The sequence below is a fragment of the Furipterus horrens genome, unplaced genomic scaffold (genome assembly GCF_987537825.1).
Source record: "Furipterus horrens unplaced genomic scaffold, mFurHor1.1.pri manual_scaffold_17, whole genome shotgun sequence".
Taxonomy (NCBI): domain Eukaryota; kingdom Metazoa; phylum Chordata; class Mammalia; order Chiroptera; family Furipteridae; genus Furipterus; species Furipterus horrens.
In genome coordinates, this window is record NW_028327187.1 from 13,419,080 (window position 1) to 13,491,168 (window position 72,089).

The following is a 72,089-nucleotide window of genomic DNA, read 5'->3' on the forward strand; positions in this document are numbered from 1 at the left end:
CACGCCAATACTAATGTGAACTTTCCTCTATCCCCACTTCCATTAACTGACTGAGGTATAACTAATGTGTTCTTTTTAGAGCAAATATTCCAAATTAACACGGCTCATCTAGCCTTGCTACAAAGTCTGAAAACTTTATACCCAACTTGTTAAATTTTGATTTAGCACTAATAAATCACAACCTTGACAGCTGCTTGCAGTTAAAACACTTCAAACCTTTCAGACTAGTAGAAATTCAGTTTTTAGTAATTTTCCCTATGCTTTGAACAATGTAAACTCCCAACATTGCTTTTTCTTGTTCCAATTACTGCATGAAGTTCCAGGAAATAACCTTTCTTTAATAAAGAAAAAGTGCAAAGATATAAAATGAAATATAAAGTCTTTTGCAAGAAAATGCTCCCTCAGGGGAATAGGTGTTTGGATGCTGGTGGGAAAAGATCTTTTTTCTTCATTGTTCATCTGACCTACAAATGACCTTGTCTTCAATGTCCACTAGTGAGTATATATTAGTCATGGATCTTGCAAAAAAAAAAAAATAAGTAGCAAATTCTACTAAAATATTTGTATTCATTCTACACAATCCAATGGAAATTAATGAGTGCTATTGAAAAAGGTGTCCACATGCACATGCCCAATATGTGCATTCTACTGAGGGCTAAAAACTTAAAATTCTATTTCCAGTGTTTATGAATAGGTTCAATATCTACATTCATAACCATAACCAGAATTCTGCATGAGTTACTTCATACTTTAATACTTCACAAATGAATAATACATCTTGGGAAGTTAGGGAGGTACCTGTTGCCAATAATTTTTATGCTTTGAATGAGCTGCAGTTGTTTTTAAACTATATATAAAATGAACACCCCTAGAGTAATGAGACATTTTATACCAAGAAGAAAATGGGTTTGTTTTTAGCCATTCAGGACTACCCTGCAGATCTTAAAACCATAGATTACACCCTTAGAAAAGGAGACAAGGAGGCTCACAAATATAAAGAAATCCTGACTATTTCATGGACAATTTTTTTAAAAGATAAAATGTATTATATAAGCGCCATAAACAGTGATTTCTGCTTATATTAAAAAAAATAAGTGAAGCTTTGTTTGAACATTATTTCCTTGCAAGAGCAGTACATATCCTTAGCAAACAACTACCATATTTACAATTTAATTTCCTTGATATTTAGGTAGGATTGAAAGGAAGAGGAAAACATGAAAGTATGAGCTTTGAAATAATGTTTAAAGCTAATCTGATAGCAGTTAAGGTAACCAGATAGTTACTAAAGCAGACTTGTTTTGTGGGTATCTGATTATGCCTGGGTAGTCAGCTCACTTTGTTAAAAGCCAAGGATGTGTGTGTTCAATTCCTCTTTGGACCCATTAGCTTTTCCCAGAAAAACAAACAACAGTCCTCCACAGTGAGACTAATCCTAACCCCAAGAGCCTCAAAAGAGAAACTCAACAAGAATACCGGAGTCCTTCACAAAGCTGTTGTTACTACTAAGGAAACAACATTAAGTGCATGTCCCGTAGATTGTAAGTCAGCGGTCTCATCTTCAAATATGGGCAGCAAAATTATAATTTGAATTTCAAATAACCCAATACAACTCACTTTCGACAAAGGATAAAAATCTCTTAACTATTCAACTGGTCTTTAAATGTGAAATGTTAAGTCTCTGTTAGAGATATAGTAACGAAATATTAACAAGTGTGTACTGGTACCTTAAATGACAAATCTCGAAAACAATGCAAATACGAGATTCTCCTATTAGTACACACATCTGTACCAATTCTTATGCTAAAAGTGGTTTATGGTCTCCCCACCTTCTTCTTCGAGGAGCAGACTTGTAAAAAACAACATAAATTGTGCTAGGTGGTAGTGGTTTGCTTTTCTTAAACCAAAGCTCTGCCAAATTTGTTGATCTACTTCCTCTGCTCAAGTAGAATACTGTATCAAAGATCTCACCATAAGAAATCAGTATGATTACTGTCATGAAAAGTTTAAAAATTCTTCTAGAGTAGTTTTCTTTTCTCCTCAGTCTTTCATTTCCTGCCTAAATCCAAGTTAAAATACACAATCTCCATCGGTCTTCAGTGCAGTTCAATTCTGCACTTTGACCTTTCCTTTGCACATCACAGTAGCTGTTCACTTACATTAAATATTATAGATATGTTCTGCTCTTGACATGTACACACTTACAAAAGCAGCCTTGTACTTTGTTTGGTGTGTTTCTTTTTTACTATGTTGGCTCACAAAAAGCAGTTTTTTCATTTCTATGCATGGTACTTTACAATTTTTAATGCATTATTACAACAGTGCATTGGAAAAGTACTGAGCCTCTACAAAATAGCTTTACATTTTTAAACAAATGAATGTGATTTTTTTCACTTACACAAGCATAGGCTTTTTTAATATTTCCACAAGATAAATATCTCAATTAAACTATAAACGCATTCTAAAGTGTGCCACAGTGATGGGCTTAGGAGACAGTTATACACTTAGAAGATCTAACCTTAGTGTTATTTACACTGACATGTCCCAATATCACCTTGTCTGAAAGGTGAACAAATGATATTCAGCATGTAGCTGAATTTGTGCCAACCAATAACTGGAAATGGTATAGCTTTAAGCAATCACTTATGAAACATATACTGTAACTTAGTCTAAACGTGATTTGTTTAGCCCCTCTCTCCTATAACATGGGAAACTCAATGCAGATAAGAGCCATTGCTAAGGCAGATCTTTTGGGATAACAAAGGAGAAACTGATAAAACGTATACAGCAAATCAGTAATAACAATTACTGATACTGAAATCAGATTTTATGTCCTAAAACATTGCTTTTAAATATTTCTTTTTATTCTGGGGCAGAAATTGAAGAAAGGACAATAACTCATTCAGAAAGCAACAACTCAATTCAGGTTGCAACTTTACATTTAAGCACCACTCAAAAAGTGGACATAAAGCAAGTGATTCCTATTTGCCCATCACTATACCAGGTACATAGCTGAGTTCAGATCTTAATTACACAATGCTTTCTCTGTTACCAGAAGCTAAGACTGCTCTGCGACAAATAGGACAAGTAGAATTTTCAGATAACCAGCGATCAATGCAGTGGACATGATACTCATGGGAACAAGGTAGTTTACGAAGTTTGTTGCCTTCTGTATATTCTGTGATGCAAACACTACAGGTTTTTAATGCATCGTTTTCACCAAAACTTCTCATTGCCAAGTTGTCAATCTGTTCTTTGGTGAGTCCTCTAGGTTGGTCATCATCATCCTCATTTAAGAGGAAAAACTGAGCCAGACTAAGGAAGGGCAAAGAGCCACTTTCATCAAATGTTACTGGGGCCCTGTGTCGACCCTCTCGCCTGGCACCTGATGAGCCTGATGATGAGCTTCCTTCATTGCTACCTTCAAACACCTCTGAGCTGGTCTCAGAACTTTCACCACTGGAATTGGAACTAGGACTGGAACTAGAGCTTAAACTGGAACTCGAACTGGAACCAGAACTGCTACTACCACCAGAACCCCCTCTTCCGTTCCGTGACTCTGCCCTTTCCATGTTTTGACTTGAGACTGAGCCACCAGGCTCTGAATCACTATCACTGTACATAAAGTAGCTTAATTCACCAAAACCTGTCATTATTTGCCTTAACATGGTCTGAATTGCAACAGATGTAGTCTCACTTAAACCAGTATTTAAGATTCTACGAATTGGAATTCTGATGGTACTGACATAGGTTCTCACGCCTGCCCGCTCAGAACGTGAAAATGTACGCCTAAAACCTCCTCGTTCACTTTCGTAAGTGACAGTGTTGTTTGGCGTCTGAGACCTTGACCGAGTTCTGCTGGCTATGCTATCTCTCTGCCGATATTCTCCAGGACGGACTCTTCTTACTTGAAGATCAAGGACTATGGTTGGAGGTCTCTGTCCTGATCCTGTCGATTCACCACCAGTTGTATCTGAAGAACCTGCTCCTTGTGAGGCATTTCTTATTCCAGAAGCTGCAAAGAGACCTCTACTTAGCAAGTCAGGTCCACTTATTTGCTGTCTCAATGTAACATGGTGCCGGGTTCTAGAACTTCCCTCATTCTCATTTACCAAAGGATGCTCAAAAGTCTGAGATGAGATACTATGATGAGATCGTCGTGGAATTTCACTCATGGGATGCAGAGGTGACCTACTTCTTTCAGCTCTTGCTCGGGTTCTCCTATGGTCTGGGCTCCTGCTTCTTGCTCTTCTCTGACCTCTAGTAGGTGGGACTTCTCCAGTTAATGCTTCAGTTGAATTTCGTTCTGATCTGGATGGCCTTGCAGATGTTGACTCAGATCGTGGATTTTCCACTTGCCTTTGGCTGGTGTTGTCCATATTTTCTCCACTAGAACGTCTTGCAGATGGCTCATTTTCATTATCTGGATTTTGACTACCATTATTACGGTTAACATTGATTTCTAAACTGAATCTGAAATCACCACTGTTTGGATTAGTCCGGCTCACTGCTCTCCAGGATTGGTTTCCTCTTTGCCCACTTCTTGTTGTATTTCCAGTTTGTCTGACAGAATTAAGCCAGTCTATTATAGAGTCACCATTAGACACATCATCTGAAGATTCTCCGCCTGTTTAAAAAAAAAGGGAGAAGAGAAGGAGAAAAAAGAACTACTAAAATTAGGACAATCATATAATAGTGCTCTGAAGCTTTGTATTCGGAAAAATAAAAAAAGGTTCTGAACAGATTTCACATTTACAGATTTTTAGAACTGCATGGACTTTCAAGTAAAGGCAGGAAAATTTCAATTTCATTTTGAAATAACAAGCTAATCTAAGAAAAATTTAGAGAATTTTCTTAATTTTCTTAAAGGGAGTCTGGAGGAAGTCTATTTTTAGTACTTCATCATATACAGAGCCTAGCATACCACTATGGACCGTCAGAAGACTATTTTTCAGACTACTGTCAAAACACTCTTGTAATCAAACAAGTTAAAACATCAGTTAAGGTACAGGGCTAGTATTTTAGTTCAAATGACATTTGTCAAATTTTCAGTGGTCTGTAACATTTCTTCTGGGCTCTTGACTTAAGTGCCCTTGAAAATACAGGATGTATACAACACTGCTGTAGCCATCGCATAAATATAATATAAACAAAGTTTATAGGTTTAAAAGTGTTTGTATACTTCATCATGTTACCAGAATTTTAAATTAACATGAAACTGGAGATCAGGCCAAATGAATAGTTTGAACCTAGCACAGTACACACCATGGCCGACTAAAGGCCAGACTGTTATCACAACCTCTTCGGTTACATAGAAACTCTACTTCACACTGGGAGAGAAACATCAGGATGTTAGGATGTTTAGCTGCATCCCTGACTCCACCCACTAGATGCCAGTAACAAACCCCCACTCATGACAACCAAAAATGTCTCCAAGCATTGCCAATGTCCCATATGGGACAAGAATTGCAGGTTAGAGAATGCAGCATTTCTTTATGCTTGTGAGGAACTCACATGTTTATAAGGAAGGAATAATTCAGTAGTTAGAAGGGAATTTCAATGGGTGTGGAAAATCATGAAAAAAAAAATCACATTTGAATTGGCCATTTCTCAGTATGTCCCAATTAACACAAAACAACTGAAAGGTGAAACAAAAACAAACAAACAAACAAACAAACAAAAAAAAAAAAACCCAAGAAAAACCTATGTTCACCTTCTTACCAAGTATCAAAAAAATGCCATTTCTCTTTTTTATGAGCAGTTACTTAGCACCAAATTAATTTATGTCATTTCTGGATAATGTTTAGCTGACAGTTAAGTTCTTTATCCATTCCATCCTCTACCCACACCCTACAAAGCAAAATATACCTCTATTTTCATCTGAGTTTTGTGGTGGTGGGCCCTCTTTAATTTGCTGTAGTCTTCTCAGCAACTCTTCCTCAGTACTTTCACCTGAAAATGGTTTTAAAATATTTGCCAAATTACAAAAAAAAACCAATGACTCTTACCCATTTGAGACGAAAAATAAGAAGTAGGGAATCTGGGTAAAATTCATTTCTTTGGGATTATGACATTACAACTTTTATTGGTACATATTTCTTTCTAGTTTACTAAATGTGTTTGCATGTTAACACCTCATTCTTTAAAATTGAAACTCTGGGAGGTATATATTACTATATGTATTTTAAAACAAGGAAATTGAGAATGAGTGAGAGACTGACATGTTAATAAATGGCAGGCTCAGAAGGCCAACTAAGACATTCTGATTCATATCTGGTACTGTTGATTCAAAATACACTTCCTTTCATTAACTAACACGTGACCTTTTAAAATTTAAGCAATCATTCAAATATTAGTAAAATTAAATAGAAATAAGGATGATGGGAGACAATGAACTTTGACGAGGATCAAATGGGACCTAACTGGACAAAAGAGAATAACCAAGCACAAAGTTCTGAATAACTGATCAATTTACCCAAGGCTGGCTCTGAGGATTATGATTGGGACATACTCAGGAAATCAAGAGATGACAAAATAGAGAAAGTCTGTCCTAAGAACTAAAGTTTCCATCAGCTCTCCCACAGTTAGACTCACGTCTAGTAAGTTACATAAGCTAACAACAAAAAATTGTTCAGCTCCACTCTTTTCAAATTAGCTCACTGTAAATTCAAAATATAATTCGTAACTGAAAACATGATATAGGACAATTCCAAATGTGACTCAACAGAATTAGGTAATTAATATAGCAGCAAATGCCATTCTATATCCCTTGCATTAAAATCATACTTTATAATGGCTAAAGAAGCTGATTTTCAAAAAAAGGCTCTTTTTTAAAGACCAGAAAATTACATATATAAATTCTTAAACTACATATGGCATACCTGGGGTGCCTAGCAAATTGTTATCCCTCATAAGCCTATAATCTTCTTCACTCAGGTTATTTACAAATTGATAGAAAGCTTCTTCCCGATCCAATCGGTCCATCTGACTTCTGCGTTGTGCTGCAGACTGATCACCACTTCCTTTATCGTTAGAGTCTGAGCTTTCCATCTTGATGAACAAGTGGAAAATTATCTAAAAGGAGAAAGGAGATCATTCTTGAAAACAGAAGTCAGTGTGTATTCTATAGAACAGTTTCAATAATGTGAAAATCCAGAATGCAGTTCAAGATGTGGATTTTAAGACTGCATATAAATGAAATGCCATAATAAAAAAACTCCGAAAGCCCTGTTAAAACTAGGAAAAGCCTAGGTCAGGGGTTGGCTAACTATGGCCTACAGGCCAAATTAAAGCACTGGTGCCTATTTTTTCTTCTTGAGACCCAAGAATGGTTTTTACAGTTTTAAATGTCTTTTTTTTTTTTAAGGAGAGAATTTTTTTGTGATATGTGAAGATTATATGAAATTCAAATTTTAGTGTTGGTTTTACTGGAATAGTCATACACATTCATTTACGCAGTCTATGGCTTTCATGCTATAATGAATTAAGTAGTTGTGACAGAGGATATGTGGCGCTCTCACTGGTTTGCAATGGTGATCTGTGCGCTCTAAGTTGCAGTGACGCAATCATAACTTGACAGCATTTCAAGTGCCATGTACATCACCATACTGGGACATATAAAAAAATTGCATGTGCATATTCATCACGTCACATCAAGAGAAGGTGGGCTTTGAATGTCACCCTTAAAGGCACAGAGGAGCATGGATTATTTTGTTACCAGATTAGATGGTAAAGATTGTGTTTATTATGAAATAGCACTATAACTGTGATAAATAAAATATACACTGATATTATCAGACTAAGTACTCATCACAATATTCCTAATTCAAAGGAAAGCTATCGCCTTAAAAATTATAAAATTTAAAATGAAATATCTAATCACAAAATATTTCTTCACAAAATAAAAATGAGGCTTCAATCAAAGCAAGTTTCCAGTGGCTCACTTGTTGGCTAAGCAAGGAAAAGCATTCATTGATGGTGAGTTAAATTGCATTTGATTGCAGAAACTAAAGAAGTGTGTCCAGAGAAAATAAAGTTAAAATTATTAGTGTTTTGGTGAGTACAGTTGCTCAAAAAGTTGAGGATAATGAGATATGTAAATAACCAATTGAAATAGAAGGCAGCAAGTGATTTTGAATGGTTTTCCTTGGCTCATGATGAGTCCACAAATGTAATACTACTCCCTGTATTCACTGTTGTTTATTCAAGGAGTTTGAACCACAGAAGTAGCCTCTATGAATCTGCATGGAATAACTGCAGGTGATAATGTTTTCAATGAAGTCGAGAAAACACTTAATTCAACACAACCTGAAGTGGAATTTGCTAAGATGTATTATTACAAATGAAATAGTGGCAAAGTGTGTAAAGAAGAAAAAGACCTAGTTGGGTAAGTTTATAAAGCTTGTGAAAATGTAAAGTGTTTTAAGTCTATGGTTATTCATTATATTATTCATCAACAGGGAGTTTGCAGAAAATATTTAAATCCATATTACTGAACCAGTAGTGTCAGTGATGAATTTCATTACTATGGACTTCTCCATTTTCAGTTCTGTGAATTTTTGTCAGAAATAAAAATTAAATATCCTGATTTGCTCTATCCTTTGGTCATTTTGATGGCTTAGCATTGGTAAAGTTTTATTGTGATTTGTTGTACCCAGGTGGAAGATTGAAATTTTTTCTGAATGAGAAGAACCACCCTCAATTACCATTACTGAACAATAAATGGTTTGGGAAAAGAGCTTTTGCTACAGACTTCGTAATGTTTCTTAATGAATTCAACCTAAAATGACAGGCAAAACAGTGTTGATAGGTAACACTTCACCTGCAATAAAGTCATTTCAACAATAACTAACACTAGGAAGCACAATGTCAAGCTGCTTTATGCACTCCTTGTGCTATCAAAGAAATGAGTTGTAGGCATTCCCATACAAATCTGTAGCAGATCTTTTTTCTGAGCACAAACTATAGTTCCAGAAGCATTTTTGGACCTCTGTGCAAGTAAAAAGAAAATTTCCTAATTTCAAAATCCATTTAACTGTGTAACTGAGGAGCTTCCACCTAACCTGCAACTGAAAATATAATCCTGCAGTGTAATGATATGCTAAAATGTAAATATGTCAAGAGAAGAATCTAACATAATTCTATAAAGTACTTTCTAAGGGATGAATATGCTTCATTAAAATGACATGCTTGTGGATTGATTATAGACAGCAATACCTTTATGTATGAAAGGACATTTTCGAAGATGAAATACAGACAATCTCATCTAATGAGTAGCACTGGATGAACATCTGCAAATGATTTTGCTAAGGAATATGTTTAGCCCCAATTAGGCAAAATGTTATCCACCCCCAAAAGAATGTCATTCTTCTCATTAGTAGACCTACATTACAAAACATCATTCTAATTTCCATTTCCTTCTTGAAATTCAGCATAATTTATACTGATCTTAAAAATCAAGAATGTTCTTGATGTATTTCTAAGTTGCCTCTGCAAAAGGTATGAATCATTGCTTCTGTTGATTAGAATAATAATTTTCCAAATTTCTGTATACCATGTTACCCAAAATATGATTTATTTAACACCCAGTCTGAACCATCTCTACTAATGTTTATTTCTACTCTAAACTCAGCATTAAAACTGCATTTTACTTTTTTATATTTTCAGTTTTATCAAGAACTTCATGGGAATTTGGCTTCTCTCTTTTTATATAAGTATGCAACATGCTCAATTTTGCTTTCATATCAGCAAAGCAAAAACATAAAATAAAATTAAAATTACTATCTGGCCTTTCACAGAAAAAGTTTGACAAACCCCGCTCTAGAGAGTACATAAAAGTAGATAAAAATTCTTAACTATCATTCACTACTTATATGGTCTCAGGAAACTGCTATATTGGGAGATTTCCACAAACTCTCAATTAACTGGTAGTAAATAATCTAAAATAAGAGAAGCCTCCAAACAAAAAATTTCATTGTCTATTTTTCTTCTGTCCAACTGCAGATTGAACTTAAGTTTACATTGACAAAATAAAAAAGTTAACACCATGAACATATGATGATCTGATTTGTGGAAAAGAAGTAATCTATATTGGTACTGAGCTTTAATCTCACACACAACACATAAAGTATCTGGATGTTCGCAAGTTAATACTAAAGAGAAAAATGAAAAACAAATCTTTCAGATATTAAAAAACAAGTAAAAACCTTCTACCCATCTGCTGAACCTAAACAAATTTAATCCAGACATGGGCACATCCAGATTTCATTTCCTTAGCTCATTATTCTTAGAACAACCCTATCACCGTTTAAACAAAGATGAAGGCATCAAGGATGGGGTTGGGGAGGGTAACCTTGATATTTTCGGAAAGACCTCTCTAATCTCATCACTAAGAATTCTTAGCTTTTTTTATCCTCACCTAAGGACATGCTTACTGATTTCAGACAGGGGGAAAGGGAGGGAGGAAGAAAAGGAGAGAAACACGACCAGGTGCCTTTCACACATGCCTGGACGAGGACCAAAGCAGAATCGCAACCCAGGCCTGTGCCCTGAAGGGGAATAAACTCGTGACCTTTTGGTTTGCAGGATGACACCCAAACAACTGAGCCACACCTGCCAGGGCAAGAATCCTTAGTTTTGGTAAGCCTAAACTACAGAAATTTCTGAAAGATGGTTTTTTATAGTAACCTGAAACTTGAAGAAAACTGAAACTTAAGAAGACTTAAATTAAAACACTCATAAAAGTTAAATGGGACAGGCAATAAAAAAATTAACCAAAGGAAACCACATTTCCCCACATGTAGCTAAGTAATACAACTTGGTATTGGTAATAGTAAACAGCTAATTTGAAAAAATATAGAAAAGCAGAAGGAAAAAGTACTTTAGCTGCAATTCCTCAAATCAAAGAAAACCACAGCAACATCTGGCTAATGTACTTAAGCAGTTAATTAATACTTTGAATGCTAATAATATGAAAGTTAGGATTAAGTCCACTTGTGAAGGATTGATGAGTTCTGAAATTAATTTATAAAAAGTACAACTCAGTAGGATTGAGGCTTTAAAAACATAAATATTTCAAATAAGGCAAAAATGCCTGATAAGTTCTGTCACTTGAAGAACATGAGCCAAAGGTACAGAAAACTCATGTACCAATTACTCTTACAGGAATGGCACAAAGTCTTAATAGCGTCATGGCAGTTAAAGCCCATAAGGAACAGAAACCTGAAAAAATATAGGACAGATTTTTAAAAAGGCTTTGAAAAACAGTATCTAAAACAAGAAAGAAAGGGTCTTGTACTGAGTATGTGGGGAGATAGTATAGTAACAGAAGATGTAAGGTAGAGGCACTCAACTTCTATTTTCTTTCTGTTTTATTCAGTAAGAAAAATCACTTCCAACTGTAAATTGTGTAAAAGACATACTTTTCAAAGAGAGAATCAAAAGCCCAAACTGCAAAACTTCTAATGATACAACTTTGAGAAATAATAGGAGAAATACTAAAATACTAGATTTTAAAGTGATCTAATCTTCAAAGAAAGTAAAGGCTATAAACTGTAGCACAGCAAAATCTGACAGTAAACCTAAGGGAAAATTCTGCAATGCACTGTCAGATATATCGCAAACACATAAAAGAAAATACGTTTACAAGTGAGGATCACTGCCAAATTAACCTCACTTGCTTTGTAAAGGGATGGTTCTCAACCTTGGTTTGCACAACAGAATCACCTGAGGAGCTTACGCTAGGAGTTCACCAACAGCAATATTTAAAAAATTTCACAGGTAATTCTATTGTGTAGTCAGAATTCAGAACCTCTTTTTTTTTTAATATGTTTTATTGATTATGCTGTTACAGTTGTCCTAATTTCCCTTCCCTCTGCTCCCTTCCATCCGGTGGCCCTCCTCCCTCCAGTTGTCCCCCCCTTTTAGTCCATGTCCATTGGTTGTGCATATAGTTCTTCTCAACCTCTTCCTGTCTACTCCATTCCCTCCTACCATGCTGCTTAATTCCTGCATCATCTCCCTCCCTCTCCCCCCTCCCCCTCCCTGCTGACCTTCCCCCAGTATGGAGAACCTCTTTACTAGGGACATCAACATACTACTACTGACTAGTCTGGTTTGGTTTCTGTAAAAAGACAGATGTTTCTCACGCGATCTTTAGGAAGAAGTGTGGGCTACAGCAGTGATCCTCAAACTTCAGCACACAAACTGAATCAATTGGAAATCTTGTTAAAATGCAGATACTAATTCAGTAGGTTGGAAGTGGGGCTTGAGAACCCGCACTTTAAATAAGCCTCCAAGTTCTGTTGACACTGCTGATCCTTGAATCAGTTTGTGTAGCAAGGACTTTGAGGACAATACAGTTTAAGAGATTCACATTATTGACTACCACCCTCAAAGACTAGGGCGCAATGTTATCTCGAACATTTTACTAAGGGTTATGCAGCTAAAGTCACCCCATAGTAAGAGTACTACAGAGGAGGGGGAAAGGCTGTCTTGGCAATTTACATGAAGAAGATCTTAACTTTTTAGTTAACAAAAGCTAAATAAAAAGCCTGCTTGACGTGGCTGTTCAATTCAAGTAGGTAACTGTTCCACTGCGACCTTCTGTTCACACTGTATGTGGTGTATTTAAAACATTTTAGGTAACTCCAAAAGGACAAGAGACAAACAGACGTATCCAGAGTAACCAAGGTGACGATGACCAGAAGCCAGGAAACACCATAAAAGAAATGGTGGACCTGGAGAAGTCTAGCTTGAAGACAAGACTAAAACTGGGCATGATTACAATCTTCAAGTATTTAGAGTTATAACATGAAAGAACAAACCCATAAGGTCAAGTTAGGACCAACAGTTGAAGAAATATGGAAGCATGTAATACCTTCTTTTAATACAATAGCCTAACTAGTGAAACTGTCCCAAAGTGGAGATGCAACTAGCCTCTTGAAGTAAGCAAACTACCGATTTCTGGAAATATTCAAGCAGAAGCTTTATATTTAAAAAGGGCATTCCTTATTATGCAGGAGTTTGAACAGACTGATTTCAAAAAACCCTTTGGAATAAAATGTCACTGAGGATGGATATAAGTCACTTGGTTTTCTACTCTGCACATACAGGTCATATTAAGCTACATATTCCAATGACACAATTTTGTTATGACACTTTCTTGACAAACCAATTCACTTATTGCCCTATCCCCTGACAACACACCTTGCACCTTACTATTGGGTTGGCCAAAGAGTCTGTTACATTTTTTCCCAAATAAAAGACAGATTTTTCATTTTCACCAATAAATTTGTTGATTTGGAAATGTTGAGCATGTTGGCTATCTCCTGCTATTGGCTTCTAGTGGGCAGAGGCCAGGGGCGCTGCTAAACATCTTTCAATGCATAAGGCAGCCCCACGGCAGAGAATTATTTGGCCAAAATGTCAATAGTACAAGAAGCTTTGTAAACCACTTTTGACACGTTTGATCAGTCACAGCACCTTCTCCATACACTGCACAAATCCTTTTTCTTTTTTGCATTTCAGTTGCATTTTTACCTTTCTTGAAATAATAAAGCATAATATGCTGAAAATGCATATTTTCTTCCATCTTCAACATTATAATGGCTGCACAAAATTTCCCCAATTTTGTTGTTTTTTAAAAATACACGCTGATACGACAGCTGCCAAAATACAATCTAACAAAATTATTTTGAATGAAGTTGAAGACAACCAAGCACTACTAGAGTCGTACAGAAAAAAACTATACCAACTTTTTGGCCAACCCAATACCTTCACACTTCTACTAATGCTCTTCCCTCAGCTCCTTCTTAGGCTCTCCCCATTTCATTCACTCTTCAGTGCCTGATATAGTCTTTTACATTTTTGAAATACTAACTTTATTAACATATCTTATTTATCCAACGTAACAAAAAAATCATCATATCATCAATATAAAAATTAGTGAAGTGTTTTACATTCTTTTTTTTTTTTGGATACCAAGTCTCTGAAATCTGGTGTGTATTTCATATTTATAGCACATCTCAAACTGGATGCTAAATTAGCAATGGTTAAAGTGAAGTGAGGTTCAACCGAAAGCACAGTTGTGCTTAATGAAAACAAAATTTTTTACATTGCTTTTTTATTTAACTTGATTAAAATGAAAGGAAATTCAAAGTTCATTTCCACAGTTACAGTAGTGACATTTAGAGTGTCCAGCAGCCACATATGCATTTTGAAAGAAAAGGAAATCTTGAATGTAAGCAATGCCCTCAAATGCCTTGTAAAATAATCTTATACATACCCAATGAGCCTGGTCTCATTGTGAGCAGTTCCTTTACCACTTAAGTGGCATATAATGGAAAAATGTAATAGATCTAAACCACAACTTCAGCCCCTGGTAGATGTAATGCTACTAATGTTTGTTAAGTGAAAAGGAACACTAAAATGTTAAAAAGTTAAAGCACCATGCCAAAGATGTCAGGAGACCACAGTCCAAATGATCCGTTTTGGTGTGAAAATGTGAGTGAGGAATTATGTTAACAATATATCAGTCTCTAGAGTCTACTCTGATCAACAACATTGTGAGTCCATTTCCAGTTTAACTAATAAGAGGTAAAAAGAATCCCCACATGTCCCTGGCTCCTATCATCATAAAAAAAGAGGAGTGTAAATCTATTTATTATTTTATTCTTAGTTATAATATTCATGTGCATACATCAGAAATTTTGGATTGCATATACAATTAGTATCAGCCACTACTAAACTTAAATATTTCTATGAAAAATTTACCAATAGAACAGTTTAAGAGGAAAAATATATAAATGTTCTTAAATCTTAGCTTCCCCTCACTAGTTAGAAGCAACACCCACCAGTCTATTTACACAGCCCCTTCACCTATACCTGTACTTCATTTAACCCTCACAACAATCCTATGAAGTAGGTCTCATTACATCTATTTTACAGATAAGAAACAGAAGCAGAGAGAGGGGAAGTGATTTACCAAAGGCCATGTGGCTCGTAAGTGGAAAGAGCCAATAATTAAATCCAGGTGTCCACTTCCCACTAAATGGACAACTGTATCCCAATATATCCCCAAACTATATATGTATAAGTGTGTGTGCACGTGTGTGCATGTATGTATATACGCGCACACACACTTAAAAATAATTCCTATCTCTATAGGCATGTCTAAAATATTGAATCTCACTATAAGCTTTTTATACCAGGTTCACTCCTAGTATGAAAACTTCCAAAATGACAAAACACTTTTAAAAGCAGTATAAACTAGCAGGACTGATGTTTAAATCAGTCAACTTTCAGTATATTTGTTTTAAATACAGTTGCTCCTTGGATAGGTAGCATATTTTATTAACCTCATCTCTGCCGGCATACTGTGTGCCAATATATCCAAATCCACTCCTAGAAACAAACAGCCAAATTAGAAATTTTGCCCAGTCTTTTCAAAAACTACTTGCAATAAATGTATAATCGTGTCATGTAAATTTAATTCTGAGGAGAAAAAGCCAGGAAGAAAATCAAACCTGATATTTATTAACTGTAATAAGGAACTTTAAAACAGGCTTTATTTACCTTGAGAATGTTAAAACACTGTTAGTGATCTCCATTGCTCCTACAATTATCATCATATATTAACATAAATTATGCAGACTATGTTTCTGACCACCGCTAAAAGTATTTCATTTAATACTCCTAATCCATGTACACCAATGATGTTAGGGTGAAAAGTCACTTAAAACATTTTGATCGGTACTAACAGGTCAGGAGACCTGGTGCTAAGTGTAAGCACACACATTATATTCAATGGACATACTGCATCATAGTGCCCAATAAGGAGACTTAAAGGATGAACTATACCGATAACAAAACAACAGACTTTACAAAACTGAATTCTGAAATTCAAACGCTTGAGTACGAATTTAAAAATAAACCATGTCTATCCCTGGCTGGTGTGGCTCAGTGGACTGAGCGTTGGTCTACAGACTGAATGGTCGCGGTTCAATTCCAGATCAGGGCACATGCCTGGGTAGTGGGCGTGGCCCTCGAGTAGGGGTGTGTGAGATGCAGCAAGTCTGTTTCTTTTATACATCAACGTCTTTTTCCCTCTTTCTCCCTCCCTTCCCCTTTCTAAAAAGTAAGTAAATAAAACCTTGAAAAAATTCCTATTAAAAAATAAAAATAAGCTACATCTATTACGTCTGGAAGAAATGTTTTCCAAAACAAACAGGGAGGGAGGAATCAAGGTAACCTAATATCAACCAACTACTTACTTAAGTATCCTGAGCATTTTTACCTTTTGTATGTGTTCATACAAGCTCCATACTCAATAGTGTTCTCAAGCAGAGTATGTCAATTAAAAAAAAGGCACATAGGTATCAACATAAAAATGTGTCACAGAAAAAGAGAAGGGAAGGCATCATTCTGTCTGCAATAGTGTTCCCCTAGGGAGGTTATGGCTGATGTGAGAGATACAAACTCTTCTTAAATAGGTTCAAGATCATGACTAGCTTGAACATTATGGCTTAACATTAGTCACGTACAAATGCATATGCACCCCATATACATAACAATATTTAGGAAAGGAGTTTGTATTTCTCAGATCAGTCATGAACCCCTTAGGGATAAGAATCTCATAGAGTACATGTAAATTAATGGCATGCTATACTTGTCAATAAAGAAAATGCTAGCTCGATAATATCATCACCAAAATGAAAAATAATGCAGTTAAAAAAAATCAAGTCACAAAGAACTGCTCAATTTGAGGTCAGGATTTAATGTAACATCATGTATGTGGGTACCAAAAGTGTTGGGAATTATTCATATATAGAATGTTTATTTTAAATTGTATGGCATTTGTAACAAATAAAAGGTTGAAACCAACCAGGTAGCTTTTTTTATTCTATGAGTAGCAGGGTGGTCTTCAGCTCTGTGAAAAGAAGAAGAAAAAACCTACAGGAGATACTGGGTTCTTGTCTTGGATATAACATTAACTAGTTATGTAAATTTGGCCAATTCATTTAACCACTGGCACCTCAGGATCTCCATCAATATTATAGTACTAGGTTAAATTATCTACGAAGTACCTCCCAGTTCTATGAATTTGTGACTATGAATAAGACGGGAAAATAAAGCTTAAGAAAGACGAATAACTAGAACATAAGCCTAAAAGCTGTGCTTTCTCACTGCCATTTCACTCATGCACTTCTCTCTTTTTGTGGCTATCTTATCTTTTTGAAAATATAAAGCACCCCTCTTTTAAAAACAGGACAGGATTTGATGGTTCGTTCACTGCCTTTACTTATTGCGTGATACCTCTCACCACCCACACAATTTGTTAATTATTTCCAGTATTGGCCTGTCAGAGGATGCTACTACCAAGGGATCTATCACTGCTGATATCATAGCAATAGAATATGATAAAGTAGTTGTATGTCAATGTTAGCTTAGCCTCACTTATATTCTATTTCTACCATTTGAAAAGAACAGCAAAACCACAAAAGGATTCAGAAATGTCCAATCTCTTTGCAAGAAGTCTACTGACTTGCAGCTCACAATTTTGACAACCACAAACTTCTACATCTGGATCAAAAGAAAGGCAACAAATCCAACGAAAAAGACCAAGCCAAATGCTGCCAATTCATAGGATCAAGTTAGTTTTTAAAAGGAAGCCATTATAATGACATTTCAATTCACTGAAGTACTTCAGACAGAGAATTTAATCTTCGATTACCCATTTCATTGAGTTAAGTCACTAAATTAGAATTTGGTCTTATCCATATAAACTCAATTCTGACTTCCTTCTCATTACAGTGGAACCTTGGTTCTCAAACTTAATTGGTTCTGGAAAACTTCGAGAATCAATTTGTCTGTCACCTGAGAGACTTGTGACTCAACATACAGGTTTTAGCATGAGAGGGTTGTTGGGTAGAGAATTGAGACCTGAAGTTTGTTTTAGACAACCGAGACATTTTTTAATGAACTTAGTCAAAGAACTAAATTGTTCGAGAACCAAGACATTTGAGAACTGAGGTTTGACTGTATTCACAAGTGAAAAAGACAAGACACAAAGCCCAGGGAGGTTCACATATTTATAAAAAGTTATTAATGTAAAATCACTGATTACTAGCAATTTTGGTGATAACTGGTAAATCAAGAACTATTTTTGAGGACATGAGTTTTCCATCAAAAATTAATTTTTTTAAAGAGTGAAGCCAATTTTTAAAATTAAAATCACTTGACCAAAAAAGAAAATATTAGCTACACAAATGACTGTTGCATTATTTGAGGAAATCAATTTTGAGTTACAGAACCAAACATGCTGACAACTGTGCTTCCTGAATCAGTGTTTCTAAATGGAAATGATGACAAAGGTGACTCTATCCCCAGTTTGTACAGTAGCAGTCTATACCTGTTGTCCTATAGTACTTAATAGGGTCCTCTTTCACTCTCACAGGTAATTGACACTAACAGTAAGTTTAGTCAATAAAAAAATGAAAATTGCAATCGAGTTAAGTCCTTTCTTCCTACAGGGAAGTAGACAACAAGAGAAAAGAGACCACTTTTCAGTGCAGAAAAGATTACAAACATTGAACACAATATGCCCTTTCCCCCACAGAAATCTCATCACCATGCAAACGTAACAGAAGCCCAACCTGTAGTCATAAAATTATTGCAAGAGGTCCATAAATCTATATATACACCACATATTGTCTATAGATATTTATCTTGACACATGTAGGTGCTATTATGACTTAATGAAATTAAAATCTTGGGTTGGAGAACTAAAATACAAGAAAATCTACAACAAAATATCAGCTATATGTATTTCAGAAACAAAACCACAAGTTCATAAATATATTCCCAAATCGTTCAAAACTGCCAGGACTTTGAGAAAGGTCCATATTGAAAGTTAAAACAAAACAAAAGAAAACAAAACAGACATATAAGTATGACTGCTTTTTTACAATGCTTATCAAAAACTCCAGGGGTTACGTAAACTGGCTTCTTTTTGAAATCTTTTGTGTTATGCAGAAATGTTAAGGAATTATTCTGACAAGAGAAAAACATGTCCCAGCCCAAGACAGTGGTCCAAAATTCTAGCATTAAATTTGTCTGGGTTTGACAGAACTTTTCACATTGTAATTTGTAACTTAAGAGAACAGGAGGCTGGTCAGTGATTTGCTGTTTCCCAATCCGCTAGGGCTAGGGAAAAAGTAATATCCATGTTATTCCATGAATACAGATGCCCCATTTGACCTACTGTGTTATTTAAGGCTTCACTGCATGTTCACTAACCTGAAGGAATATATCCAAACAGCTAACATTTCTAGATGTCATTTCGTAATTAAGATATTTCATAAAATCATTGCTGATTTTAAATTGTTTATCAAATTATATAGTAATAGCTGAAACAGGAACCATGACAGACAAAAAAAAAAAAGAGGGGATAATTGCTAAATAAGTCTCACCTGTTTCATAAAGCAGATTTCTCCTTTAAGTGTTAAAAAGTTTTTGATGTAATATAACCTATAGATTTTTGCCTTACAACCTTTCATTTTCTTTGCATTTCTGACCTGATAAGAGAGCAATTAGGTTTAGAGGCATAAGTTTAGTGACTGCAGGCATTAGACAGACCTGGGTTAAAACGGGGGCTCTACCACTTATTAGCTATTTAACTGTGGACACATTACTTAATAACAACCTCTTTCCAGAGTCTTCATTTACCTCTGTAAAATAGTTAACATCCTCATGAAGCTTTGCTGCGATGATTATAAAAATCATACATCTGAAGCACAGGACCCACCTAGCACACAAGCATTCAACAAAAGTTAGTTATGAATTTGCCTGGGACAATCCTGTTTATGCCTGTTGTCCAGGCATAATTATTAATAATGTCCTTTTTGCTCTTAAAAACATCATGGCTAGGGCAATAGATTATGTAGCTACTTTAATGATGATGATGATGATGATGATGATGAAAAGAGTTAATACCAATTAGAGTGTTATATATCAATTATGACTTTTTGGATCTTGAAGGAGAAAAAATAGAACACACAAAATAGTTTAAGATTATATTCCTGTAAGAAAAGTCTACTGACATTTTATTTAGCTATTCAATGAACATATAAACAGTATTTATTTATACCCATTCCATTCCAACAATGATTTAAGCCAGCAAATTTCTATTTTGTTCATTCTGTTCTACATAAGTACTAGTAAACTTCAGACATTAGTTTAAGAGGAAAATTCACAGATAAAGCACTAGTGAGTTCCAGCTACTCAGAAACACTACCCTTTGAATCACCAGTGCAAAATACCCATTCTCATCATGAAGTATGCCCAACACCAACTAACATATATCAAATAAGCCCATCCAATTACAGGGCCTGAAAAACAGAATATTTTAAAACATGCATTCTATACATAAATCATCAGGAGACGCAACAAAAAAATAAATTACCTGACTGTTATGACATAGTATTGTAATACAATAAACTGGATTTTAGTTTTCTTCACTTTCTGCTCTAGAAAAAAAAAGAATCCATTATTCTTCCTGTTTAATAAGAGATTTTCTTTGAAACAGACACATCTTAACAAATACACATCCTATGTACTTCAGTCATACACACACATGCACACTACCACCCAGTCTAATTATTGGTATTAAGATATTGGGGAGACTAAGGTCAGAAGAAACCAGGAATCATCTATGTTAGATGTAAATTTCCAATTTAATAAAAGCTTGCTTAAAAAATAGGCCTTACTTTATCAGATCAGTAATTATTTTCAGATTCTGATAGTTATTTTAAAGGACTTATTTGGCACATTACAGTTACCTCTGTAAAGTAGTCCTAGCAGTGGCCTGGCCTAAAGCAGAAATTAGAAAGTATAAAAGATCACCAGGATGAAACGTTTTTCAGTAAGAGAAGTGGGTCCTAAAATCATATTTAAAAAAGTATTTAGATTGGTTTTCCTGGATACTTAATTTTTACAATTTAGAAAAATGGTTTTTTTGGTGGTAGTGGGGGGACTATAATTGTGCCTGTCCGTTCTCAAGAAATGCGTCTGACAGGATGATATAAGCACTTACTTTGTTTTTAATCACAAAGAACCAAAGACATTAGTAGTAGTAGTGCATTTATTTCTTTCTCCCTGTAACCACCCAAAGATATTGCAGTTAATTGTCATTCAGAAAACGCAGGCTCCTTATTTCCAGTAAAAAAAAAATTATTGTGGGGCTTTGCAAATAGTGGATGACAACTTGATATAAATGCTTCCCGTTGCCTCCAAACGAAAGACTGACCTAAATAACAAGCCTGCTAGGCCTCAGATTCCCGGACTAACCTGTGGAATAAGTATGGTGAAACTGTCTAGGGAAGGAACGTGGCTGTCTCCTCCATCTTGAAATTAATCAGCATAAGGGAAAAAGGGACTGAATGTTCAGGAAGCAGAAGCCCAACCGGTTAATACTAGTTACTAAAGCTATGGCGTACGTGGCAGGTACCGCCCGCAGAAGCTGAGACCCTTAGGCATTTTTTGAGGGGGAGGGGTTAGGCAGTTGAAGGGAAATTAACTTGAAAATCATTTGGCCCAGTTCCCACCCCTTCTAAGGGGAAAACAACAAACACGCAAAGGCTTTTCCCTCCTTTTTGGGGGGTGGGGGTGATTCTTGCAGTGATAGCTGGGAAAGAATATTCCAGAGTTATTCGAGCGAGGGAGTAAACCACATTTGCCTCGGATCCTGAGGGAAGATGTCATCATGGCCCCAGGGGGCGTCTAATTGATAGTGCCCTGAAGAAGTGCTCAAAATGGGGTTTTGCACAAGCTGGGAAATCTAAAGGCCCAAGTTCCCAGCATCTGACTTACAGCAGTCAGATTTTCCCCCTAGTCCCAAACCCAAGCCCACCGTGTAAAGGGGGCGGGGAGAAGCAAGGGAAGCCAAAGAACCAAGGAGAGAAAATCCTGAAAGGATTACAGATTCTCACGCCTGAGGCCAACACACTCGAAAATCGCCTCCCCCAAATTCTTTAGGCTCTGGAGGGCCCCGGCTGCGGCCAGCGGGGCCACGGAGGGTTAGTACTTACCCAGCACCATCCCCTTCAGAAAGCCTGTCGACTCTACACCCAACTAAAATGGCAGCGGCGACTACGCCACGGAGCCCCCCACAGCAACCGGCGCCTGGGGTCCGGAAGCGGCGCTGAGCCTCCGCCACGACAGGCCACTCAGGCCATTTTGAGAAAAAGCGGTAGCCGGCTCTCCGCTGTCTTCCTCTCGCTCTCCATCCATTTCTCAAAGGATCCTCAAAGCTTCACTTACTCGGTTTTAGTTGTCGGGATCCGACTAGATCCGTCAGGCCGCCGCCGCCGCCACCGCCGCTGCCGAGGCTCCTGCGCGCCTCCCTTGTCGCCGCTCTCAAGCCCGCCTCCGATGAGTCGCTGGCTGAGACCCGCCTCTACCCCAGCGCCTGCTCGGGAAACGTTGCTCAGGCAGCCATTATCTCCCCCATTGTTACCAAGCAGCGACAGGAAACTACTGCCCACAACAGGAAGTGATGATGCCCTGTCCCGGCCCCGCAGCCCACCCCCTCCAGCCTATTAGCCAATCTCAGGCGATTCCTCCAAAAGGCTTGGCGGGAGGAGGAGGGGGACAGCCGACGACGCGGCAAGGCGGGCCGCGATCTGGAAAAGGAAAGCTGCTGTGACGCCCACCGTCTGACAGGCCCCACCTTCCTCCGCCATTTTGAATTGCGGGGAGAAGTTCGCGTTCTGAGAATTGTGGGAACCCTTGCTTTCCCATTTTGAGAACTGAAGCACGTCACCTTCAGACTACTTGAAGCCTTTTTTTCCCGAGAGCGGGAAACGCGGTATTAGTTTAACCTGAGGTCGCTTCACACAATTAGTTATGACTAGTTCCTACACCATCCTACCATCCTACCTTTATGTATATATAGAGAGAGAGAGAGAGGAGAGAGAGAAAGAGAAGAACCAACTGTATGTCAGGCACTGTTGTAGATCTATCTATGCTGGGGATATGGCGAACATTAAAACAGACCAAAATACCAGTTCTCATGGACGTTTATATATACATATATATGTGTGTATATACATACGATTTTATATATGTTGAGAGAGAACAAAGTTGGGGAAGGGGGTGAGAAAGTGCCACGAATTGCAATTTCAAAAACAGTGGTCAGACACGGGCTCTCAGACTGTAAGCTCCTGAAATACTTGAAAAGGGGCGGGCATTGTAAAAGGGTGGGAAGATAGAATAACGTTGGAATTTGTAAAGGCCATCCGTAGGAGGTAATGCCTGTAGTAAACTCGGGAATAAGTCACACATACTCTAACTCCCTTTTTCATAGTAAAAGAAAAACAACCTTACCGAAGTTTTTATGGTGTTTCCATGTTTCTCTTCCATTTTTGTGTTCTGTCTTTTCAAGCAACACTTCAGCTACACTGGTTTTCTTACGATTTTTCAACAAACCGAACTTGTTCCCACTTATACCACTTTATATAGGCTGGGATATTTTCCTTATCTTTCCTCTCATCATACAAGCCTCTTCTCAATTGTCCTTTCCCCAGACAAGATGCCCTAACCACCCTTTTTAAAATAACAGTTTCCCTGTCTCCTTAACGGCTTAGTTTATTTTAAAGCACTTAGTTTTAAAATATATTATTTGTTTACCCCAACCCTTAAAAGCAGTAAACCTCTTTGTTTCGTTCACTGTCATATCCCCAGCCAGCTCATAGGCCCTCAAATATTTTTTTGAGAGAATGCTCTCCTGAGCGTGATGGCCATTTCATCAGCCTAGGATAGAAATTGTTCACTCCAAGTACTTTCCCAATATCCCTCAACTTCCCAGCAGGGTTGATGTTATCACTTTTGACAGAATGTGTATATGATTTAGGTGCTGTGTCTCTACTCAGTTTTTGTCTTATGTTACATAATCATATACTGGAACTTTTATCTAGAATGTGTAAAAGGAATTCTTCAGTGACCTGCAATGCTACTAAGCCTGATATTGAGCTTATGCTAATAACTTTACCCACTCCTTAACATATTCTTAAGGCAAACGTGGCTTAACTTAAAATATAAAATCATAAAAGTCGAAGAAAATGTAAGTGAATATGTCTACAGCCTTGACGATGTAGAAGGACTTCCTAAACATGACACCAAATCCAGAAATGGAAATAGTGTTAAATATGACTTCATAAATAAAAGTAAAGCTTTGGAATGTCAAAACACAAGGTTAGTAAAATTAAAAGACAAATGACAAACTGAAAAAAAATTCACAAGGACACATGATGGCTAAGGGATAATACTAGTTTGTAATAAAATTCAAAGACAAATGACAAATCGACAAACATATGATAAACATATCTAGCTAATATTACTAGTCCATAAAGAGCTATTAGAAATTTATTTTTAAAAAATAAATAGCACAGCCCTGATTGGTGTGGCTCAGTGGATTGAGTGCCGGCCTGTGAACTGAAAGGTCACTGGTTAGATTCCATGTCAGGGCACATCCCTGGGCTGCAGGCCAGGTCCCAGGTTGGGGATGTGTGAGGGGCAACCAATTGATGTTTCTCTCACACATAGATATTTCCCTCCCTTTCTTTCTCCCTTCCCCTCTCTCCGAAAATAAATAAATAGATACCACAGTTTAAAAATGTGCGAAGGAAATGGAAAAGCAGTTCAAATGTTCAACCTCACTAGTAATCACAAATAAAAATTAAAATAGCACATCTCTTTTTTGCCCCTCAGAATATCAATAGTTAAAAATTTAATAATATTGCCCTGGTTGGTGAGGCTCAGTGGATTGAGCGCCGGCCTGTAAACCAAAGGGCTGCCAGTTCAAGAGGCAACCAGTCACTGTATCTTTCACACATAGTTTTTTTCATTGTTTCATTTTTTTATTGTTCTATTACAGTTGTCCCAGTCCCCCCCCTTGCTCTCCCCTGCACCACCCACCTACCCACTCTTTCACACATTAATGCTTCTTTCCCTTTCTTCCTTCCCATCTCTCTAAAAATAAATAAACAAAATCTTAAAAAAAAAAACACTTAAAAGGATGGGATCTCCATATGCACAGATACACTGCTAATTTTAAAAAATAAATAATGTTAAGCATTGAAGAAGATCCTATGAGGTGGACATACTTGTATGCTACTGTTATAAATTGATGTATTATTTTTAAGGCAGTTTGGCAATGTGTATCAAAAGCCTCAAATATCCATACTTTTTGACCCACAAGATATATACAGAAATGTATCTTAAGGAAAAGAATTGGACAAAGAGTTATGCAATGAATGTACAAAGATGTTAATCATTGAAATCCTGAAAAATCAGAAAAATAACTATTAAAACATAGTTGAATACAGCACATCTACATAATGAACTACATAGCCATTAAAAATGAGTATTTAGATCTAAATACGTTCAGGTATATTTTCAATGGAAGAAAGAAATTTATAAAATGACATGTATAATTCTGTTTTTATATTAAAGAGAAAGTGTAAATATGCATCAAAGTCAGATGAATATACATGCAAATAAAATGTGAAGGGATTTTTAGTCTTTTTAACTTCTTTACCTCTTTCTGTATTGTCTTGAATATTTTACAATATGCATGCATTACTTGGTATTGAGAAGAAAGGTTATTTTCTTTTTTTTTTTCACTGTCCAAGGTTTATTTGGTGTTTTAGTTGGTATGACACTTGGATCGTTGGTTGCATTATTTATATGTAGACTTTTCATTTTACATTATATGGCAATGTACACTAGTCTGATTCATACGGTACACAAAATAAGATCCTTGAGAACAGTTATGCACAAGACATGCAATATTAGATTTATACATTGGATCCCAGGATGGGATTGACTGGATAGAAAAATCTGGACTAGGCACATTGGGTAAAGGAACCACAAGTTACATAGCACAGAGTGAATACGCACCCCGTTTGAAGGGCACCTGTAGTGTGTGCAACACTGGCAGTGGTGCCTTTGAGGAGGTGGAACTATTTCACACTAACCAGGTTAGGGCTACACAAGATAAGTACCTTCTACCATCAGGATACAGATGCAGGGGTTTATGGACCATTACCATTTCTATCTTTAGGAAATTGATGTTTTTAATCACAGATCAGATAAATGGGACAATATGCGCAATCACCAACTAAAATCCTGTTGTAGCCTAGACAGTGAGGTGTTATGACATTAGAAGACTTTAAAACTGCAGCTCCTTCTGGATCCCCCAAAGGGTATCTGCACTCTTCTTCAAACGGGCCTCTTCCTCAGGTGTCAGAGTCACCTTCACAACATCTGAGATTCCATTCTGCCCCAAGGTACAAGGAACACTAAGGAAGACGTCTTCTTTTATTCCATAGAGACCCTTGATCATTGTGGAAATTGGATGCACCCGCCTAAGATTCTTCATTATACTTTCTGCTAAATCTGCCACAGATAGTCTAATGGCCCAAGATGCGTAGCCTTTCAGTTTGATCACCTCATAAGCACTGTCAACCACCTGTTTGTGAACTTGTTTCCACTGTTCCTTATCTGCATCGGTGCCTAAATCAGGGTGCAAAGTCTTTAGGGCAACACCGGCAACATTCACTCCACTCCACACAGGCACACTAGAGTCTCCATGATCCCCAAGGACCCACCCGTGACAGCTTAATGGGTGAATTCCCAGCCTTTCCCCCATTAGGTAACGGAACAGGGCTGAATCCAGGTTGCAACCACTCCCATTAACATGGTTTTTGGGAAAGCCGCTTATCTTCCAAGCCATATAGGTCAAGACATCCACTGGATTGGAAACAATGAGCAATTTGCAGTTGGGACTGTATTTTACAACATTAGGAATGATGAATTTAAAGATGTTCACATTACGCTGGACCAAATTCAGACGGCTTTCTCCCTCTTGTTGACGTGCCCCAGCTGTGACAATAACCAGCTTGGAGTTTGCAGTTACAGTATAGTCTTTGCCAGAGACAATTTTTGGTGTTCCAAGGAAAAGGCTGCCATGTTGGAGATCCATCACCTCTTCCTTTAATTTGTCTTCCATGACATCAACAAGAGCGAGTTCATCTGCCAAGTCCTTCATTAAAATACTGATGGCACAGGCCATGCCAACAGCACCAACCCCAACAACTGTAATCTTATTCTGGGGGGTTTGTTCTTCCTTAAGAAGATTCACAATCAGCTGATCCTTGAGAGTTGCCATATTGGACTTAGAACCAAAAGGAATTGGGTGTGCACGGCGAGATGGCGTTGGTGGCGTGCAGGGATGGGTCCGGACTTGGCGGCAGCGGCGCGGGTACCAGAACAGTTACTTTCAAGTGTACCCTTCCTTTTTTCCATCCCCTCTTCTTCCCTTCCTTCCCCCTTCCTCCCTCCCTTACCCTGTTCCTCTCTTTCTTTCTTTCTTTCTTTCTTTCTTTCTTTCTTTCTTTCTTTCTTTCTTTCTTTCTTTCTTTCTTTCTTTCTTTCTTTCTTTCTCCTTCCTTCCTTCCTTCCTTCCTTCCTTCCTTCCTTCCTTCCTTCCTTCCTTCCTTCTTTCTTTCTTTCTTTCTTTCTTTCTTTCTTTCTTTCTTTCTTTCTTTCTTTCTTTCTTTCTTTCTTTCTTTCTTTCTTTCTTTCCTTTCTTGTCTCTTCCATGTATTCTTTCATGCTTGATTATAATCAAGGAGCTGCTTACTATATCTAGGAAATTACTTCTCAAAATTATTTATTCCATTTTGGCATTCAGTGCCACCTAGGACTCAAGGAAGAAACCACTGAGTAATTCTCATTCAATTTTCTTCCAGCCTAATTGCATTTCTCTTCAATTTACTTTTTACATATGTATGATGTTCAGATGATTTAACCCCTTCCTCATGAAATCTCCCTTAACAGGATAAAGGTAAAAGAATTTTCCAATCTTCTTTCTGTTCATTTACTTAACAAAATGTATTGATCATCTATTATATGCTGGTCACTGGGAATAGATCAGTAGACCACAGACAAGAAGGCACTGCCCTTGTGGCAAGACAGATGTTGAACAAATACTTATAAATACAATGAATATTATTACAAAGGAGCCATGTGAGTACAGTGGGAGAGGTATATAAAAGGAACATTTAGCCTAGAGAAGTTGTCATTTTTAGGTGAGAACTGAGCTGAAGGAAGAATGGTGTTTACAGAGGAAAGGCAGATGAGGGAGAAGCCCTGGGAGAGGGATTAACCTGTACAAATTTGCTGAGAAAATGGAGTGTGGGAAAGTGAAAGAATACCTCATTTTCTATAAAAAATCATTCCATTTTATTTCCTTCACAACACTCATTACATTGGAATTTATCTTGTCTATTTGTTTATGTTGTTTATTGATTGTAATATTTAGTTATAGTCTGTCAGTTTCCAGTGGCCTGTGCCCAGTATTAATTTCCTTGGGAACTGAGGCTTTACTCCACTCCTTCACCACTGTATTTTCTGAGCCTAAAATACATAATAGACAACATTTTTTAAATGAATCAACAAGTAAGCATGTAGTTCACAATAGATGTTTTTGATCTTATCCTAAGAACAACGAGGAGTTTTTGAAGAGTTTAAAAAAGAAATTGTTTAAATATGAATCCCTGAAGGTTTTTTTTTTTTTAAAGATATTTATGCTTGCTAGGTGCTGGAGACTGCATTTTCTTTATAGTGGATATACTTACTATTTTAAGATTTCAAACTCTTTCATCTTTATGAAACACAACTTGTTTTATTTCAAAATGACACACACAGATTATCTACTTATTTAGTTTAGAAACTGCTTCTAATATCTAAGCAGCTTTAAAAAAATCTTTTGAATAAGTATCACTAGCCCAAACCAATTTTATTGGAAAACAAAAGTCTCTCTCTACTTCCATTTTGCCTCAGTTTGCTCCTTTAGGAGTTCACAATAATAGTCAAGGTATGAATGAATCAAAAATGTTTTCTTCAGTTACCCAGAGGAAGGGGATAGAAGATTGGGAGGAGCCAAGTGAAAGGTAATCCATAATTCACTTACTCAGTTAAGTCATCCATTCAACAGCATGTATTGTGTGCCAGGCACTGTGCTAGGCCTTGGGGCTTTAGATATAAAAGATGTAGCTTCTGTCCTGAGGAAGTTCACAATCCAGAAAAAGAGAGGTATCCTGGGAGGATGTAATTTCATCTACAGTCATTTTGTAAACATGTGGAAGCTAAAGCTGAGGTGTTGGTTCCATTTTAGGGACCCAGACAACACTTTCAAGGAAGTTACCCTTGAGCTTGTATTTATAGAATGTCAGAGGTCCTAAAAATAAGTGAAAGATTAGGGAGTGAAGCACAGACAGCATAATAGTAAAGCCCTTTTATTCCTTACTGTCTTTGGGAGGTAGAAAAGATTACAATTGCTTTCATTCCTCACAGTCCAATACCATGTTTATATTTGCATTGTTATTGGAAACCTAGGTTCTCTAGAACTCAGTTTATCCCTTTGAAAAATATATATAGTGATGTCTGTTGTTCATCCGACAAATGCTTTGTATGTTAATTAACTGTTGTTCTTCTCCATTAAAGTATACTCTAAAAGTAAGAAGTATTATTGCAAATATTTAAATATAGTAGAAGTAATAAAACATGTACTGATGCCTGGTTAATTACATTAGTAGTATGGGAACTCAGTAGATTCACTGTCATGCCTTTTTTCCAGCTATTACAGCAACAGTGAAAGGTCTCTTTTTACATTCTATGCTTTCTGTGAATATAAAAGTAACCTGCCTAATGAAGCAATGTCAAGCACCTTATGTATCCAAACATGAAGGTTTTAGATACTCTGGTTAGAAAGCACAGGGCAGTGTTCTAATTCATGCCAAAACAATAGTGTAATCTTCCTATAACAATTTAAGTGCAAAATAGTAGGGAAAAGACAGAAACTTCAATTTAGAGAAGAAATACCTATCTTATCTCCAATTAGTAATCTATTTTAATAAAAAGATTATTTCTTATTAACTAATTATTTATTTAAAGATTTTATTTATTTATTTTTCAAGAGAGGGGAAGGGGGCGCATCCTCAACTGGGGACCTGGCCTGCAACCCAGGCATGTGCCCTGACTGGGAATCAAACTGGTGACCCTTTGGTTCGCAAGCCAGCACTCAATCCACTGAGCCACACGAGCCAGGGCTCATTTAATTATTTAAACTGTGAAAAATAAAATGTTTAAAGCAGACTAGATTGACTATGAACTGTTTCTGGCATCAAACAGCTTGATAACAAATATCTTTTTGGAGACAGGATGACTCTGTCCCTGCTTTTTATCTCCATCCTCCCCAGTCACCATAGAAGCCTCAAACTCATCTGGTCCCATACTCATCTAAACTTTCATCTCCATAAAAGTCAGCTATAGATCCACTTCCATCTCTACCTGCAATGTTTTGCACCTTTTCAACATGTTCTGAGCTCTTTGGGACTGTCCATTCAAAAATAAAAGACTCTTCTGCTTTCTCAGTCTCTTCACAGAAAGGTTTCTCCTTAGCACTTTGACTGAAAAGTGCCAATTTACAAAAGACCTCCATTCACCCCAAGACTCACTGAGAAAAAAATCAATCCCAAGTGCGGACATTTTTCTCTCCTTGAAAAAAATTCATATCTCAAACTCAGAAGGAGAGATGGAGGAGGGGGGGCTTAAATTAAGTACAGACTCCTAGGCCTCACCCTAGGGTTGTCATTCAGATGGTTTAAAGTAGAAGTTAGGAATCTTCATTTTAAATAAACTCTCTGGAAGGTTCAGATGCAGACTATCTGCAGAGAACTGTTCGAAAGATGGACTTTAAACAGTTAAAACAATAATAGTTACCCTTCATTGTTTCCTTATTATGTGCTGAGAACATTATTCACATTATCTCATTTAACTCTCATAAAAACCTTGAAAATGTCTTGAATCTTTTATAGTTGGGGAAAATGAAGCTCAAAGCAGCAAAACCAAAATATGCATGAGATCACACAACTAGTAATCAATGGAGTTAGGTTTGTACTCTCTGAGTGCATGCTGCTTCTAACAATGAAGATCTCTTAGCCACTAAACCAGAGCTTAAGTAAATAATACATTAAAATAAAATTTTCTTAAAGATGATTGAAAAAAATAGAAAACCAGGTTCTGCTGGAAATTTTATCCCATAAATGTTCTATATATCTTAAATACTAAAGATCTTGAATTGGCATGGTCTTTTCAAATAGGAATTCTCTCTCCCTCTCTTTTTCTACCCCGCCCCCCCCCCCCCAGTCACTGAAATCTGCTAAAGTCACTTATTTCTTTGTCTAGTTTTTTTTTTTTTTTTCTTTTTTGGCAGGACAAGAGCACTTGGAAATACATAGGAAAAAGATGCAATCTCTGACTTCGGGCAAGCCTGGGCAGTGCTCACCTGCTTCTAAGCACTCAAGATAATCCAGCTGCGAGAAAAATGCCTATGGACCTTCCATAACTCTATATTTCAAGGAGAAATAGAATGCTATTTTAAAATATGCCTTACTGCCCTAACTGGTATGGTTCAGTTGGTTTGCGTCATCCTACAAACTGAAAGGTCACCTGTTGGACTCTGGTCAGGGCACATGCCTGGGTTGCAGGTGGGAGTGTTCAGAAGGCAACCATCAATGTTTCTCTCCCTCTCTTTCTCCCTCCTTTTCCCTCTCTCTAAAAAAATGAATAAAGTTAAAAAAAAAATAACAATATGCCTTACTACCTACATAGAAAAATAGATAATAAGAGTAATACTTAGAGAGATCAAAGATGGCAGAGGAGTAAGTGGAAGCTACACTAACTTTCTCCTAGGACCAATCTGTAATTACAATTAATTTGTAGAGAAATCATCTGGAATAAACAACTTAACAATAGGTGGAGAGAAGCTTTTATAACCATGGACAGACAGAAGGAACCACTTCACCACAATGTGACTGGTACTAAATGTGGAGCAGATGCAAGAGGGCTGGCTGGGCTCCCACAGGTGGCAACTGAAGTGCTTGCTGGAGGTTCCCCTGAAGAAGTGTGAGGTCTAAACCTTAAGCTGGGTTCCCCAGTTTATAGCACCAGAGCCAGAAAGGAACTCAGATAACATCTAGCTGTGAAAAGTGGTGGGTTTCTGTCTGCCAGGGAGAGTTAGCTGGAGACACAGAGAGCCTCTTAAAGGGCCAATGCACAAAATTTCATTTGCAGCCACTTACTCTGGGCTCTGGTAAAGGTAGAGCAGAGTGGACTAGAGAGTCTTGAAGAGAGTCTGGGGATGGTGGTTTTGGGGCGAAAACTGAGGGAGCAGCCGTCAGGATCCCTGTGCGGAATCATTCTCCATACTGCAGGAGCCACCTTCCTAAGGCAGAGCACTCCCCTCCAAATGGCATTAGCCTGAGGGGAAGCAATAGCCCCACCCACAGGAATTACTCTGCCCCACTCTGTGCTTCTTACATTTGACTGCTGATTACAAATTGACTAGATTAAGAGTTGAAGGAAACAGCCACAGACTGTGGATTGCAGGTAGTCTCAAACAGGCTGCCTAGGGCCAGACTGGGACACCATCTGATATCACCAGGGGTGGATCCAAAAGATAAAACAGTGGTAAATACTAGCTTCTACTGAGATGAATTCCTCCATGGTGTTCTTCATGATTTGCATTATTTTCTCTGCTGCATAAGTTTTTAACACTCATTTCTTGTCCTTCGAATTTGCACTTATTGTGTCACTAGTTTTTATATTATACTTTATTTCAAATTTCATATTTTGCTCCTACTACCTCTTATTCCATTTTACCTTCTTCTTTCCTCTTCTTATTTTTGATTTAAATTTTATTTTCTCTCTTGCTACAACTTGATTCCATTCTTCACTCTTATTATTTCTCCTCCTTCCAGCCACTCAAAACTATTTTTGTCATTAGTCATCTCACATTCTTTTTCCCCATTCTTAAAATACCCTATTCTTTCTCCACCTTTATCAATATTTGCTCACTGATAGTGGATATGGTGGTTGTTGCATTTCTGCAATTTTATTTCTAGATCTTCATTATTTTTGTATTTCAAATCTCAAATTTTACCGTTCCCCTCTCCTGCTCCATTTTGCCTTCCTCTTGCCCTTTCTTTTTTATTTTTAATTTGAATTTTCTCTGTCTTAGCCTGTTTTCATTCCTCACTATTAGTATTCCTTCTCCCTCTACCCTCTCAAAATCACTTCTCTTTCCTCTAGACATCTCATAAGCTTTTCTTTATTTCTTTTTTCCCTCTTATTTCGATCCCACGTGTATTAATCTTTGCTCATTTGTTGTTGATACTGCTGTGGTGGATATTTTTGTGCAATTTGGTTCCTATTTTTTCTCTTTATCACTATATATTTTAAAATTTCTGCTTAAACTTACTACTATACACTTTCCTTCTCTTACTCCATTCTACTTTCTTCCCTTCCTTTTTTATTCATAATGTAAATTTTACTTTCTTTCTCTCTTTGCCTGTGTCTATTACCTACCCATTATTTCTCCTCTCTCTACCCTGTCAAAATAACTTTTCTTTCACTTAGTCATCTCATATTTATTTTTGTTCTTATAATTAACCTTAATCTCTTTACACCTTATTAATATTTACTCATTTGCTGTTGATAGTGTGATTGTGGAAGTTAGTTTTACATATCTGTTTCCTGGGCTGTTTGGTTTTCTTCTGGTGGGAAAAGTGGTGCTCAGTCAGCCACCCAGAGGGAAGGGCCCAGCAAAGAAAGATTCAACAACCACCAAAACCCAATCACAACCAGGGAGCCCACATAAATGGCATAAATGGCATCCCAAGAGCATCAAGTTCAGAAGTTCAAGGAGACTGAACCACTGAATCCCACAGGCCTCCTCCCACTGAAGTTCCCACCATGAACACAGGGACTCAAAGAAGATTAATATAAGAAGCAGAAACAAACAAGAAGAGTCACCTAAATGGGGGAACAAAAAACTAACCCCTAATTGAAAGGAAAGGAGGAATCCCCAGAAGAGTGCTAAATGGAATAGAAGTAAGCAAACTATCAGGCATTGAACTAAAAAATAATGGTTATAAGGATGCTCAATGACCTCAGTGATAACTACAAAGAACTCCAGGGATGTTATAAGGAACTTACTGTGAACTAACCAGCATGAAAAAAGACATAGAAACTATCAATAAGAGCCAGGAGGAAATAAAGAATACAATATCTAAAATGAAGAACACAGTAGAAGGAATTAAGAGCAGGCTAGATGAAGCACAGGATCAGATCAGCGAGCTGGAGGACAAGGAGTAAAAAAATTCCCAGACAGAGCAACAAAATGAAAAAAGACTCAAAAAGAATGAAGAGGGTTTAAGAGACTGCATGGCTACATTGCAGGGAGGCAAATCCAGTCTGCCATGTTAGTTCAGTCCGCACTACTGCAGGAAGGGGAAAAAGTGCCTGCCTCCCTTCTAATGTTTGTGGGCACAACCCCCAAAAGAAACCTGTTTAGATCAGATCTGACAAGTCCCAAATAATGCCACTGAGCACAGGTCTGTGGAAAGAAGGAAGAGCAGCTCACAGTGGGGATTTTCAAAGTGTGAGACCAGGACAAAGAGTTTAACCTCCTCCTGCAGGCTGGGCTGGCATCATCCCCAAAAGATGATCTGTCCTCCTGAGCCCAGGGTGGCTAAGCTTGCTCCTGCAAAGAGTATGGCTGGCTGTACCCAACCTGAATCTGCAGTGAGCCCCACTAGGAAAAACTAGAGTTGGAGACTCTGGCAGAGACTGGGAGATGTGACTTTGAGGCAGGGACTACTTCCCATACTTCCCATCATTAAGCGCCTGACTGCATAACCCCGAAGTAGGAGACCCACTATCCTTATCTCCGCTAACCTGGGCTCATCCTACAATCTCTCACTGAAAGGCCTTGGAAGAAGATTAGGCAACTTTAGGGGGAGGCAGAGTAGTGGAAAGCTGAAGACAGACCTCAGGGAGCCTCACTCCTTTTACAGACCTGCCCCAGCTCAAGCAAGAAGAGTCTGACACTTTTACACAGATTGGCCCCTCATATGCATATGTAGGTCCAGTAGAAACAGACACAGTGAACAGTGTGGTAGATCCAGACAGGTAACCCATGACTGGTTACACAAAACATGTGAGAGCAAACTGTACCTAAGCCCCACCCAAGTGGACCCAGAACCAACACAATTAGTGGTGGGCTTCAGACCACACCACAGCTAAACCCAACTAGCCACATAAGCAGCACAGCAAAGGAGGATTCTGGCAAGCACCAGACCCTTCTGGGAACAACCCCACCTTGAGAAGTAGCCCCTGTACAGCATCTCATACACAGTGATTGAGGTTTACCCATATAGTCTCCCAGGCTGAAGGGTTAACTCTACCCACAAAAAGGTCAGCAACATTAAAGAGTAACCTACAACAGGGGGTGCACATAACTTACAAGAAACATTCCTGGAGCACAGAGCACAGATGATCTGAGAGATTGTGCCACTGAGTCCAACAAGACATCTTTATCATGAAGCCATCCAAACAAGTTTTGGAATCATAGCAGATCTACCTAATACACATAGACCAAATGGAGAGGCAGTGAGAAATGTCCCAAATAAAAGAAGGAGAGAAATCCCCAGAAAAAGAATTAAAAGAAATAGATGAAATGGAAGCAAACAAAATATCAAATGTAGAGTTTAAAACAATGGTTATCAGGTTGCTCAAGGACCTTAGGGGAAGAATAAACAATCTCAGTGAGAACCTGAACAAAGAGATAGTAAGTATTTAAAAGAACATAAAAATCATGAAAAAGAACCAGTAAGAAATAAAGAATACATTATCTGAAATGAAGAATACACTAGAAGGAATAAAAAGCAGGTTAGATAAAGCAGAAGACCAAATCAGCACATTAGAAGACAAAATAACAGTAAGCACCCAAGGAGAGTATGAAAAAAAGAGACAAGATAAATAAGAAAAGTCTAAGGAACCTCTGAAGCAACATCAAGTGTAACAACATCTGCATCATAGGAGTACCAGAAGTAGAAGAGAGTGGGCCTGGGATAGAGAACTTATTTGAAGAAATAATGGCAGAAAACTTCCTTATCCTGGAGAAGGAAAAGTCACACAAGTTCAGGAAGCACAGAGATTCCCAATCAAGATGAACCCAAAGAGGCTGACACCAAGACCCATCATAATTAAAATGGAAAAGGTTAAAGACAAAGAGAGACTCTTAAAGAGAAAAAGAGAGAGAGAATTACCTGCAAGGGAGTTCCCATAAGGCTGTCAGCTAATTTTTCTACAGGAACACTTTAGGCCAGAAGGAACCGGCCAGAAATATTCAAAATGATGAAAAACAAGGACATACAACCAAGACTACTCCACCCAGCAAGACTATCATTGAAAATGGAAGGCAAAATAAAGAGCTTCTCAGACAAAAAAAAAAAAAAAAAAAGGCAAAAGGAGTTCAACCACCAAACCAGCATTGCAAGAAATGTTAAAGCACATGTTTTAAGAAGAAAAAGAAATATATATAGAGAGGAACATGGGTATAAAGGACAAAATGGCAGTAAATAAGTACCTATCAAAAATAACCTTAAATGTAAATGGATTAAATACTCCAATCAAAAGACATGGGGTAGTTGAATGGATAAAAACATATGATCCTTATATATGCTGTCTACAAGAGACCCACCTCAGAACAAAACATTCCCACAGGCTGAAAGTAAAAGTATGGAAGAAAATACTCCACGCAAATGGAAATGAAAAAAAAAAAAAAAAAAAGAAAAGCTGGGGTAGCAATACTTATATTATACAAAATAACTTTAAAACAAAGGCTATAGTAAGAAACAAAGAAGGACACTACATAACAATAAAGGGAACTATTAGGAAAACACTTGTACACATCTATTAAACATTAGCTATTTGAAGACTATTCATTATGTGATGCTGAGGAAGTACATTTTACCTAAGTGTGTCCCAATTTTCTTAAATGTAAAATAAGAAAAATGCCTCCCTTGTAGGGTTGTTGTGAGAAATGATTATTTACATAACATGCCTAGAACATAGACAACTAATAAGTGAGAGTTATTATCTTTGATCAGTGGAGAGTAGACAGACTAAGAAACATCATTTTATGTGGGGAAAATGTTTTGGGGAATTCATTCCTCTAATAAAGAACTTTCTAATCCATAAATCCTCTGCAATTCTATGAAAATTCTGAGTATTTTTTTTTTCCTGGGGTGAAGGCCAATTGATTTTATTAGACTGTTAAATTGACTGACAGCTGTAAGAGGAGAGGGGTGAAGAGGGGACTAGATGAAAGAAGGTGAAGGGATTAGTCAAAGAACATATATGCATGATCCATGGACATGGACAATGGTGTGGGGATTGCCTGAGGGAGTGGGAGTGACAGGGTGGAGGGGGGCAAAGGGGAAAATTCAGACAACTGTAATAGCATAAACAGTAAAATATTAAAAAAGAAAAAATCCTTGGAAGTGAAAAATAGTTTAATAACTGTAACTCCAAATACTTCAGATAGAATACTGTATTAAAACAGTGCCATATCACTCCTCCCCCAAATTAATACCATTGAAAGTTCAACTCCAAGACAGACAAAAAAATTCCTTCTGACAAAGGACCTGCCATCTTCCTCCTAAGATCTGGTACTATCTCCACTTTGGCCAAGGAAGAAAAAAAAAAGGGGGGGGGGTCTAAAATCATTAGGAAAAGAATGGGACCACTTTTCCACTCCAACTCTGCCATTAGTTTAGTCCAAGAAGAATATTTCTTTAAGGCTGTGTTGACCAGAATACACCTCTGAATCCTACACAGAGTGAAGAAAAAAATATTTGTAATCTCTATCACACAAGGAACTCGTAGAAATTTGGAGAAATAAAGCTTCAGAGTATTAGAGGGTCCAATCTTGGGGGCTTTAAATGCTCTGTCCCCCATTCTCTTTGTCTGTGAAAGTAAAAATCTCTTTTTACATTTTAAAATAATGGCCCAAAATCTTGCTTTGAGGGTCTCATGGCCCTTGGTGAAGAGAAAAAGAAAACATGTGCATTTTAATAAGGACTGTATGATTGTCTTTTGGTGTTAAAATTGTCTTCTGTGATTTGATAATAAATAGTTTTTATTTATTTTATTTTTATAGTATGCCAGTATTTATTTCGAATTTTTAAACAACACAAAGCTGCTACACTATATATTATTTGTAGCAGATGTACAGTGAAAGTATGAAAATATAAACCACACTTAAAAAAAGCCTCACCCAAAATTGTTTATTGATTTGAGAGAGAAGCGACGAGGAGGGAGAGAGAGGGAAAGAGAGAGAGAGAGAATGATGTGAGAAAGAAATAGATCCATTGCCTCCTGTAGGTGTCCTGACCAGGGATTGAATCTGCAACCTAGTGTGTGCCCTGACTAGGGATGGAACCTGCAACCTAGGTATATGCCCTGATTGGGAATCTAAATCCACAACCTTTTGCCGTACGGGAGGATGCTCCTACCAACCAAGCCACACGGCTAGGGATGGACCACACTTTTAATTATTGTAGCTTCACAGTATAATTTAATAGCTGGCAGATCAACTTCTTCCTCTTATGTTCCCCATCGTTTCTATTCATTGTTATGCCTTTATTTCTCTAGTGAATTTAAAATCAATATGTTTATGGACATGGACAATAGTGTGATTGCAGGGGGGAGGAGGGTATAAGGGGCATAAATGATAATGGAAAAAATACAATAAAAATATTCCATTGTATATAAATAAATAAAATCAGTATGTAAAGTTTCAGAAAACATCTGGAGGGACTTAATTGGAATGCATTTTATTTGTTGATTAATTTGGAGAATATCCTTATCTGTACAATATTGTGCCATCTCATCCAGAAGTGTGGTGCCGTTCTTCACTTATTCAGGTCTGTTTAGGTCTCCATTAACATTTGGTTGCTTTTTCATCAAACAGGTCTTTTACAGGTGTATATTTATTCATATATATATAAATATAAAATATTACCTGTTTTTATTATCTTTTCTAAATTAATATTGCTAAAAAAAGTAAAACTATATTTCACATTGGTGACCAGATCACTTACTAAACTTTCTACTAATTGTCACAGGTTTTCCACACAATTTTCTTGAAACTTTCAGATTTATAATTATGTGATTTATAAATGAGAACAGTATCACCTCTTTTCTATCATCTGTCTATCTATCTATCTATCTATCTATCTATCTATCTATCTACCTATATATGTATCTATATATCTATCAATCACCTATCTCTATCTATACTCACTTCCTTATTGTGTTTTATTGATTTAGCCAAAACATTCAGTGGTTATCTTTTTTTTTAAATTACACTTTACATTCAATATTATTTTATATTAGTTTCAGGTCTACAACATAGTGGTCAGACATTTATATAATTTATGAAGTGATCCCCCTGATCCACCTGCCATCATATGTAGTTATTGCAATGTTATTGGCTATATTCTCTATGCTGTACTTTACATCCTTGTGACTATTTGGTAACTACCAACTTGTACTTCTTAATTTCTTCACTTTTGTCACCTTTCTCCCCAATCTCCTTCCCATCTGGCAATCATCACTCTGTTCTCTGTATCTAACTCTGTTTCTGTTTTGTCTGCCTGCTTATTTTGTTCTTTAGATTCCACATAGAAATGAAATCATAAGGTATCTGTCTTTCTCTGTCTGACTTATTTCACTTAGCATAATAGCCTCTAGATCCATCCATGCTGTCACAAATGGTAAGATTTCATTCCTTTTTATGGTTAATATTTCATTGTATATATGTACCACATCTTCTTTATCCACTCATCTATTGATGGGCACTTAGGTTGCTGCTATATCTTGGCTATTGTAAATAATGCTGCAATAAACATAGAGGTACATATATCTTTTCAAATTAGTGCTTTGGGTTTTTTTAAAATAAATATCCAGAAATGGAATCGCTGGTCCATATCGTAGATCTAGTTTTATTTTGAGGTGGGCAGGAGGGGGGATCTCCGTATTGTTTTCCACAGTGGCTGACCAGTTTACAATCACACCAACAAGGCATAAGGGTTCCCTTTTTCTCCACATACTTGCCAACACCTGTTTGTTGATAATAGATCTATTTTAAGTGTCTTTACTTAGCAAAATAAAAAGTTGGCAACGCTATAGAGACTCCCAGCCATTTTTTTTTCATTATTAAAAAATTTCCAAGGATGAATTACAAGTCTGGATATCACTGAATTAAGAAAATGTTTGCAAGAGTCTAGGTGAAATACCATGAAAGCTCGAATTAAGGCAGTGCCAATGGAGATAGATAAGGCAGGAAAACTGACAATGACCAATTGGATTTGAAGATGGAAGAGAAAGGAGTTGCTGGTGAACCTGTCTCTCTGGCTTGGATGAATGGTATCACCATTCACTGAACTAGAGCATACTCAGAGGGTAAACGAATTTTAAAATGACCCTGAATAAATAATTCTGAGGAACTTGCAGAATGCCCAAGTGGAGATAGGCAGCTTATAACTGAAAATATAAGCTAGGAACCCAGGAGAGATTTGTGGGAATCTAGGTGGTGGTTGAAGTGGTGGATATAAATGACATCACGTGCATTTTTCAATTTCTCTGAGTAATGATATTTAAGACTAAGGAGGTGGCTATTGGTTTGTGTGTACCACACTGACCTTCCTGTGGTTAGCCAGGGTTCTAGGCTCTGATGGGTGACTACAGTTTTTTTTAGACATATCAAATTATTAACATACTAAGCACAATGAGAATAGAATTTGGGAAAGTACTGGTTAAAGAAAACAGGGTCCATGGGTGAGTGTTAAGTAAAATGATGTAGGAACTGTAGGGAATTATGGAAAATCTGACATCTTTTGGGTACCAGGCAAATTAGCATTTATTACTTTCAATAAACAGCATTGACACTTTGAGAGGACTGCATCTCTGCAGAATCCATCTAGACCACAAAACAAGGACACCGTTTGTTCTAAGGTCTTTGAAGACTGGACACACTAGAAAATGATTCCTCAGTTTGAGGGGCAGAAAAATCTCCTACACAAAACTCTAGCCCAGTGCTTCTCAAACTTTAACATACACACAAATCAACTAGGAATCATGTTAAAATTCAGATTCCGATTCAGTAGAATTAGTGTAAGGCCTGGAATCCAGCATTCCTAACAAGTTCGCAGATGATGATAATGCTGCCAGTCCTACTCAAAGTGTTTCTGAAAGCATGGTTAGAACCTTTTATGGCAATTTGACATTAATTAGTGGGCTTGTGTCACACAGAATACTGAATTTTTGCAATTCTTTTCTTTTTCCCTATGTTTGTTTTAAATAGTCACTTTACATGTTTTGTTGAATACATCAGGGCTTTTATTTTGCATACCTTTTTCCTTTTCCTTTAAAAAATTCATTCTTAGTTTGTTTTATGATAGTATCAATCTGTGATGGATTTGAGGAAAAAAATTGCTACCTCACTACAGATAGTTTGAGAAACACTGCTCTAGACAATGAAGAACTTTTTATTTGGCACATAGAATTTAATTAGAAATGGTTTGACTTCTGTTACATATGATTCTAAAGCAGTATTTTAAACTTTTCTTTTTATTTATTTCATAAACAATAACAAAATTCAGCTAGGTAACATTATGACAGTTTCACCATACACTCAGTCACAAATATTTAAAACCTTTGCAACAAGAACAACAAAACCAGAGGTGTTACAAGAATAATTTACAAGAAAATCTATAAAACAGCAAGAAGCTCACAAATGTTCATTTTCTTTTGCACAAGATCACTATACTCTTTCACAACATGTTTTGTGTTACAAAATTCCCAACAAAAGTGTATTTTTCTTTGTATTGTGGTTTCTAAAACCAGAAACTTTGAAGTAAATATCCTTTTATTAGCACCTAGTGGTGCACAAAAGGAAAACTCTCACATACAGACACTTCACAGCACTTTTCTAAGAAAAATATACACTTACAAAATATGTTACAAATTGGCACACTTAAAAATATACAAGATTTTGTAGGCGTCTTAAGACTGATCCTTAAGCTTTATACTTCAATTGACTCTACAGATTATTTATAAAACTTAACTCTAAAAGAAAAAAGGCAAATAATTTCCTAACTTTTTAAGGTTGGAGTGTCATATATCAAACAGAAACTCAGGTTACATTCATAAAAAGGGTCTCTAACACTTTTATTTTAAATTTTCTTAAATATTTAACAGGTTTGGTAGAGGAGGAAAATGGGGATAATAGTTTTTTTTAGCACCATAAGCCAGTAACTTACCAAAGAGGTGCATTCAGTTTTATGGAAATTAAGTTAAGGACTAGTACATTCAAAACTCCGTAGGCAGCAAACCCTAGTCAGTGCTACAGGTATCCCAGTAGAGCATCATAAGCTTTCTCACTCCTCACTGGGAGTCAAAAACAAAAGGCCTCTTCTAATTTTCATTCTAAGCCTTTTCCTTTGTGCTGTAAAACTAGGTGTCTCTCAAAGAGGCAAAATGATTTAAATATCTCCTTTCTTCTTTTTGAGGGGGATGTCTTTTTAAGACTCAGAAACCGGTGAGCCTGTTAGATGGACATATGACCTTTCTATCTCATTCCGATGAGTGTTAACGTTAGTATCTATTTACCTGGATACTGATTTTAAAAACCTCATTCATACCTTCAACTTTGTACTAAGCCTCTCTCTTTTACATTGTCCTTCTCTAATGTTTTACATTTTAGTATGATTCTGAAACCAAGAGTACATCTCAAGTATCATGTAGCTGTAATGGGGGCTCTGCTTCATGACTGTAGTTACTGTTTAACACTCTGAGTAAAAAAAGTGTGCCTTAAAGAATAGCCTGAGTACTGTCATCAAAATAATATCATGCTGGCTGAGGACTCTCAAGCAGGTGACAGTGTTTCCGAAGTTTAAACAGCCAAGACAATTTTTTTCTCTTTTATTCAGGTACTTGAGACACCTTTACAAAATCCCTGACCTACATTGTATTGACAAGGTCCCTATTTGTTACTAAAATTTTTGATTTTGGTACTCAACTTTCTAAACGTAATGATTCACTCAGTGAATTTTATGATTAGAAAAGAAATCTCACAATACTTTTACTTCATAAAAAAGACATATTCCCATAGTGATGAGTAGTCATTTAAAAAATCTCTAAATGAAAACAAAAACTCCTTAAATAAGTTAATTTCCCAATAATACAGGAGAAAACAAACATTTCTAGTTCTAGCACTAGTTAGGACTAGCTAGTGCTCCATTCTCCTCTTCAGTGCAGAAACTTAGCTCTCTTCAATTCTTGGAACTGTTCTGAGAGCATCTGTAAATTGAAGATGTGGCAGATCTGCATCAGAATGGTTCAACTTGGTAAGAGCAAGCTTGGTTAAGAGGTCCTTGGATATAGTTTTTCTCCTTTAGGCAGTAAATGCTGATTACAATCCACTAAACTGGAAATTCAATAAAACTGCAGAACCTTACATAACAGAACATAGGATGCTAGCCAAAATTGTTTACAGCTTGCGAAGCATCCTTTACGCTTTTTTGTTATGCACACACTTACCTCCCTCCCTCTAGCACAGATACAGATGCATCCCAGCAAAGAAAAAGTTCAGAGAAGATGAAAGTTGTCACAAAAGCCCACCTAGCACCAAGGACTTCAGGGAGATGACTAAAGAAGTGATGGTCAAGGTAGTGCAGGATGTCTGAAAACATTAAGAAATGGTAAGGCCTTAACACATAATTGCACAGAGTAACAAGAAGTCAGAAGAGAAAGATGGGAGGAAGCAGCGTAAGAAGGTGGTATATGAGACACCAGAGAGGCCACTGGTTCATGCCAATTATCACAGCCCAAATATAATCCCAAAGTCTCGAAGAACCTTGGACAAGGCCACTGTTTCAACACCCTTCTCCACACAGTCCGACACCTAACCAGGGTAGAAAGGGGATCAGATCTGTTCTTACAGATTTTCAAGGAAAAGGAATTTCTAACTTTCCTTAGTCTTCTTATATAATTCTGTGTGTGTGTGTGTGTGTGTGTGAATATGTGTTTAAAATTAGATTTGAAAGCCACCAAAGCAATTAAAGGTAATTAGGAGTGAGAAGATTCTTCTCTGAACTTCCACAAGGAAGTAGCCTGGCTAAGGTTCATATAGTCTGACACTTTGGGAACGTGGAATATGAAATTATAAAAGAAAAAAATTGTAAGACCAAGCACTGAGATTAAGTAAGAAGAATAAGAGAGGATACCATTTCCAGGGAAGTAAAAATTAAATGGGATTCATTCGGGAAGGCATTAATAGGAAGCAGCTTCTCATAGAGGAGAGGTTTATAGGTAGCAGCAATCAGGAATTTCAGACCAAGGAAAATTTCAAATATCTGACTTGAGATTTAGGGCAAAACACTATTTTTATATCACTGGTCCTCACTCCACTAAGGCAGCTGGTTGAATAAGGGATCTCCAAAAGGTCTGGCCTACTATGTTGTGACAGGAAAAGAAGAATTTTCAGAGAAGAGACAGAATCAACAAAGCCCTAAGAACTGAAGTCAGAACATCATGTACCAAGGGGGATATTAAATATAATTAAGAGAATAAGCATCTTACAACTTGTCCTATTGCTCATTATTCAAACTCAGTTTCTTGTTATGTTTTAATAGAAAGTGATTGGTTACCAGTCATTAATTTATATGTGAAAAACTTATAATTCACTGCAGGCCAATTAAAAAAAGGTACTTTAAAATGGCAATTCTTTTTAGAGAAAAGGATTAATCAATGTCCTAGAGTTGGCCTGTAATGAGCTTCACAGGAGAAACTAAAAGAGCATCTATTGCAAAGGACTACTGACAGCAAAGGTCTGAGAAGAATATTGTTTGTTTCCAGCAGTTTCAGGTTGTCCTTCTGTCCCACCCATTCCTTCTTGAAAGCTGAACTGACACTGAGAAAAAACTGGACAACTGCTCCTATATTTATTTTTTTATAAAATACACTGTATTCATGGAACGTTTTATTTATCTCTTCTTTTAATTGCCAGCAGGTGACTTTGAAGTCTGGAGTCTTGGGGATCACACTATAGGCAGAGTTGGTGTTTCCAAACCAAAATTCAGCTGCAAAACAGAAAAAACAAACACAAAAAAACAAAAAAAAACCCCGAATGCCAGCTCCTAGGAACTAGCCATAGAATTCAGTGCAAACAGCTCCTAGCAGAGTGGGGAAATAGAAGAAAGTGTTCTAGTTTGATTATTTTCACTCTTGGATGGCAGCTGCAGAGCAAGGGACATGTTTCATCTGGTGCCTTTTCAGTAACTAATTTTCCAGGACTCATCACACACAGAGCATCAAAGCCTAGAAACAGGCCTGAAGCAGCTTCACAAAATGCTCCTCACCCACTCATCCCTACAGATACGTACAATCACACCATCAAAAACACAGGCTTGTTCATTTTACAACCTAGCTATAAGTAGTAGAGCAGGCTGGTGAAATGAATCATAGACTGGGAAGTGTGTATACCAATATATGTGACAGGCTTCCATCCATTTCTCTCTGACTACTTTCAAATGTTCTTCCTCTGTTTCTGAATATAGTTAGGTGGCAATAACTAGGTAGATTCATATTTTGCTTAAATTTTCCTCCTGAATAATCTTCCCCCTTTTTAAAAAATCCCTTTTTCCCCACCCACTTATTCTCCACCCTTCCACCCACAGGCTATATATTCAAAAGTTAATAGATGAGTAATAATATTAGTAAGAGTAGTAAGGTTAACAACAACAACCAACAACATTAATAATATTAATCCCCTATATCTGTATAGCACTTTATGATCTACAAAGCGCTTTCACATCCATTATCTCATCTGTGCCATAATGCATCAGTCATCAGACACACAGGCCTTCAACTGTGCGAGGAAAATACATGAAATGTTAGAAGTAAAGTGGTAAAGAAAGCGGAAGAAAAAGCTAGTAGTGAGGGATGTTGGAGCTGTGAAATTTTTAAAAAGGGGGATTGGACTGAATAAAAAGATGTGATTTCAAAAATACATGTAAAAAATTGAAATTTAAGTTTAGTGTGTGGCATCAAATACTAGTCATCCTCAGACTAAGGTTATATGGCCCAAATTAGTCATTACCATCAAATGTTAGTTGATCTGACATATATATATTATATATATAATATATATATATAATATATATATATCTCATAGCAATTGTACCAAAATACCTTAACATTTTCTTTAAATGACATTAGCATTGCAAGATCAAACACTTAAAGAACAACTAAAGCCATGATATGAGTGCACTCTTGACAAAACTGGAATAAAACATGTAGGAAATAAATAAAAGCAATCTATGTACTTCATCTATCATTAGTGTTGATTTTATAGTTATTTTATAATTTATCCCAGACTATTATAAAATATATAAAACTGAGATATAAAGTATCAGCAATATAACTTTGCATTTTAAATAATTTTCAGCTACAGTTTTGCTTTTAGAAAACAAACTTTAAATCAGCTGTTTTATTTCCTTGTAAAAGGTTCTGTAAATGTATACGCTTGGGTCCCTGATGGACTTAGCCATTGTGACTTCCAGACTTTTCCAACATTTCAACCTTCAGGCAATGAAACAAGCAAATCTTTATTGTGCCATGTTTAATTCTTCATGTTTCCACACAGGACATTAGAGCTTAAAACATTTAAATAATGTATGTATGCACATATATATATATTTAAAAATTCATTGATGATCTTTAAACTGTGGGGTGAATCTGTGAGATGAGGTAAAGAAATTTGGCACATTTCAAACAGTATCCTTTAAGTTTTGGTAAATTATGTAGCACAACATATTTTTCCACTGTGATCTATAGGTGCTATCCACATAAGGTGGGGGTGGTTAAGAGCAAGAGTCACTGGAATGTTTCTAGTAAATCAACAGGGACAAGCTCCCCAAATACTCACAACCAAATGTTGATATAGAAGTAAAAATATATACAATAGAGTCACTTGTTTGTAGTTTGGCACAATGTTTTCCTTTTTTCCCCCCATTGGGTAAATAGTGCATAAACTACTTGTGCAACTGTGTGACTTTTAAAGTCTTTTACATAGAATATCAGATTAAAGTTTGTTTCCAAAGACTTATTCCCACATTTTAAAATTCTTTTCTTTAAGCACTTACATGTCAACATACATACCACAAGGCATATTTTGAAAGAAATAAAACACAAACATCAAATGTCTTTCTGGAAAATGTGAGCCTCTTCTTCAAATACAGGTAAAACCCAAAATGCTGTTTCTGCTTTTAGGAGATTGTAGTCGGAATCCCTGCAGAAAAACCAAACAATTTATGCCATCTTAGTTAGTTTTACTGTATGTCCCACAGAGGGATCACAAAATCTAAATCTGTTTATGTCATCGTAGATGCCGTACGATGAAGAAAAAGACAAATAGCAGGGTGCACTAGAAAGCACTCCTACTTGTTGCATGATGAAATTTTGTTTTCCATATTACATTCTTTTTGCTTAAATAATCTTGGGTTTTAATTCTTTTGTTGAAAATTTTTCTTTCTGCAAAGCCTTTCCCTTCCCCAAAATTATTCCAGAACACATTTTAGTTCTATTTTCTCAGTAAGTAAAAATTAATGTTGAATGGCAGAAAAAGTAGCCTTGTTAGAGCTTATACTTGGCCAAGACACAACCAAATTGCCCAATGTTTTGGGTGGCTTAAAGGTCATAAGGATTTTCATGCACTTTTATCTTTTTTTTTTTTTTTTTTAATTTGTAAAAGGAGGGAATTGGGCAGTTTCTTTCATGCACACTTTTGCTTTCAAGAGGGGAAAAATGACAGACTGAAGGCTTAGCAGGTAGTAGAAAAGCTAAGGGTGCATCATCTCAGCCATTTTGGTGCAGTATTACCTCAGTTTTTCAAAAGAAGCTGTCCCAGCTTCATCCTTGTGGACCTGTTCTCGCTCCACGCGCTTTCCCTTACACTTCTCATCTCTCAGGGTCTTGGAGCTGGATTTGTGACGATATAACTTTTTGTGTGTTGGTCCATTATTGCCTAAAGTGCTCAGGTTATTATACTTTTTGTCAAAGAGGGCAGAGCGAGAGTCCTCATTATAACCAGGCATGTTTGCACGACCAGGATCACCTATTGTTGCCTTCCCATTGCTCTTACTCACACCTTTGATGGATCTATGATTCTTATTGGCTCCTGGTGACCCATTGTTGACTTTTTTCTTTGATTCCTGTGGTGTCCCAGCCAATATTTTGAGGGTTTTTAATTTTAGACTATTGGACTCGGGGGAATAGAATATGTTGGAGTCCCCATGGTGCTGTATGGGTTCCCAAAGGGGCTCTATGGATGCCATCATAAATCTCTGCACATCTGCCATACCAGAGGCAATGTTGGACAAGATATAGGAAGGCTCCTGAAATTCCCGCTGGTCATCATCTAGGAGGCTGTTGGTGTTGGTGCCCATGCTCACATCGCTCCAGCCTGGGCTGCTGTCTTTCCCCAAAGCCCAATCGGCAGAAAGTCCCTTCTGACTTGGCATCTTCATAGAGGCCCCAGGATCGCCATGTTGGATACATTCAGTCAATGTCTTCCCTGCCGAGGATATGCTGTTGATTTGACCTCCCCCATCGCCAACGTCAATTTGCATTTTCTCTCCATTGATTGCAGCCATATATTTCCCTTTCTTTGTTGACTTAGGGATCTGGCGGAAGGTTTTACCCGTTGGCTTTTCAATCCCTTTGCTGGTGGCTTTGGGGGATTTTTTCCTGGTGTTTTTCTGAGAAGAGCTTTGGTTCATAGCCCCACTCTTGTTGGGTGAACTTTTCTTTCTTGATTTTGAAACTTTGTTGTTAGTATTCATTGGGCCAGATGGATCATTAAACGTTGATAAGCAAGGGGTTTTTTGGAGCAGACTGACAGAATCCTCATCATTGAACATATGGAACTGAAACTGATGGTTATTTAAAGAAAACCCTTCCTCCACGTGGACTTGCTGTGAAAGCGTATTGCAATCCCACTTGACCTTCTCCATATTGCCCAGTGGTGCTGGGGCACCCTCTTGGAACCCTTTCAGTGTTCCTAATGTCTTTGTACTGTCACATCTGCTAATTTGAGGGGAAATACTGGGGGTGTCAGGTGGGGACATCTCTGAAAGGGAAGAGTGGCGAAATTTGTCAGGAGTAAAGTTGGAGATATCCAGGAGGTCAGTGGACTCCTTTAGTGGTGCTATTTCATCGGTGCTCTGCTGGATCACGAGCTTGGGGCTGCAATGGGCTAGGAAGTCATCAGTGATATCATCATCACCATCCTTTTCACAAGACTTCAAGCTTAAGGAACAATAATTGCTTGAATTGACAGAGAGTGGGGCCATGGAATCAAAGCTAAAGAGTTGACCATCATCTAAATTGACTGGGCCCTGTTGGAAAGGAAAGCAGCCCTCAGTATTATTAAAGTGACATAACTGATAAGAGTCATCAGATGCAAGGTGGGTGTCTTGCACAGAGGCATATAGGACCTTGTTGCAACTACTACCACTGCTATTGAGGCAGATTGGACTATATGTTGTAGCTGTGAGGTTATTTTCCATGGACACTCCCTGGGAGACCCCAAATTCACTCGATTGAGTTGGAGCTGTCTCACTTGAGACTTCAGCTATGAATTTCTGGGGCTCAGAAGTAGGCTTGTTGGGCCATGCATTTCTATAGTCACTTGATTCCATTTTGAAGTTTTGGGATGACTGCTGTAGCTCAGACTCAGAGGGTGAGGAAAGCACACAGTCTTGGGAAGGCTGGAGAGGTGCAAATGATTTTTCTGTTTGGGTGAGGTTGCTTTCATTTTGTTCTGGAGAATGGTGAGTGAAGTATGAGATACCAGTATTATTTGACAAGTCAGAAGCATCTAATAATGTCTGCAGATACCCTCCAGGTATAACAGGTATATTGGTGGCAACATTAGCAGATGATAGAGGCATTTCAGAAGAGCAGGTTGTTGGTAGGAAAGTAGAATTCTTAGCAACTTTTGCCTCATGAAATTCTGATAAATGGGAACTGTTTGAAGTCCCAGGAATAGCTTCATTACTTAAATTAGCCTTGGAGGATTGGTCTTCCAAAAGAGGGCTCATTTGAACAACTGGCTTGCTTTCTTGCCCAGCTTTGAGTTTCTTAGATTTTAATCTGGCTTCACTTTTAAATTTGATTTTGTTGAGCACTCTTCTCTCTGGCCCCTTAAATTCTGCATCTTGGGCTTTAAATTTCACTGAGTCTGGGTCATTTAAGTGTGATCCATTTGCACAGTTGGGAGATTTCAGTGTACCTTTCAGGTTTCCATCTTCTTTATGACTACTAGCTTGCCTCTGATCATTGCAAAATGAAACTTGCTTAGTGCTTGCTGAAGTTTCCATGGATGGGATTCTTTGAATCCTGTGCCTGTTGCCAAGTTTAGATTTTCGTTTGCGAGTAGGTGGCAGGAATGACACCTCAAAGCTACCTGATTCAAAGCCTTGCTTTGGGCACAAGTGTGTCTTGGACTCTGCGCTACTGTTTCTCTGCTTCTTCTTCTTCTGCCAGAAGCCCTTTAAGGGTGCCAACTTGGCATATTTGTTTAGCTGATGCTCACTCAAATTTACTGTTGTCTCACTAGCATCCACCCTACCTAACTTCACCAGCATGTTCTTCTCACCTTTAAAGCGATTGATGATAATGTATTTGATAATAACAGGGGGCTCTTTACGGGTTACTTTTCTTCTTTTTTTGGGACACCATTCATCATCATCTTCCTCTTTGGAACCACCTGGCAGCCATTCCTTCCTCTCATTTACTTTTTCACCCTCTAGTGAGTCAACATCATATAGATAATCTTCACTGTACCTGACTTTTCTCTTTGCTCGCAGCCCATAGTTCTGCTGGGAGGAGGAGCTGCTAGAATTATTGTCCCGAGCCATATACCGGCTACAGTCTTTGATCTCCCCCATGGCATCATAAGAGACCTCAATGAAGGAACTCTCATCACTGAAATTCCCTGATGTATCCAAGGAATTGGCAAGATGGCCCTGCTTTGGATTCTTAAATTGCCCTCCCTCAGTCCCACTACATGGTTTATTTAAGGCAGATTTTTCTCCATTATCCTTTCCATCTTTTTTCTCCACACCTTTGTCTTCCTGTCCTTCTTCTTTGCCTTTCTTCTTGTCCAGGTTTTTATCTTCTTCCCCCCAGATGATGCTCATGTCAGGGACCTTGAACTGGGAAAGATCGTTGCTCTGCTTCAGGGTCCCACTCTTAGACTCCCGCTTGGGGCACGTAGTAAAGACACTGGGGAAAAAGTTGAATTGGGCATCCTCCTGCATCAGAAGGGTGGTCTTGTCTCGAACATTGTCCTGGAAAGACTCATATCGAATTTTCAGGGAGCATACATCACTGCCCAGTGTTGACTCATCATCATCAAACATGTAGTTATCTACATCTTCTTCAGAGAATAGGTTGACAGACAGCTCATTCTTGGAACAGAGGTCAAGCAGTTCAATTTTACTCTCACTAATGAAAGTCTCAAAGTAACCCCAATCCTGATTGGAATTTGCCAGTAAAGCCTCTTCCGTGTTGCACTTATCTAACAGTAATGCCTCATAATAACTTTTCTGAGCTGGGTCTTCCAAGTCGATGTCAGGTTTCTCGGCTTCTCGTCTATCTCCTGCCCTTGATTTGTGTAAAGGGAAGCCGAGGAGCTGATCTGAGAGCAGTTGCTCTCCATATTTCATGTTTTCTCCAGCATTAATACACTGAATTCCTATATCAGAGACTGCACAGGTTTCATAATCCCTATTTAGATCACCAACTTTTAAACTGATCCCTGGCTCAGGATCTATTGCATCCTTGGATTCCATGAAGCAGCCCAAGCAAGTCCGACTTGGCTGCATGAGGCAGTCCCCATTCAGAGCTGACATGCCTGCAGGCTCCATTATGGCAAATGAAGCTTTCTCGCACTCATTGGGCAGTGACCATGTGTTCAGGCCTTTTCCAACACCAGATGTAAGGGAGATGGCATTCACAGAAGCACTATTAGCAGCATGCTCAGGTGCTTCAATCAGACTCAAAGGAGAAGGAGGGCTCTGCATACAGGGCTTCTTGGAGGGCAGAGGCAAGAGACCCCTGGGATACATCAGGGTCTCTTTTTGAACCACTGGTATGGGCTGGACAGGTGCAGCAGCCTCTAGAGCTGCAAATGACTTCATTGCCATATCCTGGTTGTCTGAGTCTAGAGAAAAGGGAAAAAAAATGACAGGAATAAAATTAAAGGTCTTGAACCAGACTTATTAACTCTCTTTCCCATGGTCAGTTTCTGGTATTTGATCTCATTATATAAGCTAAGCCTCAGTTTCTCTAGTTTTAGAACAAAAATTACAAATTTAAAGAACTATGATTTTATATTGTATATCTATGTAAGAAACATTTTTTTTAAGGTTCAGCTTTTACTTTAGACAGAGACTTTCCTCAGAAATGAGGAAAGAATTGGACTGAGTACTTATCAATTGGAAAGTTAAGGCTTTCAGGTAAGAAAATGCTCAGATGGGATCTTCATGGTTCTGAGCTATGAGGCTCAGTCTTATTCTTCAGACCTCTGTTCTGAAAGCTCATACTAAATCTAGATGTTCCAAGACTCACATCAGAGTGTATTTCTAATTCACTAGGAATTTTGAAGAACTTAAGTATTCATCTGACAGAGATGATTTGAGAGAGCCAAATGGTTGGCTTAGATATATCTTAGAGACCCACCTAGTCCAGTTAGAGATTTGGTAGAATAAAGTTTAGTATTAACATCAACCTCAGAGGCATTCTAGATTTAACCCGCCCAAACATTGTGGATATTAAAAATCTATGCTGGGAGAGATATTATGTACTATAATTAAATTCCCTTACCATTTTCTTTGACCCCATTAATCAGAGTGTTCTCTCCATTGGCTGAGGCAACAACAGCCTTATCTTGTTGGTTATCCATGAATGTAACCTCTTATTGTTTCATTCCAAGTCCAAATGTTGTCCAACCTGCACATTTCAGATATATATATCAATCATTAAACTTGTTTTCCTCTGTTTGAAGGTTATTTCAGCTACAGAGGCCTAAAAAGGCTTACTGGAATTTACCTGTTTCCAGAATCTCTTCATTACTGCTATTGTTTTTGTTTCATTACTTATATCTACCATATAAGTCAATTTGGAAACTCACACTTCATTCATACATCTTAGATCCTTCTATCCCTTCTAAGCCACCAGACTATTCAAAAGTGAAATCTGAGGAAGTAGACAAACTTGCACCTTCTAGATAATAACCCATTTAACTTAATCATGACTGTCAGTCTTAATCATGATTAAGTGCAGTCTAGAGTAAGCTAGGGTTAAGGGGTGTGTTCTTGTGGAGGCTGGCTTTATTTCTGCTTGCCTAATTTCTACTTCAGATTACCTAAAGTTCTTAAAAAACAAGCCAATTCATAGACAGCCACACATATGTACATCACATTCAGATATTCTCTCTGTGTGCTTTAAAATTAGACTTCTAAGGATGAAGAGGTAGACAATTCATTCTTTGGTTTCTTGACTTTCATGACTTTAACTCTGGTATTGACAAGTATCCCTCCAAGTCTACAGCAGGATTTTAAAATGAACTACAAAGAATATCGGGAATTTAGGAAAAAGTCCCAGCGTCATCTGACATTTTAGGGCATAGAACATATATCTGTAGCCCCTTATCTCCTGGTCACCTACCTAGGTGGTACGCATATGCAAAATGATAGCAGTCAAGACCACCCTAGATGAAGTATCTACTATAAACCACTACAGCAGCTGTAAATCTCTATTCTTCCCAAGCCCCCTTTTTCTAGACCTTCTCAGCCAAATATCCATTTCTGTATTAAAAAGCACAGACTACTGATAGCCAAGCAGGTATTACAGGAATCTCAATTGTATACTCACTTGTCCTATACGTTCATACACTATAAATGGTAGGTACAACATTGAGGGAAGAAAAAGCAGTAAGCAGACACAGCTTTACATAGTTCAATCTACAGTGTATATGATATTTTACCTACCTAGGCCTATTTCCTTATCTGTAAAATAAGAAGTCTGTATCAGGCAATCATTCAGTTTTTTTAAATGTTAGATGATCCGGGGTTTATTCTAATATTCATATATAAGAATTGCCCCACCCTGGCTGGTATGGCTCAGCAGATTGAGTGCTGGCCTGCGAACTGAAAGGTTACTGGTTCAATTCCGGTCAGGGCACATGCTTGGGTTGCAAGCCAGGTCCCCAGTTCAGGACGTGAGAGAGGCAACAGATTGATCTACCTCTCACACATTGATATTTCTCTCCCTTTCTCTCTCTCTCCCTTCCCCTGCCTCTAAAAATAAATGAATGAAGTCTTAAAAAAAAGAATTGCCCCATTTTTCTCATTTTATACAATATCTGACTTGAGAGTAGCTAATAAACCACAGGTGACAGGGAAAAAAGAAAGAGATGTTTATTTCTTGTATTTTCCCAGAAAGAAGGGCTGGAGACTTCTAAAAGGTAGAAAGGAGTGCTAGCAATATTAAAGTCCCCCTCACTTGGCAAGGAGGGCTCATTTGTGGTGAAACTGAATGGGCAGGTCAGATGGCTGAACCTCTGCCTCTGAGAGGACCCTATGGGTAAGATGGAATCATTGATTGCGTCTTTCGTTTTAGGAAACTTGATAGAACTTTAGGTATCATTTAACCTCTTTTTAACCCTCCGCTAATTCCATTTTGGCAGGGACTTGATAAGGGGAAAATTATTTGTAGATCTCAATAACTTACTGTCGTTTTGTCCTTTATGCTTAAAGTTAAATTCAAGGAAGTTTATTTTTATCATCAAGAAGACCAGTCATAGAGAAACAAAAAATAAAATAATGTCACAAAATAACATAATGGCAGATCTATGAAAGGAACCCAAGTCTCCTGACCAAAAGACTAGGCATTTTTAAAAAGATCTTATTTATTTATTTTTAGAGATGGGGGAAGGGAGGGAGAAAGAGAGGGGGAGAAACATCAATGTGTGCTTGCCTCTTGCGTGCCCCCAACTGGGGACCTGGCCAGCAACTTATGGAAGTTATTTCCATAAAAACATAGATTTCCTTTAATAGAAAATCTGACCAAGCACCCACGACTTATGGCTCTAAAGTAAAGGGAATCTTATGGGGGGTTGATAACAGAAGAAATACACCTTGTCAAGAGATAAAGAAGAGATGCAGAAGGGTATAGTAGCTTGAGTTGGGAAAGGGTGAAAAAGGGAATGAATACGCCCACTAGGTGGTAGGCTGCATACAGTTACAGAAGTTATCTCATTTTGTACCTACAATAATCTTGTATGGTTGGCTCTACTAGGTTCCTACTGTTTTATTTTTAGAATACTTTATTTAGTTATTTACTTATAGAGGGAGGAGAAGGGAGGGAAAAAGAGAGGGAGAGAAACATCAATGTGTGGTTGCCTCCTGTGCGCCCCCAACTGGAGACCTGGCCTGCAATCCAGGCATGTGCCCTGACCAGAATTAAACTGGCAATCTTTCGGTTTACAGGATGATGCCCAACCGACTAAGCCACACCAGTCAGGGTAGTTCCCACTTTTTTTTTAAAGGGAAAACTAAATATCATAGATATTAACTTAATGATGATCAATTATTTGGGCCTTTGTTCTACAAAATTAGAAGGCTAAACCATAAACAGACAATCCTTTAGTCCTTTACATGACTTCAAATCTCATCTCTAAATGAGATAATCTGAAGGTATATATTTTCCCATATTTTCATTTACTTATACCTTAGCTATTTAAAAAAATGAAGAGGGAGATAATTTTTTATAGCTATAATGCAAAAACAGCTCTGGGTAGCTTTAGCTTTTCCCCACTGATCAGCATTTTAGGACAAATTTTGTGAGGTTTTAAAAATCTATTTTGAATTAAAATTGATTAGCACTTTTTGAATAATTTACAACAAATTGCTTGTTGATCATGGCAAATCATGTGGTGTAATGGCACTAACATAACATTATCATGGAGACAGGTATTTCGAAGCCAGGAAATGCTCAGTTAAACCAGAAAAGAAACCTTTCATATCTGTCCTACCCTTTGGGTAGGCCTGAGGAGGGCTCATAGCTCCTGTCCCAATAGGCTGCTATGTTCTTTCCCAAGGACTTTTAAGCCTCAGGGTCAGAGTCTAGATGACCCATATCGACATTTGTGTTGGGGGCTGTCTTTGGCTTTTTCCAACTGGAAAAAAAAGCAAGGCATAAAAGCAAATAATTTTTCTGTGTATAAAGCTGCAACAACATAACCTTTGGGATTTTAGTAGTGTTAATTTCTGGGATACCAGTTTAAATTAATTCAACAACTGACCAGGTTTCATTTGTGGTTTTGTTAGTATGACACACTGCAGCAGAAAAGACAGGTGGGTGATACTAGATCCATGTTCTCAAGGTGTTCAGAGTATATTGGGAAAAACAAGTCATTGACAAATGCTAACAAATATATAATACAATGAAATAGAGGCAACATTTGAGATGACTTTGAAAAATGGTCTTTCTGGAAGTATGTATGAGGAAGTATAGAGGAAAGAAAGGCATTCCAGGCTAAAGGAACTTCATCAGATGTCATGAGTCTCTCTGCACTCCAGTCTATTCTGTAAACAATGGCTACAGAATCATAGGCCTGACCACTTGCTGTAACCATTTCTGTTTTGTCTTGCATGTAACACCATTCACAATCAATCCTCAACCTCTCAAGTTGTATTCTCCTTTCACACTGTTTGCCTCCTCCTATACTCCTCAAATATTCTAACCTTTTCTGTTCCCTTGATATGCTAGGTCATTTATTGTTTTCAGGCTTCTTGCACTTGATAGTCTCTGCCTAGGACATCCTCCTCCAACCTTCCCCTTTCTCCTTATTCCCTCCCTTTCTCCCCTTTCTAGCCTCCTCTTCACCTTCCTCTCCTATTCCCTCAACTTTTCATTGACACCTTCCTTGGTCCTCCCCACCTCAAAATTAGTTTCTTCCCTTCTCTGTGTTCCCAAAGAACTTTGATCTCCTCTGTGTTTGTCACCTTATATAAACATCACTTCTTTATATGTGATAACCTCGGAAGACTCAGTGCCCTCCAACTCCACAAGGCTTAGCTCAGAGAGTGCTTAGAACATGATACATACTCTGTAAAAGTTGGTTAGACAATGATGTTGAATGGTAAGATAATATGGGGGAGAATTCAGAGAACAGTAGGCATTTGGCTAAAATATCAGGTACACACAAGAAGATATGGTTGAAAAAATAAGAGCTATACTGTGGAGGCCACTCAAATCTTAATTCAGAAACACACTGAAGGGTTTGTATTGAGGAATGTTATGATTAGAACATTAGGGCCAGTGAGAGTGGAAGAATCAGAGGTAGGGAAATAGGTTAGGAGACGATGTTCAGGGGTGAGAGGTCAAGATTAGATTTAGGAAGCAGAAAAGAGAAATAAAAAGGAGATGGTAAATTTAAGGAAAAATTGCAGAGTGTGCTGTATAGACTTGGAAAATAATTTAGATGTCACAGGTGAGGGAGCAGAAGTCAGCATAAAGAGAGAAGAAAGAGATGGTCACTAAAGGAGCATTAGGGATGATTGGATTCCAGACCTGAGTAGCCTCAGTAATACAGGTGCCAGGATCTTTCATGAGATTAAAGCAAGATAAGTAATAAGCCCAACTGTGAAGTCTGACATGGATAATGAAGCTGAAAAGAATATTAGCTGTCATACCAGTAGGTAAGGAGATAACGAACCTGCAAGCTATTATAGATGGGGAATCTACAAGTGTGGTTAGGGACTTAAATGGAGCAAGCAGATGGAACGTCTATAGCAAACAGGTACACAGGTTTCCAGGCTAGTCTAGCCAAACTCTGTCTAGTCTGATTCTTCTCAGTTCAACTCCAGTCAGTACGATGAAAGAAAGAATGAGCAGTAGTAAGAGAACACATTCTTATCCATGATGCTGCTAGGCTCTTTCAATTTTCTAATACACACCAGAGTTTTAAGATGCCAGGTTAGAAATATGGAGGCATGATGCATTTAAGTACAGAAAACATCCTTAAATGAAGAGCCATATAAGTTTTAAAATATTAAGGATGAGAGAGTTATCAAAACGAAATTATCACAGTTAAACTAAAAAATTCTACATATTTCAAAAGTATGCTATGAACCTATTTCATCTACCATGACAAAGATCCCAAAACTCAAAAGATGCAGAAAAACACATATAGAAGTTCATACAGGAGAGGTGATATCATATAAAGGATGAAGTACAACCACTAACTAGTTGGGTGTCCTCAGAAAAGCTTCTTCTCATCTCTAATCCTAAATTTTATTCACTACGCAATAAGAGAGTTGAACTAGATTATGTGTAAGGGCTCTGCTAACTCTGAGCAATCTATAATTTATTTAGTTCATTTTTGAATCATATGATTTTTTAAAAATATATTTTTATTGATTTTGCTATTACAGTTGTCCCTATTTTCCCCCTTTGCCCCCTCCTCCTGGTACTCACCTTCCCTCCAGTGGGCCCCCACCTTAGTTCATGTTCATGGGGCATGCATATAAAGTTCTTTGGATTCTCCATTTCCTATACTATTCTTAACACCCCCCTGTCTATTTCGTTCCTACCAATTATGCTTCTTAATCCCTGTACCTTTCCCCCATTCTCCCTCTTCCCCCTCCCAGCTGATAACCTTCCAAATTATCTCCATAACTATGATTCTGTTATTGTTCTGGTTGTTTGTTTAGTTAGTTAGTCAGTGAGTTTGTTTTTTGGATTCAGTTGTTGATAGTTGTGAATTTGTTGCCTTTTTAATGTTCATAGTTTTGATCTTCTTCTTTTTCTTAAGTAAGTCCCTTTAATATTTCATAAAATAAGGGCTTGGTGATGATGAACTCCTTTAGCTTTACCTTGTCTGGAAAGCACTTTATCTGCCCTTCCATTCTAAATGATAGCTTTGCTGGATAGAGTAATCTAGGTTGTGGGTCCTTGCTTTTAATTACTTTGAACACTTCTTGCCAGTCCCTTCTAGCCTGCAAAGTTTCTTTTGAGAAATCAGCTCACATTCTAATGGGAATTCCTTTGCAGGTAACTCTCTGCTTTTCTCTTGCTGCTTTTAAGATTCTCTCTTTAGCTTTAACCTTTGGCGTTTTAATTATGATGTGTCTTGGTGTGGTCCTCTTTGGGTCCAACTTGTTTGGGACTCTCTATGCTTCCTGGACTTGTATGTCTATTTCCTTCACCAAATTAGGGAAGTTTTCCTTCTTTATTTTTTCACATAAGCTTTCAATATCTTGCTCTTCCTCTTCTTCTTCTGACATCCCTATGATTCAGATGTTAGTACATTTGGAGGTGTCCCAGAGGGTCCTTATACTCTCCTCGTTTTTTGAATTGTTTTTTCTTCTTGCTGTTCTGCTTGAATGCTTATTCTTTCCTTGTGGTTCAAATTGTTGTTTTGAATCCCAGCTTCCTCACTTCCACTGACGGTTCCCTGTAGATTTTTATTTCACTTTGGGTAACTTTCATTACTTCCTTTATGTTGTTTCTGTACTTGGTGAGTTATTTGAGTATCCTGGTTGCCAGTGTTTTGAATTCTGCATCTGATAGGTTGGTTATCTCTATTCCATTTAGTTATTTTTCTGGGGTTTTGTTTTGTTCTTTCATCTGGGCCATGTTTCTCTGTCTCCTCAATTTAGCAGCCTACCTCTGTTTGTTTCTGTGTATTAGGTAGAGCTTCTTTTACTCCCTGTCTTAGTAATGTGGCCTATTGTAGAAAAGGCACCTATAAATTGTGTGAGGCGGAGCCTTAGGTAATCACCAGGGTGAGGCAACCTGCTTCACTGCTTTGTAGCTCTGAGAGGGGAGTGGGGGCTCGGAGAGGGGACAATGCTGCTGCCTGGTTTCTGGAGGTTTGCCTGGCACTCGCCTTGCTTCCAGTCACTTCAGCCACTTCCCATATGTGACTGCCATCCTTCCAGCTGTTGCCCTTGTGGTGAATCCCAGAGTGGGTGGGTTTGCATATGTTCTAAGTTTTGTGGGCACTAAGGTGAGTCTCCTGAAAATCTGGCAATTTCTTCTGCTATGCCAAACCCCCTGGTTTATACAGCCAGAGGTAATGGGGATTTATCTTCCTGAAACTGGAACCCTGAGCTATGTGGTGTAACCTGGGCCTGGGATTGCTCACTCCCAAGGTATCCCTCCAGATTTTCATCCACCATATGTAAATATGGGATCATCCGTATTGCTGCTGCCTCTCTGCACCTCATAGCATCCCCATGCCTCTCCACCCATCTCCTCAACTCCATCCCTCCTACCCATCTCGGTGAATGTGGTTTCTTTAAATCCTCATTGTCAGACTTCTGTACAGCTTGATTTTATGACTGTTCTGGGTGTTATTTGTTTTGAGATCTAGTTGTAATTCTTTGTATGGTGGTCAAAGGAGGTGAAGCATGTCTACCTACTCCTCCATTTTTTATCAGAAGTCCTTTTTTTTTTTTTATCAGAAGTCCATTTTTAAAATTAAAAATGGAAATTATATATATAAGGAAAAAATCACATATATGAATAGCTGTGATCTAAGTTTTGTGTGATACTGAGATGAACCTAAGATGTACACTCTAGGGACCTCTTTACTCTCTTCCATCTCATGTCCCTTGCTATATTACCTGATTAGTGTACATTCCTACTTCAATCCTGTCAGCAACAGCAAATGGGGTGATTCTATTGGTGTTAGGGTTCTGTATATTCCATCTGCCTTCATTTATGGCAGCTACCAGTCTAAGGTGGTGTGTGTGTGTGTGTGTGTGTGTGTGTGTGTGTGTGTGTGTGTGTGAGGGGGATGTTTCTGCTACCAGGTTTCTGTGCAGCAGCTACAATAGCTGCATTTCTGTCTCATGTTGAACTAATTGGCTCAACTTTTGGGTCTATCCTCCTCTTCTTTCCTCCCTTCCCACAGTGTTCTTAACTAGGCCATCTTTTCTGACACTACCCTAAAGATATTTCCAAAAAGACCCAGTGCATAAGACCACAAAATCAATGAGAAAGTATGTTAAAATGCAACATCTATGCTAAAGCACTATACAAATGCTAAAAAACCAACTATGAATAAGGGGTAGAAAGAAACAAGCAGATGTATTCATGGTATCAAGTCAGCAAGAGCCAACCTCTATTCTTAATTTTTTAATTTTAGATCATAGATGGCTCTACTTTACTGGCACACCTGAATTCCTTTGCCTTTCCAAAATAATTTTATTTTCAGGACTTCTCCAACCTGCTTTCTTTTTCAAGTCCAAGGAACAAATGGTAGAGAAGTTTAATTACTGTTTGTCAGGTAAAGAATGGGGTATTTTTTCCAAAGAGAGTCTCTTTCTTCTTGTCATCAAAGCCATATGGGCAGTATAATGGCACATTAAGCACAGAGAGAAAAACCTGGAACACCCATTGATGTGTACAAGATGGGGAGTCCTTGGAAAGGTCGTGCCATAGTATCATGGCACCTTGTAAAGATGAGTTTATTACAAGGACTGCGTCCTAATCACAGAGTGCCTTTGTTGCCAGGCAGCCTTGAGTTACATTTAATGGTTGAGCGCAGTAACTGTAGGATGAATTATCTTTTGACTTTCTCCATATGGTTTCTAATTTCCTTTCTTACTACTAATCTATCTTGTTAATTGCATTTAAAAATGTTATTAAATTCTTTTAAGAAATATAATCACTGAGCCATAGGACTAAAAGGATCTTGGAAGACAGTCTACTCCCAAACTCCCTATTTTACAACTGGGTAACCAAGTCCAAGAAAGGGGAAACTACTTGTTCAATGCCACACAGTGAGTTGATAACATATACACATCCTTGGAAATAGCCCCATAGCACCAAGTTACATATCAAAAAGACTACTAATAATAGGGCTTCTTAATTTTTGTTTGACTTTATTGGAGTAAATGGTATCACAAATAATAAAAATGTCCTTGCTTATCCCAAGAAGGGGAGTGGGAGGTAGTAAGAAAAAGTCAAGCACCAAATCCATCTGGGAAGGAGACACTGTTCTTCCAGCCTCTAGACTTTAAAGCTCTCTTTTGTCACCCTGAGGCATACAAGTCTAAGCACCATCTTTCTCCCTTCCACATATACATTATGTTCATGTACACTCAAAATATGGTGTCTTTCTTCTCTCATTGTAGAAGGAGGATCATGCATACTGCACCAGAGCTGGAAGACAAATGGCGTTGGGAGTTCATTTGATCAGAAAGTGCTAAAATGAATTCAACTAACTAATAATGCCTAGTTAATTACCACTTGAAATTTTGGATGGGGAATTAAAGGACCAGGGATACAGCAAGTAGAAAAGGTTTTTGGAAAAGTCCCAAGGATCATAGTTTTTAAAAATAGTCTTTTACTTATCTCTTACTTTATTCTAACCACCAAAGCAGGGAGCAAAAATATAAAGAGATAAACATCAAATTTATTTGTTGAGAACCCTTAAAGAGTTTCAGACATCTCTGCTTATTTCCTGATAGATAAGCTATTTTTAGGTAAGTAGACAAGAACCATCTTTAAATGGTTCCAAGTAAATTGAAGACAACACATAACCAAACACAAAACATCCCATGAACAAAAGTGATATGATTAGGTTGGCCCAGGAATTTGGAATCAATCTTGGTCCTAATGGAGTCTTCCAATGAGATACAGAGCAAGCTGTTCCAGCTGACTGGAGGCCTCAGTTCCACTATTCATAAAATTTTTGGCCTTTCTACTTTCAGGGACAGTTCCCTTGCAAGAAGGGTACCTAAGCTGTTCTAAGCAGTGAAGAACAGCATAGTTCAACACTGATGAAAATCTTTGGATTTGGGGGTTAGTTGAGCACCCCAGTTCCTTACCTCTCTTGTCTATGTGGAAACCAGCTGATTGGAAGGCTGGTACTGTCACATGAGTGTGGATGTACATTAAGTATGTCCACAATTATTGAATGTTTTATATGCCATGAGGAAAACAGAAGTGCGAAACACAAGCTCTATTGCCAAGGCACTTACAATCTAGGAGAGGTAGGGCTACACTTGGTATAGCATGTTTCTCTCAGTAGGATAGGTCTTAGATAGGTTTCGATATTTATTTTCATATTTTTATTTTACTTTCAAATTATTCAAGCTTGTCAATCTCCAGGAAGGATCTTACAGGTATTGGATCAATTAGAATTTCTTTCATCAAGGAAAGAATCTCTCTAATTCATATGCCCAAGGCTTAGAAAAATACATCCATCTTTGATTACTCCATAAAGACAAGTGGGACTTAAAACTTGACTCTGGACTTGCTCTTATTAAATACACAGCTGCTAGGCAACTCCCAGCAAGTGGTGAGACTACTTTTTCAGACCCCATCCCTCTGTTATACTCCTTTTGCAGATATACTTGTAGTAGAGCTTGGCAGTCACTCTGAAATTAATAGGCTGGTAGATGCCTGCACCTTTTTTTTAAAGTATATTTTATTGATTATATTGTTACAATAGTTTCAATTTTCCCCCTTTGCTCCCCACCGCCCAGCATCCCCCCTCCCCCAGCAATCCCCTCCCTAAGTCCATGCCCATGGGTCGTACATACAAGCTCTCCCACTTCACCTTTTCATATATTCTTCTTTAAAAAAAAACTAATTAATTAATTATTTTAACAATAAAAAATAACAATTCCCCCCTCTCAGACTTAAGACTCTTTATAATCTTATAAAGGACAACGGGCAAAGGTCTCTAGCTCCTCTAGCTGCTTCAAGCTGGACATGGTCATCGTCCTACCTACCCTTGGGTCCAGAAATCCTTAATAAGAGTGGGGGTGTGGAGGGGAGGGTGGTCTTCCCACATGGGGAAGGATCGGATGCCCACACCTTTTCACAACCAGCACATCTGTCACTGACAAAGGTCAGAGGGCCCAGATATCCTCTACCAGTAAGTAGACTCCACTTGGGTATCTCTATGTGTAGCTACTTATATGTAGAGAAAATTACTTTAAAATGAGTTTGTCCATTAAAAAAAATACTGTTACAACTACTGAAGAAGTTTTATTCCACAAAGGAAAGGAAAATTCCAATAACCCGACAAAAGCACCCAGGAACCCAATGCAATATATTTACAAGGTCATGCATACCTTCCTCCCATCAGAATAATTGTTATCATATTCCTTTAATTTTCTACACGGGACAAAATGACTACTCAGGAACAAGGGAAAGGACAGGGGTACAAGGTGGGGAGACATCAGAAAAGAAGTGAGGTTGGGCCTAAGAATAGGTGTGTTACCAGTCAAGTTAGAATTCTGCAATGGCTTAGCAATAATCTATTACTACTATCTCTCTATTCTGACCCCTGGAGATTCATTACTGTTACCTGTAGCCAAAGCAGTAAAAAGCCCTTATAGCACCAGAGTCTCAGAAATAGCTTCCTGGAGTATCTTCTGTAGCATCCAGCTCAAGACAATTTTGGCTGATGCCCAAAGCTGTACTTACGGCATTCTGGGGCCCTGAGCTCATTAAAGTCTACACAGGAAACACCCATTGCATGTTCAATTCCAAAGATCACATTTGCTGAACAGCAGCAGTTGGCTCAGCAGAACTCTTCTCAATTCTAGCAGCCAAGTATATAGAAGGGGGGAACTTCTTGGGGCCAGGCTTCTAGAGGTTCAGCCAGTGATGGGCAAAACAAGTCCTGGAGAAGGCAAAGATGAGTGGTATGTTTCTCTAGTGATCCTGGTTTTCTTAGGTTCCTTTGTTATCTTCTTATCTACTGGTAGGTCCACATATTTCTTAGAAGGAGTGTTATCTGCAACTGTTGCATCTATTTACCTTTTTAATGCCAATATTTGGGCTCACTTGCAACTTCTGACCTGCACTATCTAGTACAGCAGACACCAGTCACATAGAGCTATTTAAATTTAAATATAAATTAATTAAATAAAATTTAGTGCCTCAGTTACACTAGTCATATTTCAAATGCTAAGTAATCACATGTAGTCAGTGGTTACCATATTGGACAACACAGATATAGACCATTTTCATTATCAAAGGAAGTTTTACTAGGTAGCACTGTTATCCCTATGCCCTAATCATCTAGTCACTTCTCTATTTATACAGGCTGTCCTAGCATTTTATTTACTGTTTTGATTTCAGTCACAGTGGGTTCATGTCACCATATTTCTCAATTCATCAGTAGTCCAAGCAAATGTGTTTCTTACCATCATTCATTTTTTATTTAAATTTTTTCAATTACAGTAGACATTCAATATTTTTTATATTAGTTTCAGGTGTACAACACATTGGTTAGCTAATCATATACTTTACAAAGTGACCCACCTGCTATTTCCAGTAACCACCTAGAATCATACATAGTTATCACAATATTATTGACTATATTTCCTATGCTGTACTTTACATCTCCATGATTATTCTGTAACTATCAATTTGTACTTCTTAATCCCTTTACCTTTTTTTACCAAGCCCCCATGGCCCCTTTCATATGGCAACAATTTGTTCTCTGTATCTATGAGTCGGTTTCTGTTTTGTTTGTTCATTTATATTGTTCATTAAATTCCACATATAAGTGAAATTATACGGTATTTGCCTTTCTCTGTCTGACTTACTTACTTAGCGTAACACCCTCTAGGTCCATCCATGTTTTCACAAATGGTAAATTGTCCATCCATGTTTTCACAAATGGTAAGATTTCATTTTTTTATGGCTGAGTAATATTCTATTGTATACATGTACCACATTCTCTATATCCAGTTTTCTAATGGTAGGCACTTGGTTATTTCCATATTTTGGCTATTGTAAATAACAGTGCAATGAACATAGTGGTGCATATGCATTTTCAAATTAGTGTTTTGGTTCCCTTTTCTCTACATCCTTGCCAGCACTTGCTGTTTGTTAATTTGTTTATATGGCTATTCTGACCAGTGTGAGGTGGTATCTCATTGTGGTTTTAATTTGCATCTCTCTGATGGCTAGTGATGTTGAGTATCTTATCATATGTCTATTGGCCATATGTATGTTTTCAGGTCTCCTGCCCATTTTTATTTGGATTATTTGGCTTTTTTGTGTTAAGTTGTATGAATTCTTTATAAAGCTTGGCTACTAGCCCCTTTTTGGATATATCATTGGCAAATATCTTCTCTTGTTCAGTAGGCTGTCTTTTCACTTTGTTGATGGTTTCCCTTGCTGTCCGATAACGATTTAGTTTGATTAGGTCCCATTTATTTTTTCTTTTATTTCCCTTGCCCAAGGATACATATCAGAAAAAATATTGCTAAGAGAAATGTCAGAGAATTTGCCTATGTTTTCTTCTAGCAGTTTTATGATTTTGGGTCCTACATATAGCTTTTTAATCTATTTTGAGTTTATTCTTGTATATGGTGGTTTAGTTTCATTTTTTTGCACATATCTAATTTTCCCAAAACCATTTATTGAAGATACTGCCTTTACTTCATTGTATATTCTTGCCTTCTTTGACATAGATGAATTGAACATATAGATGAGTGTTTATTTCTGGGGTCTCTAGTTTGTTCCACTGATCTATGTGCCTAATTTTATGTGAGTACCATGACATTTTGGTTTAGGTAGCATGGTAACTCCACCTTTGTTCTTCTTTCTCAAGATTGTTGTGGCAACTTTTTTTTTTTTTTTTTTTGGTGGTTCCATATAAATTTTAGGATTATTTGTTCTAGCTCTGTGAAAATGCCACTGGTATTTTGATAGGGATTGCTTTAAACCTATAGATTACTTTGTGTAGTATGGACATTTTAATGATGTTAATTCTTCCTATGCATGAACACAGTATATGTATTTGTACCTTTTTCAATATCTTCAGTGTCCCACAATTTTCTCAATACAGGTCTCTTATCTCCTTGGTTAAATTTATTCCTGGGTATTTTAATTTTTTTGATGTAATTGTGAATGGGATCATTTTCTTAATTTTTCTTTGGTAGTTTGTTATTGGTGCATAAAAATGCAACCAATTTCTGAATATTTATTTTGTATCCTGCTACTTTACTGAATTCATTTATCAGTTCTAATAGTTTTTGATGGAATCTATAGAGTTCTCTCTCTATAGTATTGTATCATCTGCAAATACTTCTTCCTTTCCAATTTGGATGCCTTTTATTTCTTCTTGTCTGACTGCTGTGGCTAGGATTTCCAGTACAATGTTGAATAAAAGTGGTGAGAGTGAAATCTTGTATATTTCCTGATCTTAAAAAAAAAACAAAAAAAAAAACACTTTCAGTTTTTCTCCTTTGGGTATGATGTTAACTGTAGGTTTGTCATATGTGGCCTTTAATATTTTCAGGCATGTCCCTACAGTCCCCTTTGTTGAGAGTTTTTATCATAATGGATACTGGATTTTGTCAAATGCTTTTTCTGCATCTGTTGATATGATCATCTACCTTTCATTTTATTTATGTGGTGTATCACCTTAATTGATTTGCAGGTATTGAACCAACCTTGTATCCCAGGAATAAATCCCACTTGATCATAATTTAATGATATTTTAATGTATTACCAAATCTGGTTTGCTAATATTTTGTTGAGGATTTTTTCACCTAAGTTCATTATGGGTATATATTAGCGTATAATTTCCTTTTATTGTAATGTCCTTGTAAGGTTTTGGAATCATGGTAATGCTGGCATCATAAAATTAGTGTGGGAGTCTCCCCTGCTCTTGAAATTTTTGGAATAGTTTGAGGATAGGTGATTATTCTTTTGATATTTGGTAAAATTCACCTGTATAGCCATCCCATTCAGGTTTTTTGTTTGTTAGAAGTTTTTTGTTATTGATTCAATTTTATTAGTAGTAATTGATCTGTTCATATTATCTGTTTCTTCTTGATTCAGTCTTGGAAGATTGTATGTTTCTAGAGTTTTACCCATTTCTTCCAGATTGTCAAATTTGTTGGTATATAATTGTTCACAGTATTTTCTCATACTCTTTTGCATGTACGTGGTGTCAGTTGTCACTGCTTTTGTAAATTTCTGATTTTATTTATTTGGATCCTCTCTCTCTCTCTCTACACACACACACACACACACACACACATATTTTTAAAATTTTATTTACTATTTTTAGAGAGGGGAAGGGATGGAGAAAGAGAGGGAGATAAACATTAATGTGTGGTTGCCTCTCACATATCCCCAACTGGGGACCTGGCCCACAACCCAGGCATGTGCCCTGACTGGGAATTGAACCAGCAGCCCTTTGGTTCGCAGGCCCATGCTCAATCCACTGAGTCACACCAGCCAGGGCTCCTCTCTCTTTTTGATATGTCTGGTTAAAAATTTAGCAGTCTCTTTTTCTTTTTAAAGAACCACCTCTTGCGTTTCATTGATCATTTTTAAAATTCTATTTCATACACTGTTTTGTTTATTTCTACCCTGATCTTTGTTATTTACTTCTCTCTACTTACTTTGGGCTTTGTTTGTTCTTCCTCTAGTTCCTTTAGGTATCAAGTTAATTGTTTATTTGGGATTTTTCTTGTTTCTTGAGGTAGGTCTGTATTGCTATGAATTTCTTGGTTAGGACCACTTTCACTGTATTGCATACATTCTGGGTCATTTTGTTTTCATTTTCATCTGTCTCAAGGTACCTTTTGATTTTTTTTCCTTGATCTTATTGTTAACTCATTTATTGTTTAGTAACATGTTATTTAGTATGTGTTTGTGGGTTTATTTAGTTTTTCCTTTTAATTGATTTGTAGTTTCATACCTTGTGGTCAGAGAAGATGCTTAATATGATTTCAGTCTTCTTAAAATTATTGAGACTTGTTTTGTGTCCTAACATGTGGTCTATCGTGGAAAATGTTCCATGCGCACTTTGAAAAAGTGTATATTCTGCTGCTTTGGGGTGAAATGCTCCAAAAATGTCAGTTAAATCCATTTGGTATAATCTGTCATTTAGGATTGTTGTTTCTTTATTGATTTTCTGTCTGGAAGATCTATCCAGTGATGTCAGTGGATCTATGACTATATTACTGTCAGTCTCTCCCTTTATGTCCTTCAAGATTTGCTTTCACACTGGCTGGTGTGGCTCAGTGGATTGAATGCCAGCCTGTGAACCAAAGGGTCACCAGTTCTTTTCCCAGTCAGGGCATATACCTGGGTTGCAGGCCAGGTCCCCAGTTAGGGGAGTGCGAGAGGCAATCAAACACTGATGTTTCTCTCCCTCTTTTCTTACCTCCCTTACCCTCTCTCTAAAAATAAATAAATACAATTTAAAAAAATTGATTTGCTTTATATATTTAGGCACTTATGTTGAGTGCATACATTTTTTATAAGGGTTATATCCTCTTGTTATATTGATCCTTTAATAATCATCTAATATCATTCTTTGTCTCTTATTGTAGTCTTTGTTTTAAAGTCAATTTGTCTCACATAAGTACTGCTACCCACCCTGACTGGAGCAGCTCAGTTGGTTGAGCTTCGCTCCAAAAAGTGAAAGGTCACCAGTTCAATTTTCAGCCAGAGTACATGTCTGAGTTTTGGGTTCGGTCCCCAGGCAGGGTGCATACAAGATGCAACTGATAAATGTTTCTCTCACACATTGATATGTTCTTCCCTCCCTTCCCTTCTCTCTAAGTATAAATAAATAAAATCTTTTAAAAAAGTATTGCTATCCAAGCTTATTTTTGTTTCTATTTGCATGAAATCTTTTTTCAGCCCTTTACTTTCAGCTTTGTGTGTCTTTAAATCTGAAGTTGGTCTCTTCTAGACAGCATATGTATGTGCCTTCTTTTCATATACATTCCACTACCCTATGTCTTTTTAATGGAGCATTTAATCCATTTACATTTAAAGTGATTATTAATAGGTACATATTCATTACATTTTATTATTCATATTTATGTTCCTCTTTTTTCTTTGTTCTTCTCAAAGAAGTTCTTCAACATTTCTTATATTAACTGGTTTGGCTTTCTCCTGCTGCTTTTAAGATTTTCTTGGTCTTTAACACTTACTATTTTAATTATGGTGTATCTTGGTGTATGTCGCTCTGGGTTTATCTTGTTTTGGATTCTATGCTTCCTGGACTTGTGTGTCCTTTTTATTCATCATTATAAGGAGGTTTCCATTCATTATTTCTTCAAATAGTTTCACAATCCCTTGCTTACTCTCTTCTCCTCCTGGTATCCCTACAATGTAGATGGGATGCTGTTACACTTGATGTTGTCTCAGAGTCCCTTAAACTATCCCCTTGAAACATTTTTTTTTTCTTTCTTGATGCTCGCATTGGGTGTCTTCCAAATCTAGTGTATTCTTCATTTCAGACATTGTATTCTTCATTTCTGATGGGTTCTTTTTTATGGTTTACATTTCCTTTTAATGCTTGCTAACTATTTGATGAAGTTCTCACTGAGGTCATCCATTTTTCACCTAAGTTCCTTGAGACTCCTTACAACCATTGTTTTGAACTCTGCATTTGATATATTGCTTGCCTCCATTTGGTTTAGTTTTTTTCCTGGAGATATCTCCAGGTTTTTTTTTTTTTTTTTTCATTAGGAATGTTTCTTTGGCTTCTTGTTTTGGCTGCCTCTCTGTATTTGTTTCTGTGTATTAGGTAGATCCACTATGCTTCAAGTTTAGGTAGGGTGATCTTATGCAGTAAGTGTCCTGTGGGGATCAGTGGTACTGTCTCCCTGATCATGTCAGCTGTGTGCTCTGGACATATCCCTTGTGAGCCTTGTTTTGTAATTGAGTCTTGATTTCTGTTCGTCTGTCCATTTGTGTGGTTGATCCTCAGGCTGGCTGAATGCGAGGAATGACCCCACAAAGAGGAATTTGCCCCATCAGAATCTGTTGCCTGCCAATGCATCACTTTGGGTGTGCCAGTTTTGGAGTGAATTGGGCAGAGGCTTGAAGCTGGCTATCAGGTGTGTTGGCTCTGCTGCCTCTTGGCAGAGCATCTGTTGAAGGCCAAGGTCAGATGCTGCTTATGATCAGACCAGGACTACCTGGTAGAAGCTACAAAGTGACCTGTTGGTAGCTGCATCTGCTGGACCTGGAGGTGCATAAGAGAGGGCATGCAGCATATCTATTCTAGCTGTCATCAGTACTGGGTCTGGGACTGCTTGAAAAAAGGCATAGGACACGTTGAGTGCTGCCATCAGCTCCCAGCTACTCATAGGCTTAGCTGCTGATAGAGCCTCAGGTGTTATTTTAGTTGGGTGATGCAGGTCTCAAGAAGGCGCCAGCGTAGAGTGACTGGTGTTCATCAGATTAATGAAGATTCAGATTTGGTGCCAGTGCCACTCAGAAAAAGGCACAGATCACATCTAGGCCAGCTGAAATCTGCCTGGGACCTGCAGACCTTTGAGATTTTTAAAGAAAAATTGCAGAACTGGCTGAGGATGACTGCCTGCCACTGAAATAGCCTCAGCTGGTACACAAATTGGGATAGCGGGTCTCAGGGAATTGTCAGAATGGGGTGAGAGGTGTTCACCAGGCTAATTCATATTCAGGTTTGGTTGTGTGCAGGGGGAGCTCAACACATGGACAATGGGAGCCTTCCCTCTTTCTCTCACCCTGATGCCACACAGCTCTGTTTCTCCCTGTATGTCTCTGGTGCTTTCTGAGCTGCTCTTTATCGTCTAGAATCCAAAGTGGGTGCCCACAAGCTAGTGAGTTTGTGTGTGGGCCCTTTAGGTGGACATGTTGCTTTCTAGCAGCCTTCTGTCTCACTCAGACAAATGGAATCCCCACTGATTTTCATAGGCAGATGTTGTGTGAGCTCCTTCCTCTTCCTGGCACTGGTGCTCTGGGTTAGTGAGCTCAGTGTGGGGCTGGGACCCCTTGCGCCTTACCGAGGACCTCTGCAGCTGAGACATCCCTCCCAATTCACAACAACCATGTGGATGTGGGGCCAGCTTGTTTGAAGTTTCTGCCCCTCCTACCAGTCTCAACACAGCTTCTTCTTTACATCCTTAGTTTTAGGAGTTCTCTTAAGCTAGTCTTTATTTGACTTTCTAGGTTGGCTGTTCTATATTTGTAATTTTGATTTGATCACG

General features: G+C 37.7%; 3 protein-coding genes across 6 annotated transcripts; all 3 read right to left on the reverse strand.

Moving 5' to 3' along the window:
- Window positions 1-1,518: 1,518 nt before the first annotated feature.
- Window positions 1,519-22,511, reverse strand: RLIM (ring finger protein, LIM domain interacting). Of its 3 annotated transcripts, XM_090264851.1 has the most exons (5): window positions 22,315-22,511; window positions 20,459-20,522; window positions 6,879-7,071; window positions 5,866-5,949; window positions 1,519-4,624 (listed from the first exon to the last, which is right to left on the reverse strand). In XM_090264851.1, the coding sequence occupies exons 3-5, from the start codon at window positions 7,045-7,047 to the stop codon at window positions 3,027-3,029; spliced, it is 1,851 nt and encodes a 616-aa protein (XP_090120977.1). In that variant the 5' UTR covers window positions 7,048-7,071; window positions 20,459-20,522; window positions 22,315-22,511; the 3' UTR covers window positions 1,519-3,026. The 3 variants fall into 3 exon arrangements, with proteins under 3 accessions (XP_090120977.1, XP_090120978.1, XP_090120976.1); XM_090264852.1 differs by lacking the exon at window positions 20,459-20,522; XM_090264850.1 differs by lacking the exons at window positions 20,459-20,522; window positions 22,315-22,511 and adding an exon at window positions 19,723-19,776.
- A 3,618-nt stretch (window positions 22,512-26,129) lies between these two features.
- On the reverse strand, window positions 26,130-27,271 carry LOC149990565 (L-lactate dehydrogenase A chain-like). Of its 2 annotated transcripts, XM_090264285.1 has the most exons (2): window positions 26,537-27,271; window positions 26,130-26,267 (listed from the first exon to the last, which is right to left on the reverse strand). In XM_090264285.1, the coding sequence occupies exons 1-2, from the start codon at window positions 27,221-27,223 to the stop codon at window positions 26,130-26,132; spliced, it is 825 nt and encodes a 274-aa protein (XP_090120411.1). In that variant the 5' UTR covers window positions 27,224-27,271. The 2 variants fall into 2 exon arrangements, with proteins under 2 accessions (XP_090120411.1, XP_090120410.1); XM_090264284.1 differs by having other exon boundaries at window positions 26,175-27,265.
- Window positions 27,272-47,194: 19,923 nt separating this feature from the next.
- Window positions 47,195-52,999, reverse strand: NEXMIF (neurite extension and migration factor). The gene is made up of 3 exons (XM_090264664.1): window positions 52,921-52,999; window positions 47,911-52,258; window positions 47,195-47,320 (listed from the first exon to the last, which is right to left on the reverse strand). Exons 1-3 carry the CDS (start codon window positions 52,997-52,999, stop codon window positions 47,227-47,229), a joined length of 4,521 nt encoding a protein of 1,506 aa, XP_090120790.1. The 3' UTR covers window positions 47,195-47,226.
- Window positions 53,000-72,089: the final 19,090 nt, after the last annotated feature.

Coding starts and splice junctions, on each gene's coding strand:
- RLIM (XM_090264852.1), bottom strand. CDS start 7,047: ATGGAAAGCTCAGACTCTAACGATAAAGGAAGTGGTGATCAGTCTGCA. Junction 5,950..6,878: donor CAATTTGCTAGGCACCCCAG/GTATGCCATATG, acceptor AACCATTTTCAG/GTGAAAGTACTGAGGAAGAG. Junction 4,625..5,865: donor AAACTCAGATGAAAATAGAG/GTATATTTTGCT, acceptor TTTTTTAAACAG/GCGGAGAATCTTCAGATGAT.
- NEXMIF (XM_090264664.1), bottom strand. CDS start 52,999: ATGGATAACCAACAAGATAAGGCTGTTGTTGCCTCAGCCAATGGAGAG. Junction 52,259..52,920: donor TAATGGGGTCAAAGAAAATG/GTAAGGGAATTT, acceptor CCTTTTCTCTAG/ACTCAGACAACCAGGATATG. Junction 47,321..47,910: donor GCTTCTTTTGAAAAACTGAG/GTAATACTGCAC, acceptor GTTTTTCTGCAG/GGATTCCGACTACAATCTCC.
- LOC149990565 (XM_090264284.1), bottom strand. CDS start 27,223: ATGGCAACTCTCAAGGATCAGCTGATTGTGAATCTTCTTAAGGAAGAA.